This window comes from Anopheles coustani, chromosome X, assembly GCF_943734705.1.
Source record: "Anopheles coustani chromosome X, idAnoCousDA_361_x.2, whole genome shotgun sequence".
NCBI lineage: Eukaryota > Metazoa > Arthropoda > Insecta > Diptera > Culicidae > Anopheles > Anopheles coustani.
The window spans coordinates 10,322,966-10,395,054 of NC_071290.1; the positions used below are offsets into that span (position 1 = coordinate 10,322,966).

Below are 72,089 nucleotides of genomic sequence, written 5' to 3' on the forward strand. Positions count from 1 at the left end.
ACACCGATATTTTTTCTTCCTTCCTGCCGTGCGATGGAAAATCCTGTTCGTTCCCCCCTCCCCACCCCCCGCCACCAAGTTCCTTTTGCGGGCGGGAAATTGATTTCGATCTCCTCTAATATGATTTCTCGGCGCACGGGATTCGGCTCCGGATTTCAGCTGACGCTAATGAACCATCCATATGCCCGGCAGGGGGGAGGGGGGAGGGGGATGAGGGGTGGGAAAGTGAGCTCGGTTGGGTGTAGCTTCCGTGCCCATTCGCTAATGAGCAGCCGAGGTGCAGCGATGTTGGCAACATCAAACGGAAAAGTTCAACCTCAACCCGAAGGAAGTCAGCGTCGGGCTTAACGAGGCGCAACGAAACCCAAGGGGGGTGGTGAGGGAGGGGTGGGGAGGGGACTGTATGGTCCCAAAGACCGAAGACATCCGCGACTGGCCGTTGCTACCGGTAGCGGCTCGATTTTGCCGACGCAATACTGCAAGAGTTTCGGTTGCCAACGCCCTCGAGATATCCTTTCCTAACGCATTCGGAGGAGATCTAACGGCGTAACGCTTGGTAACGCACCCACGACAGATGGTACACATAATAATTAGTGCTGCACTTTAAGCGACCGATTTAAGCCCCCGGAACCCGATGGATTCAAATGATGTCCTCAATTAATGACAGACGAGGGAAGCAGAGGTGGGGGGGGAGGAGTGGAAGGGGGTGGAAATTGACAAAATTCAATTCGTTACGCTCACTTCAAAAAAACCCACCCACCTTGGCCCGGACTGCCAGCCCCCGCGCACCGGAGAGATAGTTTATTCAATTTTAGGTTTTCCGATTTTCCACTCATTTTCCTCTTTCTCCCCCCTCCCTCCACTCCACACCGGCACACCGGCACAAGAATAATCCCCCGGGCCCCGGCGGGTTCCCTTGGAGAGGGAAGGGAGCGGGGAAAACCGGGCCGGCGGGGGACGAACGCTGGTGACGAAGTTAAATGAATTTCAGAAAAGGGATCAAATCTCTTGCCAGCCATTTTTCCCTCGAGTCGGCGTGTGTTTGTGTGTGTGTGTGTGTGCGTTCGGTAACGCACCGGTTGCGTCGATCCGTTCTAGTCCTGGTTTCGTGCCTTGAGTTTTGCATCTGTCGGGCCCGGTTCTGGAGGGTTTTTCCCCGGGAAAAAGACCCCGGTCGCTTCTCGTTATCATTCGCCCGTAGCCCTTCTGAATTCCAATTTTCCTATCCCAAACTTACCCCTTACTCGGCGTTCGTTTGTGGCATCAGTTTTCCTTCCTATGCTAGTGTGTGTGCGTGTGTGTGTGTTTTTTTTGTTACTGTTGCTGCGAAAAATTACGTAACAAACAACATCAACGCTTGGTACTGCATGAAGCGACAAATAGGAAACACATCTTGCTGGGCCTCGATCAGGGGTCGGCAATCGGTTTTGAAAGAGCAACAAATCGAGTTATTAAAAAGGGGTTTAATGTATTTAAATGACACAATTTTTAAACTCAGCTCATCAATTTTCTAAATCGGAAAGTAGCATACAACACTGATATAGAATAAATTAATTCAAGGTTTTGCTTTTTTTTACTCCTCATTCATTGCACTTTTAATTAATCTCTTTTATTATACCAGAAACTATTTCTCTGCTTTAAGTTTTTCTCACATCAAGACAATATTTGCATGTTTCAAAGAGTTTCAAGTATTTTGATCCACTTTTGGTTTCATAATAGACTCAAAAATTTCCTATCGTGTATTTATTGTTTCAAGAACGAGATTCATGGTGTGATATAAACACTATGAACACGTTTTGTACGTGGAACTTATTCCTATATTTATTTTTACTTTTACTTGATACGTAATTTTAATAACAGGACGTGAGTTTCTACTCTTGAACGGTCTCTTTTTTTACTGTCCAAAGCAATACCTAGCTGTACGTATTAATTTATTTCATGGTAAATCCTACTGTACAAACATAATGATAATAAACCATATTTTGCTTACCACTCCCCGTTATTAAAAGTATTTACGAATTAAGGATTATCTTTTTTCCCATTTTGTATACCTTTTCCTAACCTGCTTAACCTGCTGTGTCCTTTTCTATTTTTTTTTTGTTTTGTTTTTTGGTTTACCAATATTGTGTTACACTGTGTTATAAAAAAAGTCAAAATACTGGTTCGATGGAACCAAAAAGCTTTAAAACAAACAATATTCGAAATACGATTGATAAAATACACTAAATGAAGTCCGAAGTAACCGAAGCAAGTGAAATGGTAATGGTTTTAACGTACATTTAACACGAAAACAGCAATTTACATCAGCCACCAATATAGAAAAAAAGCTACAATACCCCTTTTACCACTTTTTAGCACGATTTATACGATCGCCTTTTATGATAACGCGAGCGTCGTTTAGTGACTTCGATTAAAGCATTAAGAACATGGAGCAACCCTTGTAAAACGAAACGATATTAGGACGCGTGCCGCACCTTTTAGCGGCAGCCACTTTTCGAAGGCTTCTTTGAGAGGATGTTTGAACTTTCCGTTACGTATCCATTTTATCGAATATGTTTTTGTTAAGTTGGATTATTCTTTCAACTCAGATGTTAAAATTTTACCAGGGAGAAAGTAAGGTAAAACTAAATTCTTACTCGCCTAATTTTATTAGTAAGGTAAGCGTGTTAACGAGTTTTTGTTTTGGTAGTTTTTCATTAAATACTCGTCTACTCCACGTCAAGAAAAAAAATAAAATAGATACATTGAATTCAACACCGTCAAATCAAATGTAAGAGCTGTAATAACAGTTTCCTGGTTTAATAAATTGTAAAAAAAATATTTTGTCGAAAATTGAGGGTGTCGTAGACAAAGCCAATAATAGTTAAATGATTAGTGAAATAAGCTGACGCTTTGCCGACCCCTGGCAGAACGCTGGAACCCAATCATCTAAAACCGGCGACAAACGACATCCGAAGAACACTCCCGAACTCCGTCGTTCGCCGGTGAACAATCGGTCGGCTTCCCATCGTCGGCCGTCGAAGCGTGTCCTTGCTTGGGCAAACTATTTGCGCTAGAACGGTGACATCGTCTCGCTTATTCCTCGCCGCACCGCACACCCTCGAACTGCCGCCAGCCTACTGATGTTATCCTTTTTTCCACACACCCTTCCGTGAGCGTTTTTCCCGCTTTCCCGTTCCGTTTGCAACGGCAAGCTTACCCGAGCCTAGGGCTCAACTTTCCGCATTTCCAGCAACAGCCAAAACCCTTCCCTTCCCGCATCCCCGCCATGGCAACCGGCGCCCAAGGCGGGGTGCCACGGAAGCGGAAATAGAACGAGAGGCGGAAAATGATTCGATAATTGAAAGCAAACTCAGCGAGTGGAGAGTGATTTTGATATTTATGGGATTTTCCGGAGGTTTTCCCTCCCCCTCCCCGTCCGCCCGGTGAATCTCTTTGCCTTTTCCCGCGGGGGTGCGAAATTGGGCTAGGGGTTTCCCGGGGGCCGACCAACGACACTGTTTCCCACTACTAAATAACATTATTTTTTTAACCCATTTCCACTTTCCCAACCCAACCACCACGCAGGGACGCAGGTCCGGGCGGCTGGCCGGAAGTTGGAGGAAACCGAGTTCCCGGGTACGTCTGTGTGTGTGTCCGCCCCTCTTTTTCGGATAGGACGGCTGGGACTGATTTGTCAAATATTTGACTAATAAAGACGATGATATGGTTTGATGATAGTTTTTCTTCGGCATGCGCCCTTTCGGCGCGAAGGGGCCCACCGTTGGCCGGAGGTTTGACTTTTCGAGGGTGTTTGCCGCCTGCTTCCGGAGTCGGTGGTGACACGGGTTCACGCTAATGAACTTGTCACGAGCGGAACTAATCGATTGGGGTGTTTGTTTCCGGTCTTTAAAGGGCAATCGGGCTGGAAGCCGCAAAATGGAACTCATATTTTCAGCTATTCGTTTGACGCGTAACGTATGGGTGGTGTTCGGATCGAACTTTGCGACGGGAAAATTAATTTCCAATGCAGGGAACTATCGAACGATGAGGACGTTCTACCGTTTTCGCTGACAATGAAGGAATCGGAATCGGAAAATTCGTTTTCCCCGGAACTGATACGCCTACTGCTTTATGATAGTGTCATAAGAGAGTAAACAATTGGTTACTTTAGGAAAAGTTTCGTTTTGTAGTTTCTTGCAACTTCATTGCTACGTGGTTTTTCAAAATTAAAATCACTTCTCATCACTTTTTCCAAACAGAACGAAGATGGCCGTTCCTTCTGTTGGAACTACCGTTCGCGATCTTCGTGATCTAGGTTCGGACTAATTGTAATCTGCGCTAGTGATAAGCCCGATCACGTAGATAGACAAAGTTTGTTTACAGTTCGCTTTTCGTCAATTTTTCCCAACACAACGAAGATGGCCGTTCCTTCTGTTGGAACTACAATTTGTGATCTAGGTTCGGACTAATTGTCATCCGCGCAAGTGATAAACAAGCCGTCCGTACGATCACGTAGGTAAACAAAGTTTGTTTCAAGTTGCATTCTCACCGAAGCAATCTCAATTAATATTCCAATATTCCACTTATTATATTACAATATTTTCGTCACTTTTTCTAATAGAACCAAGATGGCCGTCCCTTCTGTTGGAAGTACCGTTCGCGATCTTCGCGATCTAGGTTCGGACTAATTGTTATCTGCGCTAGTGATAAACAAGCCGTCCGTACGTTCACGTAGGTAAACAAAGTTTGTTTCAAGTTCCATTCTCACCGAAGCAATCTCAATTAATATTCCAATATTCCACTCTACGGCAAAGGGCACGAAAATCGCTTTTCGTCACTAATAGAACCAAGATGGCCGTTCCTTCTCTTGGAACTACCGTTCGCGATCTTCGCGATCTAGGTTCGGACTAATTGTTATCTGCGCTAGTGATAAGGACGATCACGCAGGTAGACTAAGTTGGTTTACAGTTCGCTTTTCGCCACTTTTTCCCAACACAACGAAGATGGCCGTTCCTTCTGTTGGAACTACAATTTGTGATCCTCGTGATCTAGGTACGGACTAATTGTAATCTGCGCTAGTGATAAGCCCGATAACGTAGGTAAAGAAAGTTTGTTTACAGTTCCATTCTCACCGAAGAAATTTTATTAACACTCTGACGACGGGAGACGAAGATCTTCGTCTGTTTTTGGCTCAACGTTGTCGACGAAAAGACGGACATGTACGATGCACGCATACCATTGCATACCACTCGATGGCAAAGGGCTCAAAAATCGCTTTTCATCACCTTTTTCCAACAGAACGAAGATGGCCGTTCCTTCTGTTGGAGCCACCGTTCGCGATCCTCGCGATCTAGGTTCGGACTAATTGTCATCTTCGCCATGATCACGAAGGTAAACAAAGCTTGTTTAACAGTTCCATTCCCACCGAAGCAATTTAATTAATATTCCACTCGACGGCAAAAGGGGAGGACTAGAATTGGCTGAAGCCCCTTTCTTCCCTGCGCCCCCCACCCCCCTTCCCCCTCCCAGGGAAGGGAAAACAAAAGGAAGCCACCGGCACGCACATTCGTCGTTATCCGTCGAGTGCGTCGTCGCGATGCGGAGATATTTTCATTGCGTGCGTGTCCATTGATAGAGTTGTCATCTGAGCAGCGGCACCGGCCAAGAGAACATCGAGGCGCAACGCAAACTGCGCCACGTGCCGGGTCTCATCCCGGGTATCCCGTCAAATTGGACCGGTCCGCCCAAAAGGATCGTATTTCGAAGGCGAAAAGAAAAAAAACCGGCGCAACGGGAGCGGGAGGGCGCGGGTTGATTCTTTCAATTTGTCGCCGTCCCTTCGTCCCACACCAGTGTGAGGGGGGGTAACCGGAAGCCCTCAGCATCGGAGGCGCGTGCCTGGTGCCAGCGAAAACGATTAGCATTTTTGCCAGCCGAGCAAAAGGGACGCGAGCCAAGGGAAAAATATATATAATAATCATAATCGTATTTCTTATCTATTAGGCCGAACGTCGCACACACACACACACACGCACGCTCGTGGGCACGCGCCAGGGCGTCTGCCGGCTCGAATAATCAAGTGCTACCATACAAGTACCATAAAAACCAACGTACCGGAACGGAACTGCGAAAATGCGAAAAAAGGCTTCCTTCACCGAGCGGAATCCTTCTCCGAGCGGTGTGGTGGGGGGAGGGGCTGGTTAGCTTTGGGTAGGATTTCCCTGGCTGGTGCAGGTGCACCATATACACACTCACACGCACAAGGTGGAAGAGTGTGCCAACAACAAACAGCTCATAAAACTTAATCATCCAAGAGTGGACTTTCTTAGCGCTGCGTGGCTGTACACAACATGCAAGGGTGTATGTGTATGTGTGTGTGTGTGTGTGGGAGAGTGTGCGTGCGATTATTTGCCCTTTTGCTGTCGGTTTGAGGTTTGCCGCTACCGGATGCTGTTCGCTCGAACCAGGACTTCTTCTCTAAACGTAGCGAAAGAGAGAGAGAGAGATAGCGAGTGTGAAAAGGAGGAAAAACTCGCCGGTTGGAAAAGTCTTGTACGTTTGAAATGCCTTCATTAAGCGAGGCAATTAGCGTCGAATAAAAGGCGATGGCGAACGACCAGCCAGCCGGTGCGGGTTCGCCTACTATCTGCTTATCAGGTCGCAACCAGAGCGCCAGCATCATGAGGATCATCGTTATGTCCCCCCCGGTTTTCCCTTCCAACAGCGGTGGGAGAACGGCAGGGAACGGACCGAACCAACCCTGACCCTTTAATAGTGGCCGGGGATATATTTATAAACTGCTAATTAAGTTTAAGCACGTGCCTTGGGCAGCCGTAATGTTAAAGAGCTCGGTGTAGCAGCGCGCGGTTTTACATCGCCTCTTGCGCCAGCATTGGCCAAAGAGAGTTGTTTATTAAAGCAATTAAAAATGTACAGGTACGGCTAGACGTCATTTTATAGATCGAGTTTTGACGCTCAACTCCGGTATGTTGGCATGCCATTACGACACTTCGGTTATCGAGCCGAACCTGACTTATTTGGTAACTTAAATAGCCTAACTTCATAGGGATGGTTGAGGTAATATGCACCGCTAAGGCAAAACGTACCTTTTTCCAATTGCTTATGAAACAAGAGAGAACTAAACATCGGTCTCTTGAAAATATACTAGTTCTACATCAACATAAATTCAACAGAATAGAACAGAGAGAACTAATTTTCCACACAGTAGAAAACACAGTTAAAACATTGCAAAAATAGTTGTTTTATGTTGTGTTCAAGGGGACCAAAGCAGCTCTAAGTTGAAGGCTCCAAGACATGTAATACAATTCAGTTTTATATTTCAATTTTTTCCAAATTTCCATTTAGATTAAACCACATTCAATTCGAATTTAAATCAAAGTCTAATTTTTCATAATGTCATTGTAAAGTTTCCATTGTCAAAAGCCTGATTTGCAAAGCCTTATTTCATGCGAAACTATTAATAACTTTTTCACAGAGAAATCATTTTCCACGAAAACTATTTCCTACGAACCAAATTCACAAGCAATTAATTTGTTACCTTCTAACTGTCTAGTTTTTTAGGCGATTTAAAATTGACAATTGTGAAATGTTTGAACAAGGAAAGGCACCAATAATGTTAAGCAAAAATTGTTTCGCTTCTTTAATCAAATCTTTGCACTGATCTCTTTAATTTGCGTGACTGCATCAATCACATATTTAAACCCCAAAAACACGGTACCTACTCTAAATCAGAACACAATTTAGATAAGTTAGATCATTCTGTTATTTTCATATTCTTTATTGACTTTCATTCAGAAGTAAACTCAGAACATCATCACGCATCTGATAAAAACAAGCAACTTTGTTGAAAAATCATAAAAATAATTCCAATATGAAAACTTGAAAAAAAATCGACCCAAAAGGAGAAAAATCACGGCGTGTTCAAATGGCAACATTTTACTTCGATATGTCTTGCCCTATTTTTTCTTACATGTTGTGTCAAAACTGTGCTATTTCGGTCACGAATAAATAATCCAATTGTGTTGTGAGACGGCACTATTTTACAAAACATTATACTGCCCCTAAATTAGGGGTCGGCACAAGTTTCCAGGAAAGTATCGGTTCGACTTTTGAAATGGACTATCGATTTTGATTTTTATTTTCATTAAATTTCGTGCTTTTTCAACTTTATAATTTTTTTTTTATCGTACATCAAATTAAAATCTTTTATTCTATTGAAAATAAACACTCCACCCACAATATTTTACTTTAGCATGATTTTACTGTCATACTCTTGATTTTACTGCCGTATCTTAGTAAAACAATAGATTTTGATTTTGTTTTCAACTTACTTACCTAGTGGAAGAGTTATTGAAAAGAAATGTTTTAAGGTTCAGGAAGACGCCTGCTATTGAATACCTCGCTAAATAGTTTTAACGTACGTTTGTATGAAATCAAATCAGTCAATCAGTCAAATTGATTGTTGAATGTTTTGGGATTCGAATCTTAAAACATTGATGAATCTTTCGTGAATGTTTCACGCATCTACATGATTGTTTCATTTGCGTGAATTAGCCGCAACTCTCGAAACAAACAACTCTATTTCCATTTTCTGGGCCTTATTTTCTGTTCTTTAACACGTTGACTGCCAAGTGTTTTAAGCACAGTTTTTTAGTAAACTCTTTTTTTAATTAAATTTGTTTGTATCATGTATAAAACCGACGGTTTTCTAAGGCAAAGCAAAAACTTACTTTCCCAAAGAATTAATTTTTAATATTACTTAAATTTTAATGATGCATTTTCCTTTACTTATTGGACAAAACCGTCTTAGAACTAATGACATCTTACTATAAAAAATGATAGCCATAGCACTCAACGTGTTAATCAATCTTTGGGATTCATGAATCTTGAATCATTTAAAAAATCACGAATCTCGAAAACAAAACAAAGTGTCATTCAGAATCATGAATCTGTATCGGAATTACATAACTCTAGTAGGAACAAATCATAGAAGATTGTAGTTGTCTTTTACTTTGCTATGTTGCTCGACAATTGGCCCGTATTTCGGCCCGTGCGTTGGACTTTGTCGACCCCTGATCTAAACTGAGCTACTTCCAGATCAAATGTTCGCTTGAGTTCAATGTAGAGTGTCGTGGAAGCTGCTCAATTGGCTTCAGAACTTGCTGGCATAGGAAAGGGTGTTGCTCGATTGCATCTCCGCTGCGATAGCTTGGCCGTCCGTACACCTTGTGTGCGACCTTGAATGGCGACGAGCAGCCGGCTCGGGAGCTTCGGCGGATTTATCGCGCACCCCGCGGTGAGCGTATCCGCTCCGTTCGGTAAAGCCGAAACCGCGACGTGCGTAACACCGGTGCAGTTGGCAAAACCGCGTCGGCAGTCAATTAGGCAATAATCGTCGCCCGGGTGGCCGGACCCGGACCCGCACCCGGACCCCAGTTGAGTCCCAGTAGCGCCTGCGCGGCTAAATCCGTTAATTTATCGCCTCCGCTTACGCTAGACTTCCGATTTGCCGGCTCGGGCCGGAGTTAGGACCGGGGTCCTTTCTCTTAGGGCTTCCTGTCCCGGGCACACTTTTTCGGGTCCGGACCCGACTCTTCGCATTGTTCGGTCTTTAATTTGGTCAAATTTAAAGAAAAGATGTTGGAAGGAATAAAAAAAACCCTTCAGCACTTTCGACATTACTCCTAAGCTAAGCCGGAAAAAGCAAGCAAAGGTAAATAATAAAAAACTCCAACTGCTGATGTGGTTATTGATTTATTGCGAAACTCTCGTCTCGGTTCTTCCCCCAGGATCGATCTTTCCTTTTCTTTTTTTTTTTTGGTTGTCACCCATTCGCCTCAGTTAACGCCTCGGTATTGCAAGGTTCCCAAAGAGACACAAAAAAAGGCTCTGAGATCTCTCGGACGTGGTGGAAACTAGTGATGTGCGAAGAATGAGAATGAATGAATGATTGAGTTGAATCTCACTAATGAATGATTGATTAAAGTCCTAACGGATAGGTTTTGTTACTCCTTTTTTATTTGAATCCTTAACTGGGATTCGAATCCTAAAAGAGAGAACATGTGGGTAAAAGAGTTGCTAGTTGTCAAAAAGTTTCGAATCCCAAGTAGTGATTCGAATCCCAAGAGTGAGTAAAAGAGTAACTTGTCGCCATAGAGATTCGAATCACAAATTGGGATACAAACCCCAAACTAGGACTTAATATATGAACTATATATGAATACACATAAAAGTTGGGATTCGACTCTCTATGGCGCATAGCAACTCTTTTCTCACTCTTGGGATTCAAATCTTTATTTGGGAGTCGACTCTCTATGGCGCATAGCAACTCTTTTAATCACTCTTGGGATTTGAATCCTTATGTGGCATTCGAATCTCTACTCGGAATTAGAATCTTGATGGCGACTAGCAACTCTTTTACTCACTCATTCGCTCTTTTAGGGTTTGGAACCCCTTTACGGATTCACATTTCCTCGAAGATCAATAAATCATTTTACACGTTTTAAATCACCAAAGAGTGACTTAATGATTCACTCTGATTCAAATCTTTCAAAAGAGTGGTTATTCTCATCACCAGCGGAAACGGTTCGAACTCGAAAGCAAACTAATCGTTTTCGCGCTGTATCATCAAAACAGAGGCGGACGATTTGTCATCACACGACGCGATTCGCGATGGACGGGCTTCTCCTACCGTTACCAGGTGTGTGTGTGTGTGTGTGTGTGTGTGTGCATATTTCATTTGATTCTATTACCACCGTTTGCCCGGCTTCCCCGCCAGCAAAGGGCCCCGTAGAGATGGCCGGAAATCCGTCCACATCGGTGAGGTTTCGGGATGCAATAATGTCAGCTTAAACGAAAAATGAGGAAAACGTTCGTAAAGGAGAGCGGTATAGTTCCCGATATTTTGATTCAACCAGCGTCCGGGGGAGTAAGGGTGGAGGGAGAGGAGGTGAAGGGATAAAAATATTAATATACTTTTTAAAAAAGACCAACAACGCACTGCGTGTGTGCGTTCTCCACCGAGGAAAGGGCATTCTTCCGAACGAGTTTCCGCCTGTCGGTCGAATTTTCGGGATTTGTGTTTTATGGTGTATACCTTCCTGCCGTGCCGGTGTCCGGCACTGTAACCGATCATTTATGTCTGCTTCCGGCGCGGAGGTACCGCACCCTCGCCCCGAGGAGATCGAAAAAAAGGCGAAGAGCCACGAAAAATAAAAAGTGAGAAAGATCAAATGGGTGCTTAAGTGTGATTTTTATTTGGTCACGACCCGAGCCGGAGAAAATCTATTGCCCCTGTCGCCTGTCTATTGAATCGCGAAAAACACTCCGTTCCCACGTTGTGAGCCGATCGTGGCCGTGTTCCGGATTCGGTGTTGTCTCCTTCCTGTTCGCACACTCCGGTTTATTGATCCTTTAGCTGAGCGACTTTTCCACCAAATACCCGAGCTTCCACGACGAACATTTTCGCAAACGTTCGTTTTTCACGAGCCTCTGATAGATTCGCCGTAAAGCCTGCGCAATCCTTACGCCCTCAGAGTGGTGACTCCCGCAACTCCACAAGCAAGCGGCACGCCGTTTCATCTCAACCGCCGTCCATGACCAATTCCGATTTTACGCCAACACGATCGGAAGTCATAAGGTCCCAGGTTCGTCTACCTTCCAACCGCCTTTACATTCCCACCTCTGGTAAGGTCTGGAACATGGCCCATCGAGGTAATATTTTGGTGACACATTTGTCTCATACCTTGTTGAGTCCCAAAGAAACGTACGTGGTCGAAGAATGGCAACAGTCTGACCTCGGTTTGGTGTACGAACGCTGCATTTTGGGAATGGGACAAGTAGTCGGGGTCCTAACGGCTCATTAGAGGCAGAGTAACCGAAATACTGATGCTTAAGTCTTTAGAATACGTTGCTGATGGGAAATGTTTTTAGTCAATGCAATTTCTTACAACTTTATTACTTCTCCAAAATGAATTGTCTTTTTAAACAATTTTCATTGAGGCGCAATATTTATAGTCTTTGGTAGTTACTTCTGTTGGACTTATCACTAGCGATCCTTGCAATCTAACTCCGAACTAATTAGGCTGATGTCAGTGCTTTGTCGCACGCTATTTTATAGGCCGTGAGAGATTCGCAAGTTTTTTTTGTTAGTTTTAGAATTATATGAATTGAATTTTATATGTCTTTCGAGATGAAAACCTCAATTCCGGATATATAAAATCCAACTCGTTGACAGCTCGAATATCCGAAACGACTGTGATTTGGATTTTATCGTTGGGACTAAAATCCGACGACTAACTTCATCTATTGAATCCCATATTTCTTATTGTTTCGACCATATAGCGTTAAACTTTTTACGGTAATGTTGAGCAGCTATCTAAGCATGCGCTAAAATTCATATTTTTGAGTTTATTTGATGGTTTCACTGAAAAAATGATCAATTCCCTAACGCACTTTTTGCCTGCCTTTTGACTCACTTTGTTTCTATTGTGGCTTACACCAAAAAAGGCTTCTTTATGTGTTTTATGGTTTAAATAATCTTTAAAGTGATTTAGAACCTGCTATTTACATGAACCATTATTAAATAAGTGAGATTAAATGTTCAATTTGATATTATAATATCCACTTGTTCATGGATTAATACATTTTCATGTGAAAAGTATCTGACAACCAGGTGTCAATGTCAGGAAACATAGCAATCTATATTTCCCCACTTTTACATCGAAATGAACATTATTTCTCATACTCCAAAAACTCAAGTAACGTTTTGACAATTCCTAAAAACACTCAAAGCTTAAGAAAAACATTACTTCCGATTTTTTACGCAGCGGTTCCTTATATTTCAAAGTATCCGAACTATCTGTGAATATCAAGGTATCCGAACTAAATGTGACAGTATCGCAGATTTTAACGATATTCTGTAAAAATATTGATACAAGCGGTCCGAAATTTGGTATTTAACTAGAATAAATCAATATTAAAACTACAAAAAAGTTAGGACGCATTTTGATTTGAAATCAGTGTAATAATTGAACTTCTTTCTAATGGGCCTAAACTACCTGCAAACTACCGCACTAACCCTAATATTGTCTGTCAAAATCTAACGCGTCAGTGAACTAACACCAACCTTTAGTTATCAATTAACTGTCACCTGTCCTATGACCAATCGAGTTTGTCAACAAACTGTCTCAGGATCCCTTGGCAAACAGACTTTTTCGCCTTTTGAGTGTTGGTGGATGAATACCAGACATAGAGACTCACCTATCCTCCGGTGCAAACGATCAGCTGCGAATGGTTTGCGTTGAGCAATTAAGGTATCAATTGCCAATAGTTGCACCAGCTCGTAGCTGTTCCGTTGTGAACAGGTGCCTGGAGACGAAGGGACGCACTTTGGATATCCAAAGTTCTGCCTCTCTCCGGCTCTTGACGAAAGTTTCGACCCTGGCGCAGTGGTTCCCGTTCGAAATAGCGTAGATGATAAAGCGGGAAATGAAAGAATTGACTGACGGAACCTTCGGAGGAGACGAGGGAGGGATACGAATTTCTGAAACTTTGCGCCTGATGACATCACTGACGCACTATCAGAAAAATTTCCGCTCCGTGCGTTCCTTCCTGCCTTCCTTCCCATCAGCGGCAGAGACCCATCCACTGCTCCACCCTTCCCCCTGTCTTCTGGCACCGGCATCCCTCCCCGTTCCCCTTTCCAAACCGTGTTCGCGCAATCTTACTTTGCCGCCGGCTACACACACCCTCATATCCGACCGTTCTCCCAATAACAATAAATAAACAAATGATTTTTTTATGGAAATTTTAAAAGTCGATAAAATGCTTCCAGCGCCTCGACTTCGTCGAAATTGACAAGATCCCCACGAGCCTCCCCCCCCCCCCCCCCCCCCCCGCACCAACCGCTCCACCATTGTCCGCTCATAATTTTGCTCACTCCTTCACTTTATTCCTAGACCACCCCCGTTCCACCGTCGTAAACCGCATCCTTCTATCCCTCTCTCTTTCTTTCTCTCTTTCCCTCTCTGCACGACGCGGCGCGTTTTGCCCCTTCCGTAAGAAAACCACTCAAGAAACCACTCTAACTGCCAGCTGAGATAAAAAAGGGGTAGAAAAGTGGACCGTCGGTTCGAGCCACGCTGAGGTTTTGCCGACGGTTCGCATTTCTTCTTCCCAAACCCGAAATTCGGTGTTTTTGTGTGTGCGTGTGTGTGTGTGTGGGTGCGTGACGGATTTTAAGGAGCCAAAGTGCCCAGAATAAATAAAGTGTGTAGTTTCTTTTTTTTTTTGTTTTTGTTTTGCACATCACATTATCCGATGTCACATTTCAACACATTTTCACAGTCGACGATATATCCTAGACCCGTCTTCCGTTTGCATTTGGCGAAACACATCAGAAAACAGGAAAATCATTTCCAACACTTGAAGTACTGGACGCAAACATGAAGAAAAATCAAATCAATTACGAATAATCAAACACAAGAAGCCGAGGAAACAATGAAAAATAACAATTCAAAAGGTATGAAGTATGATAAATCAGTTGAAGAACAGCTCATACAACAAAGCATTAAAGATGTAAACAGGTTTCCCAAAAATAAAAACGCGCTTGCAAGTTCAATTTTTTTGTTCAATATATTTTTATATCATTTTATCCTTTTTGAGATAATATAGTTTTTCAATAATATTATAGATTACTATGTACAACAGTGAGCCTGGTAATAGTGGAGGAAAGCCAATGGATATGACAGACTTTTTTTTTACTGGACGAAAAGAAGAGAATCTAACGCTGTTTTCCGACATTGGCTATTCAAGAAGATTGTTCACTTCCTATGTGTGTATTTTCGCAGAGTATGTTCGGGGGTTCTTTTTCGTTATGCCGTTGCGTATTGGTTTGTTTGTTTTTTTTTTTTTGTTTTGTTTTCAGCGAACTTTCAACTGTTTTTCCACACTATTTTTCCACTTACGCATTACGTGGCCGCCTTCCTTCGTTCCGCGATCTAGATTATCGTTCGGTAGCGAGCCGGTTTGCTCGCGCTGTTCTTTCTCGTGTCTATTTGGATTTGTGTTTGCTTGATGTAGCACATTTAGCATGTGTGTTTCTCGAGTTGATTGTGCATGTGTACATGTGTTCGTGTATGTGTCTGCGTGAGTGTTTGTGTTCGTGAAGGTATGTTTTAGTATTTATTGTTTGTGTGTATTTTTCCATTTGTTTTTCGTTTGTTCTAGAATGAATGAATGATTTTCTTATGTTCACGGCTTCAATTCGACCATTTTGCTGCAATAGTACCAGTGATTTTGTTTTTAAACTATGCTCTCAATTTATTTCATTCCTTTTACAGTCATTCTGCGTTACATTCTCCACCCTTTTACGCGTTTACGATTTGTATTTATTAGTTTTGCTTGCTATACTCCGTTCAATAGTGTCTTTTAATCTTTTTGCGTCTCGCCCGTGCTAATGCTTCCACTCTTACGCTCGGCTTCGGTCATTCTCGCTTTCCTCACGCACGCACACGCTTTGTTACATTCACACTACCCAACGCTCGCTCACGATGGTGAAAAAATGGGAAAACAGTATACCTAGTGCTACAGATTTTTTTCTTGTATCATTTTCATATGTTCGCTTGCGCGCATTTGCTCGTTGCTCCGGTCGTGTGTATGTCTGTGTGTGTTTCGCGGGAAACAGTACTTTAATTTCCGGTTTGTTTGTTTTTTTTCTTCTTCTTCTAGTACTATCTTCTTTTTCGTTTTCCCTCCCGACGCACCGTTTCTTACCATCTAGTTTGAACTTAAATAGTATCCGATGTACAGTTAAAATAGTTGTCTTGTTAATTAGGGGTTCAAAATAAATTCTACCTAAAGCCGAGCATGAGGTTTTTCTTTTCGTTTTTCTCTTTTTCTTCTTCTTTTTTCGCGTTGGCAGGAAAAGTTTGTTTGTAATGCAAACCTCACTCCGTTGTCCTGCTAGTTCGACCCAATACTGATCGTATCGAGAAACATATTACATATGATGTACGTTTAACTGGCAACCAAAGTGGCAAAGCTCTCGCCCTCCTCCCCCTTTCTTCCACCACTCGGGTCCTCGCTCCTTACTCAACCAAGTGTCTTGAGTGTTGCCCTGCCCTTTTTTCCAGCCTTTCTCACTTCTCGTGCTGCCGCTGAGACGTTAACCGTACCCGCCCGGGAGATCAAACAAATGTCGGTTGATTTTGATCTTTGTGTGTGTGTGTGTTTTTTTTTGTTTTGCTGAGAAACTTTTCATCTACCGCACTCGTGTTGGAAACGAATAAAAATTGCACAGTTTCGCTTGAACGTTGAAATTCGATTTCGGTTTGTAGAAGTCCGCGAGCGACCGGCGAATTCGGGCGCCGGTTTCGGGCGAAACTGCCTATATGACACTTACAGGGGCGGGAGGAATGTAAAACTAATCGATATGGACTGTAAAGTAAAAAGAAAAAACAACACCCGACTGTGTTAAAAAACGGGGACCATCGCCTGTTGCCTACACAATCGCAAAACCCCTCCTCATCCTCCTTCCCCGATATCCGATATCATTAAGATCAGTTCATATCTGTTTAATTTAAAAATCATCCTATACACATTGATTTCGTAGTACTTTGCTTAGTCTATCATCATACAATCAGGGAGTCGCGCCTTCACCCGCTCCAACAGTGTGCCATACTGCGAGAGGACACCCATCAGCTCGAACGCGCGAACAGCGTCCGTGCGAGCGAAAATACTGATATGAACTATTTGATATCATTTCTCTAACCTTCCCTCGTGTTTTTTTTTTTTGCTTTAGCGCTCGACATGTCCATATATGTGTGTTTTCGGTGAGTTCCGGTGGCAGAAGGGCTTGTACAGCTTTGCCTGCCCCTCGCATCCATGGCATGGCTCGTGGGTAAAGCGTGGTAGCTTTCTTAGGAAAGGGAATCTAACTGTGTAGAACACAAACACACACGCATCACTTACCAGAGCGAAGGTTAAGCTGGCAGCTAAGGACCTCTCAATGTGTGAGCGAATGGGGTATCAGGACGGGGAACTGGGAATTGGGGGCGGGGGCGGGGGGGGATGTTTGATATGGTCTCTCGTTTTGTTTAGAACCCCCGTGGTGTGTGTGTGATATGGTCCTACAACCCTCCCCCTGTGGGGAACTCATGCCAAGGGAACTCGTGGTGACGGCGGAAGTTCCTGAAATTCCTCGCGCCCCTTACACCATGTTGACGTACTTATCCTGCGGGTTCATGTAGTCCAGCCCGTTGGGACTGAAGGTTTGGGAGCTCATGGGCCCGGCGAGGGCGGACGTGGAGGCGAGCCCGAAGTTGGCCGACGTGGTGTAGCCGGTGTGTCCCATGTTGTAGTTGCCCTGGTTCTGGTTCTGGAAGTAGTCCATCTGGCTGTAGTAGGACGGCGTGTTGTAGTTGTTCGGGTACTGCTGGTACTGGTTGTGCCAGAAGTTGTACGTCTCGTGGTTCGGCACGTACGAGAGCGGATTGTGGGACGTCTGCGGTGTGATCGGCGGCGACGGCGTGGTCATGATGGAGGAGTTCGACCCGAGCGGCGTCAGGTTGCCGGCCGACGGCCCATTGCCGAGGCCCCCCCCGCCACCACCGACTCCGCCGCCGACGCCACCGACTCCACCGACCACTCCGCCGACCACGCCTCCCACGCTCCCGACCACCCCGACGCCGCCGCCGCCGACGCCACCGACGCCGGCCGAGCTCAGCGACTGCCCTAACCGGGAGTTGATGTTGACGTAGGCGGCGGGCGAATGGTGGTGGTGATGCGCTAGGTTCAGCTCCGTGTCCTTCAGCAGGTCGTACCCGGTCGCCTTCATGGTCGCGCCCGGTCCCTCGTTGCCGCCCGCGCCCGCCCCGTGGTGGAACGACGACGGTTGCTCCTTCTTGCAGATCACGTTGATCGGCGGACTGACGGAGGTTGACGGGGTGATCGGCAGGATCGGCGACGCGTTGCTGTGACCGCTCAGGCTCTGCGGCCCGCCCTGCCCGTGGCTCGGGCCAGCCGAGTTCGACTGATTGCCGGCACCACCACCACCTCCACCACCACCACCGTTGACACCCGGGTTGTGTCCGCTGTTCATCGGCGTGTGCTTGATCGTCGGCTTGTTGTTGGCGTTCACTATGGAGTTCTTGCTGCCACTGTTGTTGCCGCTGTTGTTGCCGCCCGCACCGGACGCACCCGTCCCGGATCCACCGTTCCCGCCCGACGCTCCACTGGCCCCGCTCTGGCCCGCACCGCCACGCCCCGCCGACCCGCTCGAGCTGCCCGACGATTTGCTCCCGTTCAGGTTGGACGACGACTGATGCTGTAGCTGCTGTCGGCACTTGGCACGTCTATTCTTGAACCATACCTGGACGCCCGAGGAGAAAGAGAATCAAATGAAGAGAAAAAAAAGATTTAGTACAGGAACAAAGCAACCCCTCCCTGAAGACACTGTGGCGAAAAATGGAATGCAACCAAACGGAACGAAATGAATTTCCCCTGAGAGAGTAAACCCGACGAATGGATGCGTCAAGCGAACCGGAATGAACCGTTTCGGCTTTTTTACCCCGCACCCGGCCCGCCGTGTGCGCTTCGCCCGCAAAAGATAATGATTTTGTAATCGCTTTCCCGTGTCCTAGTCCCCGGTGCAACATCTTTGCCGAGGAGAATGGTGCCGGTCCCGCCAGCGCTAGACAACACGGCTGCTAATATGGCTGCTGGGAGGGACACGGAGGGCAACAAAATCACCGCACACAACAACAACAACAACAGCAACACCGGAGTGGGTGAGTACTTTTAGGGCAGACGAAAGGGAAAACAATTAAGCTGGCGAGGGGGGAAGGAGTTCCGATCGCTATCGGGTTACGTTCGAGCAGAGGTTAGGCTGATTGCGTATCGGGTGTATCCTGGCTGGGCCCAGCGCCAAGCGCCCATTAGCGTGCTGGTTTGCCACTTGGGAATGTCTCCTCCGTGCGATTAGCGCTTCATCTAGCGATGGGAATGACGGTTCAGTGATGGGACGCTAGTTGAGAGCTAGTGAGTTCAAAGTTAATTCATTAACTCACTTAGAATGACTCAACTGTTTCGTGTGTCATAAAAGTCATTCGAATATCGCATCACAATGAGTGATTAGTTAGAGTTCATCTAACTCGAATCACCACGAGCATGGAGCAACGCATCGATAAATTAAAGTCGAATGTGATGATTTCATAGATTATAATAACTTTTTCAATCTGGTGGACTGTCAAAATTCGTTGATGACTTTTTGACTTCCTTGACATTTTTACTTTAAAGTAAAATCTGGCAATATGAACCACTTCCAAAGACAGGAAATTCCTCACAACGGACCCTCTTTCACTCGGACGTCATTCTCTTTTGACAGTGCGATGAACTCGCCCTGGTCGACATTGGTGACCGAGTGTGATAACCAGAGACGCATCAACCAAAAGTAACCACCGATTTTATTTATTCTCGCTGTGGTATACATACTTTGATCAAGGTTAGTTTTGATTCACTTTGATATTACTTAACCATTATTAATTTCCACACCTTGGCCGAATATGTTTTCGTATGTCTTCTTTCCATTAAAAAAAGGCCAAGTTAAAACCTTGGCCGAATATGTTTTCGTATGTCTTCTTTCAATTTAAATAGTGTTTTCGTTTTACTTAAAATGCTCTCAATTCACGGGCCACCGAGAAAAGTTTACATTATTACATATTTAATTTTTTCTCAATGCTGTTCAAATTCATAGAAAGTTTTAATCATTTGAAAGCGATTTCGCAAACCATGGCCTTGAAAAATGAAGCTATCACACGGCAGCTATTTGCAGATTAAATTCAGATAATGAAATTTTGATATCCGATTAACTAGAACATTTAAATTGTACAAAAGGAAATGACAGATACCTATCACACCATATTGTTCATGTATTAGTGTAATTATTTTTGGATTCTTTACCGCAATTAACGTTTACTGTGAGATATGTACCGAAGTTATGGATAATAACGGAAAGATGGGAAGAATTTATTGCTTTTGAAAAGCATGAAGACTATGTTCTGAAACATCTATAAAGGATTGAAAACTGTTGTGAATAATGAGTTCAATTTTGAAAATAGGTATAGAAACATTTAGAGCAATGGAAAATGGCTGGAGACACCAAAAACAAATCAAAATGATTTACAATAAATCAAAATAAATCATCATTGGTGAATTGAACCAGCTCACACACTCGCTCCGGCTCTGTTTGCACTTCACTAGTCTCGCCCCGAAATGTGTCCCGAGAATGGCAACGGGGCATTAAACCTTCGGCGTTGGGAATGTTGCCGCAACAACAGCAGCTGGCCGGAGACAAAAACGTGCAATTTTTGCGCCAATAAAACACACACCGTTCGTTGACAACGGTAAAGCCCTTGTTTGCTCTCCACATACCAGCATTGGATGCGTGGTGAAAGGCGAACCTCCGTCGGTCCGGAGCAAAGAAAAGGCTCACAACGTGCGAGGCAAAAATCAAAACAAACAGCGTATGTTTGCGGCCCGGTGACAACGTCCACGTATTTTCTCGGGGAAAAGAAAAGAAGCTGCAAGACACGCATCCTTCGACCTTCCGAGGGCAAACGGTGTGTGTGTGTGTGTGTGTGTTGTCCCAAAAACCCGGCGGGTTACCCTGTTACACATGTGTTGACATGCGAAAATATGTGCGCACCGCAACGAGCAGATAATTGGCAAGGACTGGCCGTTTTTTTTTATTTTTATTTTGGTCCGAAAACGGTGTTAACGATTCCATGAATCCCCGGCGAGGAGTCCGGGGACCTTTCGCCTCTGCTTCATGCTACCGGGTTTTTCGGGACACACACTTGGACACCGCAAATAATGATTGATGGGCGGATGGGCGCAACTTTCGTTCTGGATGAAGTTGTAACCGCTTCCCGCGGAGGTGATGCGTTTATTGTGCTAACGTTTGCATCGAAAACTCCTCCTGTTTACACAAGGCTTGCTTGTTTGTTCCCTGTCCCAAAACCCGCCCGACACCCCGATGTTACCGTTGCATGTTTCGTCCTATGCAAAACAAACAAACCATCCGAAACTGCAACGGCTGCATTGTCCCTTTCCTTCGGGGACGCGTTGACAAAAACGTTGAAACGGAATCACTACCTCTCGGTGTCCCATTCGGTGGAAAAAGGATGTCAGTTGAGGAAACCAGAGTGATTCCTTTTTATTGCATTAGTAATCAAGCTGTTCCTACTGCTACCTCGCGACACAGAGCCTCTCATCTGCTGGTTCGCTCGATTTTCCCCCGCTTTCTTTCCGGTTTTCCGCTACGAACGGAGACGCCTTCCTCTCGGTGGGCGCATCCAAGCAGTAAACCGCGTCGTTGAAATGAATACACAATCCTTGATTATCACTCTATTATGCACCCCTATCGTTTCCACCCCGAAGGGGGAAGGAAAAACCCGTTTCCCCCAAAACAGCTCAGCTTCAGTTTCACCGCCAGCGAGCATCTCAAGAGTAATTGATTTAAAATTAAAATTAAATCAACAAAGCACCACATCCCTGGTGGGGAGGGGGTAGGCGGTATGGTGACTCTCGTGTCCCGGAAGGACACAGGCCCGGGGGTGGGTAACACGCCCGGCAAGCCAGGCGGAAAATCTCGCAAACCGGGATTGGACAAACAAAAAAAAAAGCAAGCCTCCGAGCGTGGCTCCATAAATGTTTAATTTGCCACAACAACAATCGGCACGAGGGAAAATCGCACCCCCTCTTCGGTACGCCGATGGAAATGCGACCCACACACACACACGTACACACACCCGAGGGTAAACGAATCGAGTGTGCGTGCGATTGTTTTTGCATCCGTTTGTGGGAAATGGGAAAATTCTATCACCTCAACCTCCCGATGGGTTTTTGCTGCACATGTTTTGCCGGAGGAAAATTCTCACCGCCCAAAAAGAAAACACTACAGCGATGGCGGCCGCCAGTAAACGAGAGGGGGAGAGGGGTGGGGAGGCGGATGGTTTTCTTTTGACACCCTCCGTTGTTGCGCCCTGCGGGCCCCGTAACGCCTGGTGCGAAGGTGTTACACCGGCGGTTAAACTAAGAGTTAAACACTAGAATCTAAACAGGGGTCATTTTGACCCCAACGCAATTTTCGTTTTAAATATCACGAAAACGGCGGAATATTTTAACGAAAAAAAATAAGCCTTTTCTAAAAATTCAAAGCTACATCCAAAACAAAAATTTCCCAGATCCAACTTGACTATTCTTAGAATGCTTTTTAAAGGTAATTTTGACCCCAACACAATTTTCGATTTTAATATCTTGAAAACGATTGAATATTAAAAAATAAAAATAAAATAACAACTTTCTTAAAACCCAAAGCTACATCCAAAACAAAAATTTCCAAGAGCCAAGTTGACTATCCTTAGAATGCTTTTTAGGGGTAATTTTGACCCCAACATAATTTTCAATTTTAATATCTCGAAAACGGCAGAATATTTTTGTGAAATAAAAAATTGCCTTCTCTTAAAATCCAAAGCTTCATTCAAAATAAAAATTTCAAATTTTTCTGTTCAACCAGTTTCGAGAACTCGAGGATGCTTTTCGGGGGTCATTTTGACTCCCATTTTTAAAGCGCTATAACTTCTCTATTTTTGAAGATTTTTGAAACCCGTAAACTGTTACTTTTTAGTCTATTTGTTGACTATCGTTTGACGTTTTAGAGTTTTCGATGGATTACTTTATCATTCCCCTTGCTCGGTGTAAAGCAGAATTCGGGCAATATATTCTAATGTTAAACACAACTCCCCCGGGTTGGAAAAAAGTGGCCCATGCCCCCGTTCGATCGTAGGAAACTCGTAGGAAAAACTGAAAGTGCTAGAGACGTCGACTTACCTGTACTCTTGATTCAGGAAGGTTGATCTTGAGTGCCACCTCCTCGCGCATGAAGATATCCGGATAGCGAGTCTTGCCGAACAGCGCCTCGAGTACATCGAGCTGGGCCCGGGTGAACGTGGTCCGTTCGCGACGCTGTTTTCGTGGATTGACACCTGCGGGGGGGTGGGGGGTTTGTGGAAAAATAGAAATAAGAAAAAAAGCCAAACGTTAGTACGGTCTTTGCTGGTGAGCTTCGGCTTGCTTCGTGGGGTTGAGTGTTATGGGAGATGAGTTTTCCGTTAGCACTAAAAGCTCTAGCTTGAGAAAACCGGGCGAACTAAGAAAATCTTATCTGAAACGCAAAAATCGAGGGAAACCAAAAAATATTTCGTAAAACTAACGCTTATCGGATTCGCTTTCGATTCGAATTCGTTGGCACTGTGGAGTCGTTACCCAAAAAAAAAAAAAAACGGTGGCGAATGAAATCATAACACACGCACAATTGGAGCTGACATAATTCGAACCGAAACGAGGTTCTGATTGCATCGGGAACCCGACCGCCGCGGTTGCGATGTCCTGCTTCGAAATTTTACACAGCTAATAAAAACGGAGTTGGTTAAATTAAAAATGGCTTCATAAATTTCAAACATTCGCCGGGGAGCGCTTCCTCCTCCTGCTCGCCTGGGAGAGCGGGGGTCCTGTTGGGAAAGAAGGATGAGAATGAAGAGCAAATCTCACCAGAGCAGGTCTGTAATTGACAGAAAAGGAAGTGAAGTAAGGTTAGGCGAAAGCCAGCAGAACGCCGGCATTAATTTAGCGCATTACCACACACAAGCCTGCCCACGCCACACACACACACACACACCCGACGTTGAGCGCTGTTGTGGCGTTGGCACTTGTCCCTTGTCCGGCGATGCTGCTGCGATGACTTTACGGCGGGCTGGGTACTAAAAATTTAAAATATAAGGTTACGATAAGCTCACCGGGCGATGCCGAACGAGAAATTTTATGTTTTCAATTTATCCGCCGCTTGCACAACTCCTCCGCGGTCGCTAATCGTCGCCGTCACGTCGGTGTTGCAGTTGGCAGGCATTTTTACAGCCCTCCGGAGCACGGAGGTGTAATTGGTTTATAGGCGAGGTATATGTATATATATATATATAGGTTGGTAGTTCCTCACTCGGTCCGCTCCGCGCGCTGCAATAAAACGAAAGTCGAAGCTCCCAAACGGTGCTACTAAACGGGGAGTAGCCTCGTCTTCGCAGGTTGGTACCGGTTTCTCCGGCTGGTTCTGGTGCTATAAAAATGACCACTATTGCTCTCAAACCCACCAACACACACACATACACATACACAGACGGCTCACATGTACACTAAATGAAACCCCATATTAATATAGTTATTTCGTGAAAAATGATCCCGAGAGCGCATTCCGGCGGCCGATGACCCGCGCCGGGCAGAATTATTACACAAAAAGGCGCGGGGGGGTAGGGGTACCCTGAGGGATGCATCGTAAAAGAAGCCCGTTTTTACGACCCGACGCGCACGGGTTTCGCCAAACTCCAAACATTTTGCAAGATGCAGTTTGGTGGCGAGCGCCTGCATTGAAATCATTCACGTTCGGCGTCCGACGGGGTGTTGGTTTTGAACCAACCTGAAGGTCGTTAGGCTCCGATGTAACGTTAAAGCGCTGTAAACAAGCTTGTTTTGCCTCCGATCCACCCACGATCTGAAATAGCGCATCAACTTCCGCCTCTGACGCATCTGTGCGTTTGTCTCTAACGCAATTGTCTTTTGTCTCGTGTTCATCTGGGTTTGTCACAAAATGTGGTCATTTTCGAATGAACGTAAAAATGAAGGTTATTGTTTGTAGTAAAAATTTTTTTTATAACACGTTAACTGTCAAGCGTTTTTAGCACACATTTTTAGTACAATCTTTTTTTAACACGTTGACTGCCATGTCACCCAAAAGTGGGTGACAGCAAAAATCAGTTCTAAAAAGTTTTTGACTCATAAATAAATGAAAATGCAACATGAAAATTATAGTAATACTTCATATTAATTCTTTGGGAAGCAAAGTTTTTGCTTAGCCTTCAAAAATCGTTGGTTTAATAAATATTATAAACAAATTATATTAAAAAAGATTGTTCTATAAATGTGTGCTAAAAACGATTGGCAGTCAACGTGTTGATAAAAATACTGTAGAACATTTATTAAACCGACGGGTTTTTGAAGGTCAAGCGAAGACTTCGCTTCCCAAAGCATTTGATGTTAAATAATACTAAAAAAAATAATGTTACATTTTCGTTTCTTAATGGGTACCGAAACCCTTTAAGAACTAATAGGGCTTTCAAAAATGGTGGCCATGGCAGTCGGCATGTGAAAAAATAAAAAAAAAGCAAAATGTTTAACAAAATCAAACAAACGATTGACAAACAAAACAAGTGACCTTTTTTTTCAGCTACGCAAACAAGTTTACATCACCAAACTCACCAATTTTATTCGCAAAATCGCTTTTTATTTCCTCGTTTTCGGCGAGAGAATAAAGCTGGTGTATTAGAGGCAGAAGCTGATGAACAATAAAAAAAATGTGTGCCTCAGAGACAACATCACCATGCTTTCGAGATGGCGACGGGTTTATGAATCTTTTCGCAAAATTCTTTCATTTTAATATTACACCCAAGATTCATTCGAATTAACTTATTCAACTTCGAGAAATCCTTCATCTCAAATCATTGATGACTCTTTCATGAATCTTTTACGAATCTTCTTGGTTTTTTTCTATAACAGTCTGAATCGAAATCACGCCACTCCGGTTGGAATACTGCAACCGAAACGGGGGTCCGGGGCTTCCGACGTTTGCCATTTTGGACGCAGTGCAGCTGCAGTGTGGAAATTAATTTCCAAACCAACGATCTCTCGCTCGCTCTCAGGACAGCAGCGAGGGGTGCCATAGGCGCGGGGATAAACGCCCAGGGTCCCGCTGATTTATGTACCGGCGGCGCAAAGTCAGCCGGCGCCATTGCCCCTGCGGGGATGGTAGCGCCGGGAAGGGTGAGGGTTTGATAATGATGATCGAGGGTTGTTTGCGTGTTTGCCGCTCGGCTCGGGAAGCAAGGGGTCCTCGGCTCGTACAGCGAGGGGAACGTGTGGAACGTGGATGGCAGGCACGGCACGACGCGGAAAGGACCCCGGACGTGGCCCGGAGCAGGACGTGCCTCCGATCCCGCGACAACAAAAGCGCAAAACAAAATGGCAACCCCGAGCGGCGCAATCAGGACAGGACGTGTGACCGTTTTTGCGTGCGTGCGGGCCCGACGATCGTCGGATCTCTCTCGCTCGGTTCGTTCTCCTCTCGACGGTGTTCGTTTGCTGCTGCGTAACACAAGTAACGCCAGTAACGCAAGCGTATAACCCTGGCGCTGGCGCCAGCAAACGACGCGCCATCTTAGCTGTGGTGTTGTGTGGTGTTGTTTGTTTGCTTCCCGCCCCTCGGAGGCTGCAACTCTTCCCCCTCCTCCCCCTCCTCAACGCACTATAAAACGGTAAAAGCCTAAAAACGAAACGGCCGTACCGAAAGTGTCGTGTAAATATTTGCTCAACTCGAGAGAAGCCAAGAAGTTACAGCGGTGTCCCGAAAGGCACACGTCCCAACGCGAGGGAGGGCAAGTGCGCCCGGAGGCGTCCGACCGACCGAAGTCACGTGCTCGGCGGCAATTTGTATGGGTTTTTTTTACCCCCACCCCCCGAGCGCTCCGACTTCCGACTCCTCCGTTTGGTTTGGACACGAGAGGCCGGGTAATTGATATGCAAACAGTGCCTCGGTACAAGCCCGTCGGTGGTTTGGTCGGGAGTGAGTGAGGGGGTGTTATAACCGGGCCACTCACCGAAAACCCGATGGAAACCCGCCGCCCGCGAGGAGGTTTTCCCGCGCCCGCGCGCCCTTTTAGGAAGTGAACCTTAAAAATCGAAACTCATCAGAGGCAAGCTAACGGACGGGGAAGAGGTGTGGGGCGGCGGTCGATGGATCGATATCGATTACAGCGAGTGGAAAAGTGGCCTCGGCCTAAGGAGCCACCCTGCCACCCTTTTCCCTCCCTACCACCCCCCGAGGGTTGTGGCTCGTATTACTATCACCTTGCGTGAGTAACGAGAGTCTCGCTGCAGTCATTTGGCTTGCGCTGTTCATGTCCAGCCCCCCTCCCCCCTTCGCGTTCTAAGGTGTATTATGTGTATGCGCCGGACAGCAAGGACGGGATTTGCATCCGCCCGGCTTTCCAATCGAATCGGTCCCGGACTTATGCAACGCGAACGATGTTTTCGTTCGGTGAGGTTGGGCTGGCCGGAGCGGAAACCCTACAACAACGCCAAACGGAAAACGGGGACCGGGCTGGGAATCCTTACGACGGCGGGTCCAACTCCCACGTACCGAGCACACCTTGAAGTGTCACATCGCAAAAGGTCACGAATCGAACGGCTCGAGCCACAATAACTGGTCGATAATTACCATCGACGTTAGCACCGTCGGTGTCTGCTTATTCGTTTGTTCCGGGCACGAAAACCCGTAAGAAGCGTTTTTCATTTTACCAATTAATGCCATTTTATGTTGTGTCTTTTCACCATCAGCATATTCCTACAGAGAGTGCACCAAAAGATGAATTTTTCCCTGCAACTCTCCCATTGAATGCAAAAGCGTATCAAACTTTGTCCCTAACGTAACCATTTTAATCTTAAACACATCAATTTCTGCTTCATAATGTCTGAGTTTTAAATGTTGTTCCTTTGCAGGGTATTTACTTGAATTTACTCTAGAAAAAGATTATTTGCTTTAGAACTTATATAAAAAGTGATCCACAAAAAGTAAATAAGCAAAATTAACAATAAAACAAAAGTTTGTAAGATAAAACAATGGAGAATATAGCGCCGGAAGAAAAACAAATGAGACAACTGACGGTTGGTTCCTGTAAACACACGTAATCGGGAAAAAAACAGTTAACAGTTCACGGTAATAGACACAAGTTTAATTTTGTGTAGTTTTAGATTGTTAGAGAGAATCATCAAGAATAACCACACATAACTTTTGTTCTCTTGTTTTCGCAAAAGAAGTTGAGTTCCGTGACAAAAACTGATACGAGTTATCCAAAGGAGGTGCATTGAAAACAAAACTTTATAACAACAACAAAAAAGACAAAAGTTGATGTGCTCTTGTAAAAAATGGTTGCCTTAGGGACGAAAACATTTGCCATCACGACATAATGTATCTACTTCCCAACACGTTGGAGGTAACGCCGTAACAGTGGAATGAAACGATCGTTAGAAGGGAAAAATTTTATATAAAGAGACTAGAAGACTACAAAAGATCCTCATCAAGTAAGTTTGCTTCTGCTCCTTTGGATGCTCTGCTTTGAGCGACCAGATTCTGGGCGTTCTGGTCGGGAAATGCGAGAAGGGAAAAAGGCCCCCGCCAAAAGAGACCTCGCATTTGGGACGCAAAGGGGGAATGCGTTTGTATGCTGCGCACCCTATCGCAAAGGGAGAGCGATTTCAGCACCGAAAACCCAACCACGAGCTATTCTAGGCTTCAGGCCGCAACAAGAGAGATAGAGAGAGGGGGGAGGGAAAGAGAGCGAAGGTTCTTCTGTTTTGGTTGCCACCCCGTTAAGCGGTTTATCTCGTCGTGCCAGCACAGCGAGTTCGAGAACGGGCAAACGGCAGAGCGAAGAGTGCTGCATCAGCAACAAAGGATGCTTGCTCACGGAGGGGGGGAGGGGGAAGGTATAAGAGGGGGTGACCCGAAGGCTTTAGGAAAAATGTGTGTACTAGCTGAATGCTGCAAATATGGGGTCCAGCGAACACAAGGGGCGTTTGCAAATGCTACCGATTGGAGGACGATGTTCGGAGTTGCAGTACTTGTCATCGCTACACGTACGGTGCTGTACAAGTGTTTCGAGTATCTGCCGGCCCACTTTCTTCGCCTGAAAAGCGGCTGGGAAACGGGGAGCCCGGGGGCTGATGGGCTATAATTCTCCTAGCGAACTTCGGAGAACGTCACTCTCTGCGCTGGAACATTCTTTCTTCCGCCAGGGGAGGGTTTTAGCTTCAACTAGCGGGAATGGCAGCTGCAGCACGAACCTGGGTCCCAGCTGTGTCGGTGTTCCCGGCACTGCTCCATCTTGCGTCCACCATCTTGTTTCTCGTGTGCCTTCAAACAAACGAACGCGTGTGGAAAAACAGTTTTACATTTTTCCACAATTAGCCCGCTCGCCTTTCTGCGTGCACCAGGCGGACCGTGAAAATCCATTAAAACGGTGAAACTCCCACCCCCTCTCCCTCCCCTGGGGGAACATACCCAACCGGGCACTGAAGCGAAACGGTCCAGAATAGAAGAAGAAATTAAAAAAAAAAACAGACCAAGTGGGCCGTTCCCCGGGCACTCGACTCATTAAACTTTAATTTGTCACTCGTCCGGAACCGCCATTGAGGAGTGGACGTGACGCAAGGGTGGACCACCGAACCGCCATCTGAATGTTGGTTGTGTTTGTTTGTTTTTTTTTTTCTTTTTTGTTTTGCCTTTAAGAAGCGACACACACCAGAAGTTTGAAAATCTCACGGGAAAAACATCCAGCCTCGAATTGAAAAGCTGCCCATGATTCCAGTCAATCACTCGAAGACGCCGAAGTTGACAGCTCCGGCATTCCCCCATTCGACGATCGCCATTGGCGTTCGCGTATGCTTGTGCGCGCGCGCGCGTGTGTGTGCATAATCGGAAACTTTTATCAGCCTCAAAAGGCGAAGCGACGTGATGGGAATCAAAGAGGCGACGTCAACACGTCGATGTAAAGCAGAACGTCCGACAAAAAAAAAAAAAATCCGTCCGCAAACCGGTGATGGCAGTTGGACAAATTTCTCACCCAACACACAAACACACACACCTACCGGTCGGCGGCAAATGGTAGCTTGCACCATCGCTGTCAAAAGGATGATCGCCGCCGGAAGGTGGGGAAGCGAGCGAGAAATTGACCCAAACAAGCAAGCCTTCTTTTAAACTCTCCGGTTTTAGTTTTGTTGCTGTTGCCCCCCCCCCCCCCCCCCCCTCCGCCGCCAAAAAACTGCTGTCGGCAGGCCGGCCCTTTGATGGAGGGAAATGCGCAGGAACTCGTGATCCGGACAAAAGGTAAACCGGCGGTCTTCAGGCTGCGCGCTGAAGACCCCGGGCGCGCAGTAGTCCAAAAATGACGGATGAATTATTGTCACGGTGATCACTCGAGCGTAATTCTCTGTACGTGTGTGTGTGTGGGGGGGGGGGGGGGTATGGTTGCGTGCCTGGTCAGTTTCCTTTCTTTGGCTGTCACCCCGAGCGCACCCCCCATGTTTGCCTCCCCGCACACCGATGCTGATTATGCTTTAGAAATATTTTTCCTTCCTTTCCGTTTCGGCGTCGGATATGTTTTCTTTTTTCGTTACTTTGTGTTTCAGATAAAAAGGAGTGGAGATTGCACAAAGACTACTGCAACTACTACTACTACTACTACTACTACTACTACTACCACCACCGCTACTAGTACCGCTACCGGGAGCTACAGTGGACCGGTGCCTGGGATAGCCTCCCAGAGATAGCTCGGGAGTCCACAAATCAATCATCTCTAGTGGAGCACCAGGATGACTTCGTCGAGTTGGCTGTGAAATTAACGAAATCCGGCCCCAAGGCAGCTACCGGAGTTTTGGAGTGTGGCCTCCCGATCGTGGTCGGCAGATTATTTACATCCATTCAATGTAGTTTTGTTTGGATGAGAAGGGATTTAGCTCAACTCAAGTCCACGGTAGTCCCGGGAGGGGCGCTTCACAAGCTCACTACATTGGGGGTTTGGGGAAGGGAGGGGGGAAGGCGGGGATGTGTGTGTGTGTAATAGAAGAAGAAGAAAAAAGAAGAATATTTACCCCACATACCTTGCGGAAATCCTACAGCATCTAGCCCGTGGGGAAGACCGAACGGGGCTAACGATGTCATAGGCATTCCGGGCGGTAAAGGTCCATGCGGATGGGCATGGTGCGGATGGTGCGAGGTGCCGTACCCGTGCGGGTGCGGCCCGAGGTCGGACGACTTGAGGAAGCCCGCCATCAGGGCTTCGGTCGAGTGCAGCGCCACGGTTGGTGGGTGTTGTTGGCAGTAGCGACCCCCAACAGACGCGTACTGGTGCGCGTAGCTGCTCACGGTGCTGCTGTGATTTCACTCACACACACACACACACACACACTCACACACACAATGCTGGCGCGAAGATGATGTGCCGATGGGTGGGTTGGCTGGAAGAAAAGAGAAACGGAGGAAGAAGATAAGGAATTAGTTCCCATTCTGATAGCCGGTACATACGATTTTAAACAACGCCAAGAACTCAAACGAGCCGCAAAAACCGTTCCCATCCACACAAAAGGCACCACAGTCCGCACGCAGATTTTACGCCTCCTTAAGGGGAAGAGATTTGCATGCGTTCACATGCGGCCTTGACCTACTCGGGGATTATCCCCTTCGTGGGGATGCGGTTTCGCTCCCTGCGCTCCCGACTAATCGTGCCACAGTTGAGCGGAACAATGGCCGCCGCCTCGCTACCGCCTGGTGCAAAGGGATAATCTCCCCGGAGCTCGACGATCACCGTGGGCCGTGTTTGTTTTTCCCGCATCTACCCGGACTCCCTTGCGCCCGAAACCCTGGATAGCCGGAGGAATGCCGAAATCCGGACCCGCCAGAAGCTATTCTCGGCCGCCCCGGACGAACATCAATAATCCATTAAAAGGTATCGAAAAGCTCTACTGCCTTACTGCGGCTCCGAAAAAAAACCCTCACGCGGTACGCTTGTACATTGTTGTCACCCGGTGTTGACCCGGAGAAGGGCAATTAGGGGTGCGTAAGGGCGGAGGCAGCGATGGCAAGATGGAAGACCCAAGTCTTCGTCATCAGCGTCCGTCGCTGTCCGTCACCGGTGTCCGCCGTTCTCTAGCCTTTTAACCGACGTGAGCTAATCGGCCGCAGAATCGCTGCGTCTTTGCCTGTTTGAAGTTTTATAGATTTTATTCTTTCTCCTACCTTTCCTCTACGCAGAGAGAGAAGGAGGGAGCCAGAGGGAAGGAGAAAGAGATGGATTTAAAATAAGAACGAGGGGTTGGAAAACAAAGCGAAGCATATTTCACCACAGTTCGGTGCGTTATTTGGCCGTATGATCAGGTCATTGAGGTCCCCGGGTGGTGTAAACCTGGCCTTCACCGATGCCGATGTACGCTTTCGCCAAGCGCCGAAAGAAACCCATCCAGAATCCCGGGCCCAGAACTGCTGCACGTCACGAAGGAAGGCGAGAAACGTGACCACATTCCTGCTCCGTGACTGTGACAATAGAGTGTCGGGCATTGAGGCTAGCATGCCCAGTTCCCCCCGGAGAGGCCTGTGGCCTCAGCTGAACTGTGGCCCGTAGGAGCCGCACACAGAACACACCGGGCGAGCGAGCGAGCGCGGGAGACGGTCCGCTCTGTTTGGACACGAAGTCTGACACATTTGTCAACCCTAACGCTACGTAACGCTAACGCTGCTGCCTTTTGATCGCGTCTATTTTTATTGTACGTTTTTGCTTTTATACCAACCGTCCTAGCGGCGGCGGTGTATGGTTCTGCTCTCCTACGGGCGCACGCAGAAGGTTAATGGCAGCAAAATTATAAACTACCGTAAGCTGACAGTGCAACATTTGCCCGAAAACGTCAACATTGTACATTACATTCCTTTCCTTTCCTTCGCCGTACCCGTTGCTGTTGTGTTGATCTGTTTTTCTTTTTTTTTAGTTTGTCCTGCGTTGATTCCGTTGGCGGCGAATTCGACAGCGAACGATCCCCGACGGGTGGGGTCTTCGCCCCACTTCAAACTCCTCCCTCCCATCCATTTCTTCTTACGAGGTCATCCCGCAATCAGCGATCAAATGCGACGCGAAGATGAAATAAATTTCATTCAATTAACCACCATGTGAAATCATGGCACATGAATATGAATCAACATTATTTCCCCCTTTTGCTTGCCGGTCCCCCCCCCCCCCTCCCCCTTTTGGTGAAGAGCGCGGCAAGAGTGGACACACTTCGCGGCGTGGAGTGGCCGCCTTGACGCCATGCCAACACACGGGCTGACAGCGCGCCATTGTGCCCGTAGGGGTTTGCCGGTGCGAGAATCGTCGTTGTCCAACCGATGCCGGTAGAAAGCCGCTAGCTAGGTGTCCCTCCGAGCTCAAGACTTCCGAGCTCAAGAGGCAGAGACCTGGCTGAATAGTACTCGCAGCACCTTTACCTCGGGGTCGTCCCAAATATCCCAAAGTGGCGAGCGACTGGGTGGTCCTTCGCAAGGAGAGACGAATTCTGACCGTATCGGCACGGAGTGTTGGAGTTTTCGAAACCGGCACGTACCCGTGTACCTCAGCTGCCCAGGGATATCAGTCAACAAAGTGTCTATACGTGTGCGCCACAAAAAGAAGCTCACCGCAAGGTTCGGAACGAAACCGAAACGGACTCTCGGTGGATGTGATCGATCCGGGCGTGTTTGGGACTACATACCACTCTTCCAAACCACCAGGAACCATTTTTCAGCGCACTATAAACCATAAATCAGGCTCGATGACGTCGCTCACTCACAATCATAATTGCAAAGCACGAGCTCGTACGCGAATGAAGCAACACGAAACAAAACTATGCAAAACACACAGAGAACACACTAACAAAGCCACCGGTGCCACCGTTACAAACCGAAACAAGGAACGTAAAACATTCATGAGAACGAAACTGAAAAATGCAGCGGAGTGAAAAGTGCAACGTGAAAACCGGAAACGAAAAAACGGGCAACACACGGACACAGAAACAACAGGGTCCGTACGTAAAGCGCGAGTGTGTGTGCGGGGAAGCACTCGGGTGGGGGGCGGTGTCTGATAATCACTTAATCAATCTCATCCGCACGATTTAAATCGATGTAATATGAATCAGATATCGGCGGAGAAGATAAACGATCCGATTCGTCCGGCGCACGGCTACCGGATGATGCGAGGCGGCGATCTCCCTCGTTTGCGGAGGTCGCGGTGGTGTGTGACTGATCTCTGCCGCCGCCGCCGCCGCCGCCGTCGCCGGCTAGTCACCGTCTTCTCCACGCTGGATCTCCAACCCCAGCGGGATCCCATCCCAGAAGGGTAATCGATACCAAAACCCCGACGCCGTCGTCGTCGTCGTTGGTCCTCGCGAGCGAGAAAGAGAGATAGCGAACGACAAGGAAAGGGGAAAGTGGATGGGGGAGGGGAGGGGGGGGGGGAGGAAGAATGAGGTAAAAAAAAGGAAGGCAGGCAGGCTAGGCACGCTGGACCTGAAGACGTTCAAACGAGAATGCTCACTCGCAGGTCATTAATAAAATTAAGAGATCAAATTAATTTCGCCTAATCTGATCAGCCGAGATCAAACATGGTTAGATGTGTTTTTCCCTCCGCATGTTCATGAGTTTTTGTTTTTGTTTTTTTTTTCCTCGCATTTGTTTTTTTTTTTTTTGTATGTCTTGTTTCGTTCGGCTGATTTGTTTGTTTTTAGCTTTCCTTATTCATTTCGGGAGAGTTACGCTCGAGAGGTGTTTCCATTTCGGCTTCCACCGCCGGCGGAATACCTCCCGTGTGACCTCCGGTGTGTGTGTGAGGTCAGAAGGTGCGGGTGGGTTGACTGGAAACACCCCGGGCGGGGTGACGGCTCAAACCCCAGAGAGAGCGAGAGTTTGCGTTGATTTATTTAGTTATTTTAAATGTTTCTTTTTTTCTACCATATCGACCACTTACGCATTCGTTTGCATATAGAGTTGTGTAATTCAGGTTCAGATTCATGAATCATGCATCTATTTAGAGGTTAATAGATCCCTCCGATGGATGACGTGTAACCCCTTTTGTTTTCTAGCCTCTACAAATAAAACATGCATTGAGATTCATGAAGGATTATAAAGATTCATCAATGTTTTGAGATGTGAACCGTTAAAGATTCTGAAATCGAAAGCTCCATAAGACACAGCTCGCAGATCGATGGTTCGATCCGTTGAGAGGTAGAATCAATCAATTCGAGTGGGCAGAACAATCTCCTCCTACCCCGAACGGTCATTGATAAGCAACAGAGTGTGTGTGTGTGTGCGTCCCCGACTCAACAGGGAAAAACTTACAAGAGATGCCAATTTAGAGAAGCGATCAGCGTCAGACCCTTTTAGGAACCCTTCGTGTGTTTATATGAGTCATTTACAGCTGGCGAGGGCTGGATGGCTTCTCGCGGCGGTTCGTTTACGACCTCTTCCTCCTCATGATACCACTCACCGCGTCGTTCTGCGGCCGAGGAACGAGGAAGAGGCACGAGGCCCGGACACATCTTAATCTTGAAAGCATGCGCGCGAGCCACCTCATCCACCTCCTCGGTCCGGACCGTAAGCTATTAAGGAAAATCGATGAGCAAACGAGGCAGCTATTTTAAAACAAAACACGCAACAACGCGGCGCCTGCCTTAATGCAAACCGCAGCGAAGAGGAGCAGGAACCCGGAGCAGGGGAGGGGTGCCCGTGCGTGCCCCGAGCGTCACCACCGCCCCCCCCCCGGAGGCATCGTAATGAGGTGTGAAAAGTGTAAATAGCTAATCAGGTGGCAATAAAGTGTAGTTTGTAGCCGCAGGTCCCCTGCGTGGACTGCTTCACACACATACACACACACACGCGCACACCCTTTGCCGATCGTAAGCGACTTATCCGGTAGGATCTCCCGGGCTCATGCAATCGAGTAACGTCAGTTAAGTCGCACGTAGTAAACACACTGATTAAAACGGGACCTGGTTTGCGAGTTGAATATGAGCTCTCATGGTGCAGTGGTTGCGTGAGAACTCACCACGCCAGAAGTCGTGGGTTCGAACCTTGATTCTCAGGTACACTTACTCGGTTTTACTAATTTGCTAGCTCACCTCAGTGAGTCAGTTCCGCAGAGATGAATTAGTTCCACCAGAAGAATTTATTTAAAGAAAAAATTATTTCTGAAACGTAAGCAACAAACTACCGAAAATCGGTGTTTGCCCTCGGTCAGGTGGTGTCCCTTTTCGGGTCGATCTTCTCCCGAAGGCCAGCAGAGAGAGAGAGAGAGAGAGAGAAAGCAGTGTACAGCAATGGAACTGGGGTCCTGCGCGCGCGCTGCCGTTGACCGAAATCCGAATCGAATCAATAAAATATTCAAGCAACCCATATTTTTTTCCCATCCCGTTTTGTATGATTGTTATTTTCCTTCTTGTTGGTATTTTTTTCTTTAAGATCCACGAACGCATGTCAGGTTTTCACTTCTGCTTCTTCTGCCCGAGCTTCAGCAGCCTCCATTCGACATTCCCGCTTCGCCAGGCTTCCTCCTCGAATTCCATAATTATCAAGGCGCGACAGCCGCCTCCACTCCCCCCCCCCCCACCGTCCACAACACACACACACACACACACACACCAGCCACAATTTCCAATACGCCGGGCAATCAAGCACGGGACGCAATCAGGCAATGATCCGAGGATACCGGAGTGACACCATTACATTCCGGGACAGGTTTATCTTGCACCTCTCGGGGCATTTGTCGCCGCCGCCGCCGTCGTGATCGGCGGAATGTGTGTATATGTGTTCACGCGCCGCCGCCGTCTGCCGTCGTAAACGTCGTGCGTTTGCCTCGACAGCTCTCGGACAGTTCGGAGACGGAGAGCGCCGTCGTTTAGATTAAAAAACCTCGTCTCCGGGACGGGCCTGACGGTCGTCCTGTGACTGTGCGATTGTGCGACGCGATCGATGATTTATTATCCACCATCCCGTGCCCACACTGCCCCGGGCCGCCCCAGCCACCCCAGGTGATGCTTTCTTTGCGTGCGCTAAGCGACGAACCCCGAGGGATGGTTGGCTCGCTGACGGAATGTTGATGTGGCCGGCGCCGGCGTACCGATGCAACCGACCGATCGGTTTCCCGTTTCGAGGTAGAGGTAGGGGGAGGTGGGGGATGAGGCCAGAGCGAGTGGAGAGTGCCGTTTCGTGTTGTTTCGATTATTCAAATGAAATCAATCAAAACAAGTACAACTTTCTTCATCCGAGGCAATCGCGTCGCTTGAAGAACCAGCCCGCCTGCGCCCGCTCCTGGTCGTTTTCTAGGACGGCCAGGTGCGGGAACGGTGCCCCCCATTCGTCCCCTCCCCCCTCCCCACCCCCTTCATCTTCGGTGAAGGTCGGTGCAACTAATTGCATTAATTAAGATTGCTTACATAAGTAGGAATAAACGAGGAGCATGATGGAGTGGCTAACAACAACAACCAACACACAAACACACACACACCACCGCTTCGTCTGACCCGTTTCACCCTCCATTCAGGCATGAATCTCGTCATTTTTTTTTTTTTTTCTAAATGACAACTCTGCCGAATTCTGAATTTCGGAGCTAGACAGAAAGAGAGCACGCTGACGCGATGCGAAACGGCGTATCTAGGCGAAGGTGACAACATCAATCACACGTTGAGTTGAATAACAACAGCCAACAACAACAAAAAGCCGCATTCCTTACCCGGCGAGCAGACCTCTTGAATGAAACAAACGTTCGATCGCGTCCGGAACGTTCAGCTAATTGGTGATCGATATCATATCGGGCCGCTGGTGAGTTGCTGGTTCGACTTTGACGGTTGTTTGGGCGGTAGTTGGAATGTCTGTAGCCAGACCAAACGCAAAACTGACCCGTGGCGGTGATTTGGACGAGGTTCGTCGCTTACCCAAGTCACCGTAAAGAAAACCGCCTAAAACCGCGTTGTATCCACGAAAATGAGAATGCATACCTCGCGGGCGACCTTTTATTAGGAAAAAGGAAAAGAAAAAAAACACATCCAGACAACCAAAATCGCTGCGGTCTGCTCAGATCCTCCCACGCCCTCGCAAACGACGATCTACGATCTACGATTCACCGTTGAACGGGCTTCCGAAAGCGCTACCGTGTGCGGTTTAGCTCGCATGTGTGGTGGAGGAGTATCCACACCGACGTCGGAGGCTGTCGGAGGCAAAAAAAAACACTCACACACACACACAAAATTACCGCGCCACCGATGATCACAAAATTACGGTTTCGAACACACATTCGAAAAATTTAATCCCAACTCTTCCAAACTTCTTCCATTCCATTTCCCAACCGGGGGTCTCTTTCTTCACCCTTTGTCCTCCGAGAGGGAGGGTGGGGTTGAGGGGGGTGGTGTCCAAACGGGACAAATATGCAAAAAAGGCTGCTACTTGCTTGCCGCTCCGGGGGCTTTGCGGTGTTTCGGAAAAGAACAAAACTAGCGACACCGGCGCACGGCAGAGAGATGTTCGTTCTCCCCGATCACCTCCCCCCCCCCCCCCCCCCCCACCCTCCTTTTCACCACCACCTTCCGATGGCAGGGATTTTCAAGGCGATAAAAAATTTGTATCTCCTAATCTTGATATTGGCCGTTGATTATTTTTACGATTATTTTTATATCCAACGTCTTCGTTCGTTACCGTCTACCACCGTGTTTTCTTTCCTCTTTCACTCGCGTTCAACGTTCCGCGGGCACCGCGGGGGGGCGCTGTGTGTCCGTGCTGCTTCCCGTTTGCTCGGTTGCTACCTTTATTTGTCTTCTTCATTTTTTAAAGTAGCAGCAAAACAAATCAAACTTTTCCTAAAAACTCCCTTTTAGCCACGCTTTAGCTGCTTCGGGTTTTTGGCGAACTCGCCCACCCATAAACACACCTTTTCGCGGCCTGATTCATTGAACCCTGAACGAAAGATCGTGCATCTTGCGGTACACCAATATATCTGTGTGTGTGTGTGTGTGTGTGTGTGTGTGTGTGTGTGTGCAGGTGGAGGTGGCGAGTGGCCGTCACAAATGGAAAATGGAAAAAGAGTATTTGCAATCCGTGCTGCTGCTGCCCAAATTAATTTATAATAAAAATATCCAATTATGGTAGGCACAGGCCCTTCCCCCCCTCCCGGGAGGTTTGCTCCTTTCCCACCCTCCCCTCCCTCACCCCGGAGGCTGTGAAGGCGTTGGCGTACACTGGTGCCCCGAAAAAAAAAAAGATTGTATCTCATTAGACATTCGCACCTCGCCGTGGCTAAATGTGAGCCGCTTTGTTCGGGGAAACATTTCACACACCCGTTGACAAGATGGAGGGAGAATGTGAGGGAGGGGGGGGGGGGGGGGCGGAGGCATCGGCGGAGCGACGCAATAAAAATATTTGCTTCTGCTGTTCCGCGTCCAGCGTTCTCTCAGCGCACTATAAACCTAACATCCGCCGTCAAGCCGCGTACGGGGGTCCACAACAAACGGCTACCAGGTCCGGCCTCGTCGGTCATCTCGTGCTCGGACATTTCATTATACGGGCATATATACATATATATTTTTTTTTTCTCTTTTTTGATCAATATTTTTTAACTTCCCATTCCCAAACTCATCAACTCGGACTTCTCGGTCTTCTAACATTCTTGGGCTTTCCGAAAAGGAAAAAAAAAATCCACGGCTCCAGGGCTAACGCACCCACAAAGAGTTTCCCCGCACCGAGCAGATCCTCGAAGAGACCCTCTCCCACCCCCTCACCTGGATTACCAGAAATGGTAATCGAAAGAAGAACGAGGAAAATATGAATACGGTAGCGTATAATATCGTCGTATTTTTCATAATTTATATCTCGTTTTTATTATTATTTATGTATACATTTTCTCATCCCTCCCCCCCTCCATCCTTCCTCCCTCTCCCTCCCCCCCGGGGGTGGTGGCGGAAGTCCCTATTCCTTTCGTCTGCCAATCGTCATGTTCACATTTCGGTAGCGCTCCTCGCGAGGCAGCGTTTTTTCGATTTTTACTCCAGAATCGTCGTGTCCAATCGTCGACCCCAACCCCTCCTCCTCCTCCCCCTCCAGGGGGTCGGCTGTCGAGAAAAGTTCCGCCACCTCCGGGGGCCGGAGAACCCTTTGTGACTCACTGTGCGGACCTGCTCGGAACGGACGGAACGAAGGCAAACCGACCGGTTTTTCCGTCGGCGTGATAATAAAATGAAGGAAAAAAAATAATAATAAAGCGCGCCCGGTACGAAATGTATATGTATGTACACATGGCCTTTCGATTATGTACAATTGAATGTGTGTATATATATAGGTATATATAAACGTGTGCAAGAAAATAACAAGAAAGCAGTTTTCGAGAGCGAACGAGCAGAGAGTGGTTGGCGGAAGGGTGCGTTGGGAAAGGGAAGGGAGGGGGGAGGGGGCAGCGAGGTGCTATAGGAAATCAACACAATATGATCAAGTAGGGCCGGTAAAGTGCCGCCGTGTGGAGAGAGAATTCCTTTGATATCCACCGACGCCGCTCGAATTCCTTGATTACTGTCACGCGGTCCCGGATCACTCATCCCCCCCTCCCCCTCCCCTCTTCACACACACACACACACATGGGAGCGCTCTTCGATGTGTATATTAGAAGCTCCCCGAAAGCACAAATGTCAGGCAGGTCTCTTCTCGCCGTTGGGAACGAGAAAATTGAACCCAAGCGACGAACCTCCAGCAGCGATGATGATGAGTTTGGTATTCCGCGACGCGGTGCAAAAGGATATTAAGGTTCCTTACACGGGCAGGGTGTTTGTATTTTTTTTTTTTTTTTTCGTTTGTTGGAAGCGCTACCGGTTCGCTGACGTTTCGGTGGCAAAGTCGAATTTTATAAGGATTAAAAAGCATTTCGCATGCATTCATTTTCATTACGCCGATTTTTGGTGTTTTAAACCCGTACACCGGGCGGCCGTCTGCTTCGAAAGGACAACAGTTGCACACACACACACACACACACAGACAGAGGCATAAAATATCGACACGGGCGTACCGTAATTAAATTGCATGATATTACAAACCGCAAAAACCCTCGGAGCTAGTGAGAACAAGCGGGACAAATCTTTTTACAATCACCATTTCGCGCGCGGTCATCGCCGACGTCCACGGAAGCAGAGTCAAAGCCAAAAAGGTGTAAATGTTCCACCGCGCGGCTCATATTAAAATTAATTCCCCGCCGCTTCGGCATTCGAAACTAGAGTAAAATATCTAATAATTAAGATTAATTTAAAAGCAATTGATCATCACTCGCGCGGCACATCCCAGCTTCCGTCCTTTTTGTGAGGGAAGGGGGGGAAAGGAGCTGGGGGGCAAAGGCTCAGCTGCACACCCAACCCGGGGGGCCGCGCTCACGGTACTTGGTTGGTAATTTCATTTTCATTCGTTTTTCTCATCCCCCACCCCAAACCACCCCCCTCCCGAAATAAACAACGATAGAGAAAAGGAGAGCAACAGTGAGTGATAGTATAAGGTATTGTGTGCGTGCATGTGTGTGTGTGTGTGTGTTTGGTATGTGATACAAAAAAAAACACACCGGTGCGTTCGCCTCGATGGCTGGAAAAGCCAAAGGAAAAAGCCCATGGGAATGGGGCAGGTTCGGAAGGCGGGGGAAGGGAAAGGCGAGGATGAGCCACAAATATATATAAATAAATATTTATGATCCCGTGGGCCGGCTACCGAGGATTATAATTAATTATGTAGTTCTGCTTTTATGCTTCAGATTCGGCAGTTTACTCCTCCTCCGCTGCGCCCCGCTCCGCATGCGAACCTGTTTGGCCGTCGCTTTCCATTTTTCCCATTTGATTCGGAGGTTCTGTTTCCCCCTGGTTCACTCTCGCTCTATTTCTCGGCCGATTCTTTCCTTTCTCCATTTGCCACGTACCGAAACGGGTACGCTTTTGGGTCCCTTTTTTTTCGGTTTATTTCACCAAACCTTACTTCTTTCGCCCAAGCGTGGGAGGTTTACGGACCTTCACGTGAACTGCATTTTGCTGAACAAATAAAATAGAAAAATGCCGATGTTTGAAGCTAACATGCTAAATTGCCAGCGAATTAAAAATTGAAATCGTTTTCGGCTAATACAACGATGTTTAACACTAGCATCCAAATAGGGGCCATTTTTCGATTTAAGTATCTCGAAAACGGTTGAATACATTTACAAAAAAGCAGTAAAGCTTTTCCTAAAATGAAAAAGTACATCTAAAACTAAAATTTCAGATTTTTCTGTTCAACCAGCTCGGAGAACCAACTTGACTATCAGTAGAATGCGGTTTAGAGGTAATTTTGACCCTTATTTTTAAAGTACTATAACTTTACTATATGTAAAGATTTTTCAAACCCGTAAACCCATTACTTTTAGTATATTAGTTGACTTTCTTTTGACGTTTTTGGTTTTTCGATGCATTTCTTTATCATTCCGCTAGCTCGGTGTAAAGCAAAAAAGGTTGGAATTGTGTTTTTCCACCTTTTATTCATTCAAAATCTATGATGTAAATCCAGAAAAAAAAGTATGCACTAGAAAGTTCGTATGTAGAGGAACATTTAAAAAATAAAATCATATTATTGCAATAACAAATTACGTTACGGAATAAAGGAACAAAACACATGACGAAAACAACGTATGGAAAGTTTAAAAATCCACATCTTAGAATTTCATTTGTTATCTTAAGAACATGAAATTAGTTTTTAAAGTTGTCCTGATATATAAACATTATAGCGTACCCTTTTTTCTGAATTTGCATGAACAATTTAAAAAAATAAAAGTTGAAAAAAAAAGTATTTTCTTTTAAACCGAACTAGCGGAATGATAGAGTGGGACATCAAAACATGAAAAACGTCACAAGATAGTCAACAAATATACGAAAAATCATTAAAAATAGTGAAGTTACAGCGTTTTAAACAAAGGGCTCAAAATTACTCCCAAAAGCATTCGGGTAAGACTCCAAAGCAATGTATGCTAGTGTTAAAACATTCACAAACATTTTAAGAGAAACCCTGAACGTGGTTCGGCAACATCCGTCGGTTGGCGGAAAGCAGTGAAGCTAGCGAAAACCCCACTCAAGCCGGAAGCAGCCACTTCGCATACATTCGCCAAATTAAAAATCTTCCGCGCGGGAAGGAAACATCGAACGAGCGAATTTGAACAAACGAGCATAGCCGTAATCAGTTTATTTCGACCAGCGCCTTTGATTTCCCACGATCAACTGGCTTTTTCTCCTCCCTTCGACTTCTTGCCGGAAGTTTCGATGGCGTTGATATACCTCTGCCCGGTGCTTGGTGCCATTTCGCCAGCACTTAACTCGCGCTCAAGCAGAAAAGAGCAAACCCAGGTAATTAAAACCTCATCCAAAAAAAGGCACACTTTCGAGTGCGGCTAATGTTACCCCGGGGGGGGAAAAAAAGGGCAAAAATGGGGAAAAACTTGAGAAACAAATTTCTCCTACAGCATCGCTCCTTTTGCGGCCACTCGACACCGAAAAGTCGATCGTTATTCGATCCCCGAAGGTGTCACATTGTTCAACGACCCGAGGAAAAGGCTGCTATCCGATCCTTCGGCTCGATACGTACGTTGCACAGGGGGTTTTCCCTTTGGCAGGAATGTTCGGTTTCGGGAAAGTGATGCACGGATCCGGAGGCTTGAGAGATTGATGATAGCAAAACATGAGCCTACAAACAAACGGCACGCAAGAGTCGAAAGGGGGCAAACACATTGTAACAGTACACTTTCGCTCTCTCTCTCTCTCTCCTCGGAGTTATGTCACGGGGCTAAATGATAGAAATCCATCTTTTTCGGAAAATTTCGAACACTTTTTGCATACGGAACAACGTAAACACCACCACCGGGATTAGCTGCTAACATAGCCCGGGTTCATGTTATGAGGTTCGTCTCCTACGATGACGATTCCGTTCTCGTTTTACGGTAAGATTGTCAGGGTTCGTTTTTCTTGCGTGCCCGTGTGTGTGTGTGTGTGTGTGTGATTGTTTTGTGTGTTCATTCGGCTCCTTCTCCAATTGCCAAACATCGTGTCGTCGAGCGGGGCCCGGCCTTTGAAGCCGCGGCTACCAGGCTAGCCGTGTTCGCTTCTGCGGTAATATTTACATTTAACAGCCAAATCCTCCGAACAAGAACAAGAAGAGAAGGGAAAAAACAACCAACCAACGCGATAACGCGCACGAGTCGGGAAAAAATGGGCTCCATCCATTGCAGCGGCGGCACCGGCTTGGCTCGGGCTTATCTTGCGTCGATTGGAGGGGGGGGGGGGGGGGGGGGGGGGGGGGGGAAGTGATGCGCAAACCCGCTAATGTCGCCACCCGGCATACCGGTTTGCTTGGTTTGAAATGCCGAGCGCACGACTTTTTCGGCCGTTTTGGTTTGGAGAGAGGGTTCGTCGCCTAGCCTAAACGACGGGACGGGACGGGACGCGGGCAGAAAATGACAGGAATTATGAGCGTCAACTGCGCGCAAACCACAAAGACAAAGGCCGGCCTGGATGGCCATCCACGCCGGATTGTCGGCCATCCAGCCGGGAATCTAAATTGACACTCTCGCGGGAGATAAAGGTCTAAGCGACGAACCCCACCGAAAAAAAAAAAAAACCCCGGAACGCACGCGGGTTCGGCAAATTTATTTGCCCCGGTGTTCGGTTTTGGGGGGTTCGGTTGTTTTATTGTTATTTTCTCTGTCGTGTCCGTTATCAGCCGCCGCTTGGCTGGCTTCCAATGGACTGGCCGCCCGCGATTTTGGAGGTTCCGCCAACCAAAAAAAAAACCAGGGGACGGGCGTCGGGAAGCCTCCTGGTCACGCGGAACTACACTGCAACGATTTGTAGTTCTTTGCAGATCCGCCAATAAGATACTCAATACTTGTGCCGCATTTTTCATCGGTTTTCCCTCTTTCTTTTTCGTACACCAGCACATCTTGTTTGTCTTCCTCTGGAATTTATCAATCGCTATTTCCTCCAAATCCAAATCCTTCTATATTGTTCTGCCTTTCTCACTCTAGCACACACGCACGCACGCACGCACACGGACACAGCCACTTTCTTTCATCTTTTCGCACTCACAAAAATATACCAACAGAAAAAGCAAAAACCGAAAGCACGAGCCACAACATGATAAGGGAGGTCGGTATTCTAAACGCAAGTGGATCGGACGCAAACTAAACCGCTCTTAGGATCTTAGGCGCGCCTGCCCAACACCGACCATTACTTCCACTAATGGGCAGCGCCGTCGTTTCTTTTAGCCCACGCCGCAAAGCCGCGGCCGGCGCGATCGAAAAAAGGAACAACCGTTCCTTAAAACCGTTTGTCACTGGGGGGGCGGTCCGGGTTTTCCGGTTGCCGCCTGGTCGGGGTTCTCCACACTTCACACTCGCTTCACCGTCGGTCAGTTTCACATCGGAGGGGGGGTTTTTTTTTGCGGTGGGAGACGCGCCTTTTTTTTTCGCTAGCTCCTTGCCGCCAGGTGCTGTCCAAAGTGAGTGTCCAAAATGTTTGCTCGCGAAGCGATCGATCAAAACAACGTGCAGTGCATCCGTTTGGCCTTTCGTGTCGCGGCCGGCGTTCAAAAATTGATCGAACGCACATCAATTTGTCACTCCGGTCGGAACGGCCACGCGGGCAGCGTTTTCCACCACTTTACGATCACTAGTGTTTGTTTGCTACCCGTTTTTTTTGCACAAATAATCAGCTTCGCACAACTTGCAATATTTCGGACAGAGCGGGGGTGAACGTCACGGTTTCTTTCGGTTAGAACAAGCAACATAAATTGGACTGGTGTCCAGTAATGCGCGACTCTAAACATTAATTTCGTAAGATTACACTCTTCAACAAACGACACGAACGTGACAATGGATCAAATGGCTTTTAAAGAAACTAGCAAATGGAATCCCTCATCACACTTGTGATTCCGTTAGGGTGGAGTTATAAAACAAATCCCCACAGCTATAGATTGTACTGAATTTATATATCGATTTTCAAAATTGTTTCATCTTAACGCCTTTTGAAACACCATTCAAATGATCTCTTACGCTCTTATTTTAGTTTTTAAATGAATTATATACACTTCCTGCTCTTTGGTGCGCTGGTTTTTACAATTTGAACAAATTTACTACTTTCATTCTTAGAGAGCCGAGAGATATTATTATTTACAGTGTTTCTGCCCAAGAAGAAAAGGGGGAAGAGGGGGAAAAGGGAAGAGTGGAGGGATGAAAACATAGATATTCGCAACACAGAGCGAAAACAAGCGACGGCATCCGATCGGAAGATCAACTGGCTTCCAGGCGGGCATTCAAAGCATTCAAAAGACTGCAACGCACGAAAAGCGACGAACCTTGCTTGCGGAACTGTATTTTCTGTCCGAGTTGTACCAAAAATGGTGTTTCTGTTTAAACTTCCCCCCGAAAGGGCAACAAATTGAGGCGAAGGAAAAAGAGTGTGAGTCTTCAACCTGTGTAAATGGGTAACAATCTATTTTTCCGTCTCTAAACTAAGCACATCAAACAGATGTGTGAAAACCCCACAGCCATGCAACACGCGTTCACCGTCTTGTGGCCAATCATCCGACCAACTGTCGATCAAGTTCGATTTTTCGAAAGAGAAAAAAAAAACAAGTAATCATTAGAAGATCTATTTGTTCCGCCTCATCCACAAAAAAAACACACACCAGTTAGGCACGAACGTGGACATCGATGGATGGTGTGTTCAAAACACGAGCATGTCCCCGTAGAAAAGAAGAAGAAAATGTTAGGCTAAGCAACACTCCGATGAGCGATGGATCGGGTGCCCCGGAACGGCACAACGGAAGTGTCAAAAATGTCAACCCTGTCAAGTAAGACGCTCGCGCTCGCGGTTCACGTTTGGATATTCTAAATCACAAGATTATCTGATGCTCCGCACGTTAATGCCTTTTATTTTTGATTGCTTCACTGCTGCCTCCACCCCGCACACCCCCCCCAGATTGCGCCCATTTGCGCTTTTTGTTCTTGTGTTCCACTTTCTTTCTCTCTAGGTTATTTTCTAAAATGTGTAATTCTGTTTCCTCTTCCCCCGGGGAAGTTGTGTTGTGGCCCGTAGTGCTGATAGAGGACCGCACCCTACGTTCGAGGTAAATGGCAACCGATCTTCGGGTGTTGTTGGTTCGGAGTAACCAGCACCTGCAGTTCCGATTTGTAAAACAACTTACTTACAAGATATTAATAGAGCGAACCCACACGGAACACAATCACAAGGTAACAAATTAAACAAGCAATTGGATGGCTGGTTTATCTATTCCTCTCAACCGACAGTTCGGCCGCAACATTAAACGTACAAAGTGTTACAATAAAATACACCACTGTTTTTTTTTTCTTTCCTCGTCTTTTCCGCCCGCCAAAACCTGTTCGTTCAGCTTCATCTCCTTTGAAGTGTTCGATATGATCATTCGACGATGGGTTGTTTGAAATAAAAAAAAAAAAACTACAACATTCAAACACTATTCACCGTTTGCGCGATCGAGAAAGCAACTAGGTTCGAGGGTAGAGCTCGAAGACCCTCTCAAGAAGCTAAGCGACGAACCTTCGAGCCAAACGCAACAACACTTGAAAAAGCGGTCCAGTACGATTCTTCTCCCATTCCCATTCGTTTTGGGCCCAAAACCGAGCCACACATTCGATGGAGCCTTAAGTGAGAGCACGCGCCAACCGGGCCGTCCGAGTGCGCGAGTTCCCTACAGTGTTTCGAGTGTTTTATTATTTCATCCGATCGCTCCGATGTTGCCGCTAATGTTTTTCTAACCACAACACGAGCAGGCACGGGTTGACACGCACGGGGGAGAATGGCGGGGGATGCGCGATAGCAAAGCGTAACGGCCAGCAAAACGACAGCAATCTCTACACATTTATATATTTATGAAAAAAGGCCTAGATTAGGCCCAATAAAAAATGCGGCCCGATGCCGGTGCGATATTTCACTAAAAGCTCCAGCTCGAAAAACACACACCAGGTTGGGGTTGATACACCAGCGCGGGCCTAGAGAGATCGAACGCATCGGGATCGGAAGGGGATACGTACGCGTAAGGGGGAAAGCAAATCGAACATCGATCAGGCACAGTTTTCTTTTTTCCCTGTTCGGTGTTACGCGGTTGCGCGATTAGATAGCTTTGCGGAAAGAAGAAAACAATACCCACACACACACACACACACACGCGCGCGCTACAGTAAAACTAATGAGAAAAACAACAGAGCTAGGTTCTCCGCCGAACACACCGAACCGAAACACCAGAAACAATCGTAAGACGGCGGACATTTCCATTCGTTCGCCTATCGTGTCTTAAAATGACATAATTATGCAGTCGCCGATAAGCGACGAACACGTGTGCTTAGAGGTTTTGTTTCGGCTGTCACGTCGGTAAATGTGTACGTACGTTTAAATAGATGTTTATAGCGGAGGTGTATTCTAGCCGGATCGGCTGACGTTTAACACTTGTCTAATGAACTGTTTTCCCTAGCACTAATGTTTGGTATATTTTAAGATTCGCAACAGAATTAGGTTTATATGTTGTTGTTGAGTTGTTCAAATGATTTTGGACAAGCAATGAGTCAATCTCTTCAGTGTTTAATGCCTTAACACATTTACTGTTTTAGTGCATTGTTTAATACAATCATTTTTAGTAAAATTTTGTTTAGTTTTTAGGAAACAAAGACTTTACTCCCCAAAGAACACATGTTCGCAGTTACTGAGACTTATTTCAGTTTTAGTGCGCTACTATATTAGGTTGCAGCTGTCATCCGCTTTTGGGGTGACACGGCAGTCAACGTTTGTTAAATTCGCGTTGAACATTCTCGCCATTTGTCTCTCGTTTTAGTTTAAGTTTCTGACAAAACTCTTTTGATCTTCTCGGGGGATCGTGCCTTTTAAGCCGTAAAATGTCGATGTTGGTTGTTGAAGCTAACAACCGAACTCCATATTCCCGGGGCCTGGTGTTGTAGGTGAGCACGGTGAGGGCACGGAATCGAATCGTGTCGTCGGGGGAAAAAAAAATATTGATCGTTGAACGATGTAGTTTCTTTTCTTTCGGCGTTGTTTTCTTCCTATTCCCCCCCCCCCCCCCCCCCCCCCCTCCCTCCTGCCCACTCCATCGCCGGGTTCGTTCTCGTTGATAAAGAGCACTTAAGCATTCATAAAGATTTGTTTTGCTCGCCTCGCGCGCGCGCGCTCTCGCCCCCGCCTCCCCTCTACCCGACAAAACAGAGAAAAAAAACCGAGAGATGATTCGAAAAGCCATCAAAAAAGAGTTGATACACGAAAAGGTATAAAATATTTCCGCCAGCTTTCTTTCCCCATCCTCCGCATCGTTCGCCTTCCTCCCGGTTATGGACCCGAAGAGACGTCACAGGACAACCTCCGCCGGTAGAATCGGTTCGCGTACCCTGTTCCGGCCACACCGGGGGGGGGGGGGGGGGGGGGGGGGGGGGGGGGGGGGGCATAGGAAACACACGCCGGTGACCTCTGGGAAATGGGAGTGATGGAAGCGATTCGCACGCACCCACATCCACATCGATAGTTGCCGCAAAACGCCGAACAACAAGTGTTGGGAAGGAAGCTGCTGCCATCGAATATCACCGCGTTGTCACTTGAGGAGCTCCAAGAAAACTTCTCGAGGTTTTTGTGAAGCAAGACACGGGTTCGTTCGAGCAGTCAAAAATCAAAGCGAGCCGTTCTGGAGTTGGCGTCCAACGAAACGGTCGAGAACGTCGAGCGCCTCGATGTGAATCCCTCGGACACGGACGTCAGCGCGACGTCGCAGCTTCCAGCAAGGTGTCTTCTGTGCCTGTGTCTCGCTTCCGTGCTGCTTCCCAAACCAACAAAACAAAAAAAAACACAAAACTCTATCTGGTGGAAGAGTAATGGTCGTCACGGCCGTCCGGCGCAAGGCGAGAAATGTATGACACATGAAGATTTTTGACATATACGGACCCAGTATGACAAGGGGCCAGCGAACGACGGGCACAAAAAGTAGAACCCGAACGTTTCCGAAAATAAAAGAAAGGAAACGAAAAAGCCAACCAACCAACCAAACTAACGTTTGATCCAGAAAGCCCAGCACGTCTCGGGTCAGCCCGATTTCTGGCTCATAAACTCGTCCGGGCATCACACCATCGCCGTCATCCGTGCTCCGACGTTTCCGCCTCAGCCAGCGCAAGGTGTCGTTCATTCATCCGCTGGTGTCGGGGATCGCGCGACGGAGGCGCAGAATTGATTGATATTTCATTGATTAAAAATCTGACCGTTCGTTCCCATATTTCCGGCGACCGGGAGGGATTGAGCTTTGAATTGAATAGTTTCTTCACCACGCTTCCATCGCGTTCGCCTTCGAGGCGCAAGTGTCCGTCGGGTCTCCGGAGCCCTCCAAAAAATAAAAACCAACCCAACGGCAACTCCCGGGATGCGGTGCGGCATTCCTTCGCTTCCCATTCATAACCTGGGAATGGCCTATGGGATGTCTGTGCGTGTGTGAACTGATTTTTTTTCCTATAATATACGAGTGTGTTTTGTGGCTCTTTGTGCCAACCTGTACCGTCCTATGGTCCGAGCCGGCCAATTTCGGGATAACAGGCTAACAAATCCCAGGCATCCTTTTCTGTGGACCCCTTGGGTACACACAAAAGATCACTGAACTGTACCGTTCCTCACGGTTACATCTTCAGGAAGATCACCCTTCGGAAAAACTGGACAATTCGGAGTGCTTTGAAAGACCCGGCACCTATTCTAGGTCGCTATCAATTCTTACGACCGCCGATCAAACTCCACCAAGAGGTTCAATGTACAGCTGGGATGAATTACTACCACCTTCCGTCCTTCCGATGGTGGGAAAAAAAAACGATTCTGTTGGTCAAACTGGTGCTGTGTACCGGTGGTACCAGTAATAACCAGACATTAGGAGCACTCAACGCCAACGGAAGATTTTGCGTTTGACGAACCCTCTCCCGCAGCGGAGTTCAAAGAGGCCAATCTGTTCTAAATCAGATCCTCGAACGACTGGCGATAAGTGATAAAAGATTATCACAAAACGAAAAGTACCACATCCACCGCAAAGGATTGATTGTTGACATCGGATTTTGGGGATCGCGCGTTCCTCCAGGCAAAACAAAACAAAACAAAAACCGCTGCCCAGCGCGAGGTTGATTGATGTCGTGCAAATGTCGCTCAAAATCCAACTCCTCCGAAAACCGATGTTAGAGCTAGAAATTAAGGCGTTCCGTCGCAGAGTACCCCCAGCGTATCCTGCATATGAGTTCAATATCTAACGATTCCTACGACTAGGACTAACGTTTTCCTCCAGAATTTGTAATTTGGTTCCGCTTACAACCTGAAAGCCGCTGTTTACCGCCGCCAGATATACCAGACAGTTAGGGACTCACCTTGTGCCGCCGAGTTGCGTTGGCGTTTTGATAGATGAGGATGTTGATTGGATTCTTGCTGCTTGTATCGAGCGTTCGCAGTAAATTTCACTGTTTTCCCGGCGTTGCGGGGTACACACACACTGTTTGCATCCACTCCTGATAGACTGGTGGTAGGTATAGTATTTTTTTTATTTCGCGGAAACCACCGTTTTACACTGGCATGCACTTGGGAATAACGCGGTCGCTTGGAGCACTTACGACGCCGAGCAGAGTTAGGGGTTTCGGTGGACACCAGCAGAAACTTCGTAGGCGAACATCGAGGCAGGTCGACGTCAGCGGGCACTAATATACTGGGCGAATGGTCGAATGGCGGCGATGGAAGCAACGTTCCAAGTTCACGGGATTTTCGAGGGGCTCACACAGTCTCACAGGCTGGACTCTAACGACGCACCGGATTTACTTCTTGTGGAGTTGATCGTGGGACATATTCGTGTTTTAGGCGAACTGTTGGAAAGCTAGCTTGGAGCAATTCAGCACGGCGATTCTCTGAGGCAGAGGCCGCAACACCCTGGGCGCGACACACTGCACTGCTGCTTCACGGCCCGCGCGCGCTTTCTGTCACTCACTCGCTCGTGAACGTTTTTCCCGCGCGTGAATCGTCACGAACCGCGCACGAACCGGGCACGGACTGTGTGGCTGGCTTTGCTGCAACAAACGCAGGCACAGGCGACCGATGATTTAATTAAACAAACAACAATAAAAACGATAATTAATGTTAATCCGCTGCGCACATGTACTCCTGCCGAACGGCTGTGTCGAACTAAGTAGAAAAACAAACCATACCTCATAAGTTCTGCCAAAACGCACGACGAGACCTAGGCTGGGAGGGCTGCCCAACGCGAGCTGCGGGTGTGTGTGTGCGCGGTGTGTGTGCGTGTGTGTCGGGCACGGTTCCTTGCACGCACACTGGCCCGTGCTTGGAGCGCGAGCTCGACGTCGAATCGCGCTGCTCGCCGACCGCGTCCGACGTAAAATACGGGCGGACACAAGACCCTGCGACCCGCGCAGACAGGGACAGCAGCACCGGGCGGAACCGATGGTTGTCTCGCTCACTCTCTCACGCTCATTCTCGTGCTCCTCACCGAAACCGCCTCACAGTTCGCTTCCCTTTTCGGCCCTTTTTTTCAAACCGCACACGAGCGACGCCAAACGTACACTCTTTTCACTCTTCAGCGCTGTCTCACTCTTGCTTCCTTCGGGCAATACAGAACACAAGCACACACACACACACACACACACACACGGGCTTGTGGAGAGACAGGCGCAGGATAAAGGAACAGGCTTTCCTAACAACGCTGTTCCCTCAAAAAAAAAAGGCATCGGGCGGCCAAAACCTACGCACCGATTCCCCAGCAGTTCGGTTAGCATCTCTCTCTCTCGCACTATTTGCCTCTCCCTCATCCCTCAATAGGGACGTTGTACTAAAGTGAGGTAGCATTTTCCCAGTGCAATCACAAGAAACATGCTCAACACGTCGTACAAAACCCCCGTGTGTGCGTGTGTGTGTGTGTGTGTGTAGCTAGGTTTACCTTTCTCGCTGATTTTCTCTCTCTCTTTCCCTCTCTCTCTCTCTCTCCCTCGCTGTTCCACGATGTCTTTCCGTCGAGCTTCTTCACGTTGACACGGTTGTTCTTCGCACTACAACGAATATTTATTCGCACTACCTATTGTGTGTCATTTATGCGCACACACACGCACATGTTTTTTGAACATGTGAGGAGGAAAACAACACACAAAAAAAGCACACGGTCGATCAATAGCAAAACGAGAGATTCTTAGCGATTTTCCACGCTGTCGAAAGAATGCAGCCAAAATTTCGCTCTGGAGGGCACAGCGTTTTCCTTTGTTCGATTCGAGTCAAATCCTACCAACAACCCTCCCCAAACCGCCCCCCCCTCCACGAACATACATACATCCCCCCGGTCGCCGTCAGTGTGTAGCATTTTCGATCTGTTTTCCGAACACTTTCTGCGCATGCAGCAACTTCTGCGCACTGTAACGCCACTAGCAATGGATACCAATTCTTGTGGCACACACACACACGTGGGGTGAAAATGGTGTCCAACAATACCACAGCAACTTCCTCCCCCCCCCCCCCCCCGTCCCAGCCTTCCTTTCCCTTCCCTTTACCAAGTAAAAACCTCCTTCATCCACCCACCCGGGAGGAAAATTAACAGACACACACACACACCCACGCACACACAGTTAAAATTCCAGCACAGCCAGCCGCAGGACGCGGGAAAATGCGGGGAGGAAAACGGGTGGGGGTTTGGCGAGGAGCAGGAAAAGGGTAAATTTTCTTCTTCGCTTTTCCGAGCATCCATTAAGGATGAACCCGCTGCGGAGCAAGGACCACAAATAAGAAAATGGAGCCCCAAGAGGAAGGGGCAAGGGAGGTGGAAAAGGGGGGAGGAGGGAGGGAGGTGGGAAACTAGCAGTATTCGCTTGAAGCAACCGTTTTTCTTTCGTCGCTGGAAAAAAACCCTTGGCAACGGTTGGACGTTTTGGTGACCGCTTTCCTTTTCAGTGGTTCAGGGTTTTCCCCATGCCTTCCCCAGTGTTGCACACACACACACACACACTTCAACTCCTCTCAAGTGAGGATACTTGTACCTATTTTTTTTTTTTGTGTGTGGATGGGAATGCCTCACCGTTATCCCCAATACATGCCAAACCGCATCCACAATCACATTTACCATGCCGGAGCCGGAGGAAAACCAATGGCAACAGCAGTGACAACAACAACACCAACAACAACAACAAAATTACATCCCGAAAAACACACACACAAAAAAGCGCCCTTCACTTTGGCATCCGCTTGGAAAGGGCTTGAAATCGCAGCAGCAATAAAAGGGCTCCATATTCCGCCATTTTGAAGACGGTCCCATTTGATGATGCCAATTTCCTTCCCTGGCCCTCCATCCAACCCTTCTTCACCCTACGGCACGGGGAAATGTTGTGTGTGTTTTAACACGCGTCAATTCTTAGTTGCAATAATAGCATAAATGTTGCCAACTTCAACGCCGACTTTACCGTCGACTGCCATGGTTATCATTTTTGATAGCCAGCTGTCATTAGTTCGAAAAAGTGTTTGCCCCAGAAATAAATGAAAATACCACATAAAGTTATATTTATTATCAACTCTTTGGGAAGCTAAATCTTTGCTTAGCCATCAAAAAACAGTCGGTTCAATCAATTTTACAAACAAATTTTATTAAAAAGTGTTATACTAAAAAAGGGTGCTTAAAACGCTTGGTAGTCTTTCTCTTCTCTTTCAGTCTTCAATCCTTTTCAATAAAATTTGTTTATAACATTTGTTAAACCGATAGTTGTCGAAGGCCAAGCAAAGGTTTAGCGCCCTTAAGATCTTGTTTTCAATATTAGTCTAGTTCTTAGGTTTCATTTTCACTTATTTATGGGTCAAAAACTATTTAGCTAGCTAATAACCGCTGTCACCCACTTTTGTAAGACGTGGTACTCAATGTGTTAATAACATTTGTTTATAACATTTGTTAAACTGATGGTTCTCGGTAGTTAGCTTCCTTAAGAACTTGTTTTAAATATTACTCTAGTTTGTTATGTTTATTTGTTATTTTCATTTATTTGTGTGTACTATGTGTATTGTGTGTGTATTTTCATTTATATGTGTGTCAAAAACCATTTAGAACAAATTACTGCTGTCACCCACTCTTGTGTGACGTGGTACTCAACGTTTTAATAAAGCTTCCGTCAGATCTTGTTTTAAATATTACTCAAGTTTTTATGTTTATTTGTTATTTTCATTTATTTATGGGTCATAAACTACTTAGAACTAATCACTGCTGTCATCTACTTTTGTGTGACGCGGTACTAAACGTGTTAAGAGGGCAAACGCACCACAAACTCTTGCAGCTTGCGCTTCGGAAGCATAATTTCCTTCCACGTGCGTCGTGATTCATGGTTTTAAGACGGTAAAGCGTTTTTATTGCAAACCTAATGCCAACCGAGCATCGGCAAAGGATAAGATTCGCCATCAAGAATGACTCCCACCGAGGGTGTGAAGAATTGAACATCCTTGTTTCCACTCCTTTCGGGCTCATAAAATCCTCGTTCATGGTGCTTCGAAAATCGATTGACTTTTTAATTACTGTTACCGCCCCCCTCGCTCGTTTCCCCCACTGTATGGAACGTCATGTTTTATTGTTTCCTACCTACCACTCAGGTCCATTGGTTGGCACGCGGGGAACACACACACACACACACGCAGCGTAGGTAGTAGGAATTACTGGAGAATGGGAACCGGGGGAAAAATAAAGTGAAAGCAAACCAACTCGCTGTCGTTAAAAATTGGTGGCGAAATGGTTGGCGGGGGTAGACGGAAAAGGGGTTGTGAACAGCACACACACGTCCGTGTATGGGCTCGAGGCTCACCCGAAAACCCAAACAACGGGCCCGGGTAGCGAATCCCGGCCGATTTCAGGGGCCCCGAAAAACCCTTTCCTATCGGGGGTTGAGGTCCACGAAAAAGGTTGTCCTGTTTTTAGCGTTTTTCTCTACCCGCCATTGAACAGTTTTCGCGAATTTTCGGGTAGAAATTGGCAAAACCCGTTTGGGGGCAAACGGTGCACGGTGGTGATGATGGTGATGATGATGATGATGGGCGAACCCTTCGCTGCGGGCAACAAAGTTGCTGCGCAGGGAGCAAATGTTTTTAATGAATTTTTCGGTTCTCAATTATGTTCGACTTTTTCGAGATGACTTTCGTCACACTCGCTGCTCGGCGATTTCCCTAATGGCTACCCTATAATGGAGCGCGTTGCTAGGTGGAGGAAAAACTCCCCCGGTTGGTGTTACCCCGGTGCTGCAGCTGGGCTTTAGCGTTTAACTACCGGTGCTGGCAACATTTCGATGGGCCGCAACGAAAGATAACTTTTCCCTCCCCCCGCGATTGTTTAGTTAAAACTCTCATTGAAACTCATCGGTCATTTTTGACGGCGCTACTCTCGGCGAAGGAAAAGTTAGGTTATTTAAACTACACCTCGCTGACGGGAAACCAAACGAAAACGAAAAAGAAAACGAAAACGAGAAAAAAAAAAGCACACCACTTTAACTGGGGCCTTTCCCGCATGCTTTTACCCACTCTCAACCCAACCCGATATACAGCGCCAATCAACAATCGGAACGAAGTGCCAACGGCATCCAACGTGCGTGTCATCGGCGACTTAGGCCGCGGGGTTGCGATGGGTGTTGCAAATGCCAAACCATTTTCATGTAATTGAACGCACCCCCAAACCTCAGGTTATTAATTAATTTGGCAAACGCCACCCCTTTTCCGGCGGTGCATGTACAGTGGCGGCCGCTCAACATCGGACACCTGACAATCGGGCTATCTTGAAGTTCTATTTTCTTGGATAGCGATTTTCTAATTTGAAAGCGTTGCCGATAGGCGTTTGTTACTAGCTAGTAACCTTTTTTACTTACTTTGAACTGATTTCAAGCAATATCTCAATACTTTTACTGCCAAACTGTTTGTGGTATATTTTTTATAGTTGAATCGTTTTTGATAAGTCTTGTTTATAATTGAACAAAGAATACAATTTTGGAATTGCTACAGCTTTTCTGTTTCAATTTAAGTTTATTTTTGATTCAACAACATTTTAAAGGCATTCCCTAAAGTGGATAACGTAGTTGCTTACGTTAGTATATATTTTTGTTTCATATATTGAATACACACACAATAACAGTGGGTCTCCTAGTTCCGTCGAAACGTCAATCTAAACTTTATATTTACCTTACGGCGAATTTAAATCAAAAGAGGAAAAGTTATTGGACTAAAACTCCTACAGAACATCTGTTTATAGATTATTTTTACTAACCTATCCTAACCCTACTGGCCACTTAACCTATTTATTTACTTTGGAACTAGTTAGCCTAAGTGAAACCCATCATTTCTTAGGTTATTGGTTTATTTGTACATTATATATATAGTGGTTGTAACTTTACTTAGACATGAATTCATTAATAGTAGCGATCTTACATGTTCTTTTTAGCGTTGAAGTTCTGTACCACGGTGGAACGTAAAATAAAGCGGATAGGGACACCTACCTTCCTACTTTGACTCTTTACTAACAGACAATAATGATTTCGAACTTTTCTGTCTTGTTTGAACGCGTTGACTGCTTTGGCTACAATGTTTGATAGTCAACTGACTCGAGCTATAAAATGTTGTTTCATCAAAAATAATTTCAAAATGAATCAGAAAAGCTGTAGTAATCCCAAAATGTTATTTTTTGAGAAGCTCTGCTCAATTATAAGCAAGATTTAGTAAAAATGATTCAGCTAAAACAAAAAAAAAACAAATAGTACTAACAGCTTTGCAGTAAAAGTATAAAAAGGAGCAATGAAAAATTTTAAATTATTTCAAATTAAGTAAAACAGAATACTAGCTACTAACAAAACATTTGCATGTTGTCCGAGTGCGAACAAAACAAACCTTTCTCCGTAAACGTTTCGAAATGAAGTATTTCCGAGTATCTTTTTCGTGCATGTTCTTAAAAAGAAACCCTTTATGAATTAAGGTGTCGTTAGTAACTTCGCAGAAGAGGATATTTGATTGTGAATTGTCCGACTTTAATTGCCACCCACTGTTGTACTCGATGTACCAAAAACCCATTTGTGAGTATAGAATGAAACGCAACGCCGCAGTTATGGCTGCGGCAGAATGTGACATTCGAAGCGAAAGTGAGTTCAACGGCCCAGAATTTAACCTATTAAATCTTTCAAGATATTTGTGCGCAATCAACGGCGTAGTAATTAATCTCGCGGGGAGGGCAAGAACATGATTAGCTGCGTGTTGGCAAACGTGATGGCCGTCCTCCACCTTAGGCTAATTCCTACGCATCCCATTTGTTGGCGGGTCATAGTTTAATACATTCTCTCCACTCACCACTGGAATTGGCAGCAAAAAACATAAAAAAGAAAAAAACAAATCGGCACAACAACTTCGGCGAGAGCATGCACGACGATTAGTTCAGTAAAGCTGTATATTAAAATTTTGGAAGAAAAATCGGGGTTCCTTTATTTCCCCTCCCACCTTTGGGTTGGGGTGGTGGCTCCGGGGAGGGGGGGGGAGGTTGCGGTAAAATGTTAGACCCCTGGCATCCCTTCCACTCCTTTCCCCTTACCAATCACCGCTCACCGGCAGCGCCGCGACCCCTTGTCCCCCTTCCCCCTAACTGGCGGCGGCATGATTGGAACATCACACACGGAAGCTATGTTCGCGAGGCCCAAGCGACAAATCTGACACAATCGTCGTCCTACCGGAATGATCGATCCGATCTGTCCGCCCGGTGGAGGGCCGGTGGAAGCCGGAAGGAGGAGAGCGAACCGTGAGATGTCGGCCGGAGACTCGGTCTGGACACGGTCCGGTCGCGGCGTAAGGTGTGGTGAGGTGCGGGTGGGGGAAGGGGAATGGAAACGGTTGGAAACGGTGGCACGGCTCGGAACGAACGGGGCCGAGGGCCAGAACCGCAGCCAGCGCGGTAAAAACCGACAAACGAACTAACGAATGAGCGCCTAAATGAACGGAGCAACGCGAACAGCCGAAAGACGCCTTTATGTTAATAAATTTATTGCTATACACATACACTTCGTGAGCTGATTAACAATATTAATCATAAAGTCATAATTTATCATCCGCCGGCAGTCGAAAATAAAAGTCTTAAACAAAAAAAAAAAAAAAAGAAGGTTTTTGCCACCGCTCGGCAGTGGCCCCAAAACCGGGCAGAAAGGAAGGAGCATTCGAAAGGAAACACTGGGGGCCTCTCTCTCGCTGTGTGTGTGTTATTTTTACTCGTAGATTGCCGCTGCCCTTTCCGCTGCAACCGCTCCCGCAAAACTCCCGCACCCGAACCGGATGGGGACGAAGGAAAATGCGAGACGATGGCCAGATTCTTGCGCGGGCCAGCCAAGGTTCAAACGAGACGAAGATGCAATGAAGCTGCGGCTTCATCGACGAGCTTTTTGAGCGATCGTGACCGAGTGTCAGCGATTCGGGTCGAAGAAGACAATCGGAAAACAAAACAACAACGAAAAAAGAAGCGGCATTGACTGCTGCGTGACACCACAACACCCCCCCCGAGCCGAACTGGAACTTTTCCATTCGAATCCGTTCGGATTCGGGGCTTACCCGGAATGGTTTTTTTTTTTTTATCTACTAGTGCTAATCCCGAAACCATTTTTTTTGGCGTAATTGTGCGCGTCGCCTATAAGTAGGATACGCCGCACGATCTCGCATGCACTAAATGAGGTCATATGCGAGACACACGACGGCGTTATCCGGCGCGCACTGTCACATCCCAAAATCCCCCGTACAAAATGTAAACAAGAATGTAAACAAGAGCAATCGCATCGTTCTGCATCCGGGGAGACACTCGATCGCTCCCATGCATTAGAAACTAAGGGTAAAACAACGTTGAAATCCTTATTTTTCGATTTCATAACATTTCACAAATGGTCATGCAATTAATGAGACATGCGCAGCTCTTATGAGTTAATAACGGCTTAATTACTTACACTTTGTTTGGCTTTGTTTTGCTTAGTTGCACATTCTTTCAGTTCATTTGAGTAAGCTAAGATTGAGTTACCTTTTTTTTGTTTACCTTTTCCAAGCATTTGTTAACTTTAACACTTAAAAAAGCATGGAAAGAAGTTGCTCACTAGCATGCACACGCGAGGTACACTAAAAGCGCAGACTAGATGAACAAGCAAAAATGAAAAGAGGATAAAATAAAACAGCAGAAAACACAACGTAGAAGAATCAACAACACTTGCTGTAGAAGGAAAATTATCTCACTTAAAAGCGTGCAAAAGCACGTTAAAAGTTAAAAGTAAGAAAATAAAGTAATCCCGAAATAGAACATACTAGTACGGTTATAAACATCGAGAAAACTTTGAAGTTCATCTATTTTTCTATGTTTTTCAGTTTTTACCCCTTGATTAGACAAGCTGCGTCAAGAAAGCCGTCGTTATCTTGCAATGACCTAGTATTTATTTTATAATTACCATATCCTTTACAAAAACCCCTGTTGCCTCATGTTTGAAATAAACCACAACCACCTATTTCTATATTGAACAACAAACAATCAGCTGTCACACAAAATTTTTAACGTTGTCTCTATTTGAACAAATCGTATAACGTTAAGGTACGATCTCACTTGAACATAGCAGGGCAAGTTTATGCAATCGAAACACAAATGTCACGAAAGGTAAAAGAATCGATGGAGAAGACATGTGAACTCGGTGGTTCTAATGACAACCCTGAGAACCGTCCTTTTCGAAACTACTCCAAAATCGTGTCCAAAGCATTGACAGCAGCATCACGTCGTGCTCGACATCCGCGACATCGTGGTCAACGCATTGACGGATTGGATAAAACGAGAAAAGTAAAACTGACGAGAAAATGCAAATCGCATCTAGCAAAACCAACGTGGGGGAGGGGGTTTTGGGGGTTCCTTTTGAGAAAGAAATCTCAAAACTTAAAAGTAGAATTCAATACTAAACTACAAGTGAGATACATAATTAAAGGAAAACGTTTTGCGTTATCATTTCCTTAGGATGAAAGGTAAAGTGAGTACTCGTAAAAGAAAAATTCAAACCGATTTTGAATGATAACAAGATGCAATTCTTGATTCGCTCTTCTATAAAGGTGAGGTTAACTACAAAGTTGTTGCTGACAACAGGGGTAACTGGTCTGAAGTGAAGTAAGCATTAAGAAATGGAACCCAGCAAAAGAACGAAAAAGAAACCATCAAAGTAACATAAAAGCTAATCCACATCCATATCTTCAATACCCCTGTCTATAACAAACCTAGAACACAGCATTTTCATTTTCTGAACGCGAAAATAATTTACAATAATGCAATAATTAACTAAATGTTATAAAATGAGAAAAAAAAAACCACTAACAACTCGCGGAGTGTCGCAAAAGAATAAAACCATGAAAGTTAATAACGAACCATGTCGCCTTCGTTTGGACTCGAGCAGGTTGGACTCGGACAACCTGTAAGAGGTAGCAGTGCACGGTATGTGTCTCAGCGAATCAAATTTCTGTTGTTTCATATCGGAAGATTTCTTAACCTTTTTTCTTTTCCTTCCTTCGAAACAAACAGGAACGAACGAGTCAAGCAAAGCGGGCTGATTGGACGCGAGCAGGCAGACAAACGCAAAAGCGGAGGAAATACCACACTATGGAAATGATCTTCGGTAGCCGGGGAAGTAATGATGTAGCTCTAAAGCTCCGAAACGCACTAAAAATTAATTTCAATCCCCTTGTTGTTTCTCCACCTGAACGTCGCCGTTTGGGGAGAGGGGGGGAGGGCTTGGGTAAGGTGCGCTCATCATCTTGAGGCGATCGGCTCGGTAGCTCGGTGTGCCCTCGGGGCGAGCCCTAGACGATGGCGGCGATGGCCGCGAAGACGGGTCGGTGTTGGTTTGTGCAGTTTTTCGAAGCGAGCGAACTGCAATAAAAGCATTATAAATATTTTATTTTACTTTATGATTTCTTCGTGCGCTCCTGCGCCATCGTTTCGCTTGTCAGATTTGACCCCCGCCCCGCAGCGAAACCTCCCCGGAGCCCTAGTCCCAACCGCCGCCACCACTCCTCCCTCCCTGCCCCTGGTGTGTTGCTCCGATCGCGCGCCCCCGGAAAGGATTTTACGGCTCCGCAAATTGAAGCCGTTCACTCCCGGGCCAGGAGAAAAACGATGCTGTAACGTACCATTTCCATGAATACAAAGCGGCCGAGCTGGCCTGGAGGAATGGGGGAAGCAGGCGGAGGGAGAGCCCGCTCCAGCATCCGAATGGAAATAATGTTTCGAATACGGTAGCAGCCTTCGGAACAGGCGCAAGATGTCAGGAGCAGTAGCGTAGGAAAAATGATGTCGTTTGTGGTGTTTGGTGCCGGGATTTTGGGGTTGGCACCGATCGTGACTTTGTCGCTGCCGACTCGTTGAAGAGGGGGGAATGGAGGCTGAGGGGGGAAAGAACTAGAGGCTATGCTGGAGAGGAGTTGCGGTTCGGGGGGGAGTTGAAGGCGGTAAACGTGAAACACAGTAGCAGTTTCGAATAAATTAAATAAAACTCTTGATTACCTCCAAACATGTCCGTCCCGATTCCCGATCTTTCCTGGTGTGTATTTGTGTATCTGTGTGTGTGTGTCGCATGTGAATGAAGGAAAAAAGAGAAATTGGGGAAAGACTAAAAAATAACTTCCAACCAATGATCGCTTTACATCTATCCTGCTCAGGGAGGCCCGGTATGTGCTCCAACAACACCTCCGACTGCTGGATATCAACCCTCCCGATCCCTCGTGGGGCGATCGTTCGGATATAATGAGGCTGGGACGGGGGCAGAAACCCATTCCCATACCGATGGGCATGTTAGGGGCTTAAGAACATCCACTATTCAGAAGCTCGCGCGCAGTAGCCTGATCACTAACACGGTCCACAGCCGGGGGTGCTCCTAACGACGATAGAGCGCCAAGCACACGCCGAAAAATAAGCCACAGTCAAACTCTCAGTAGCCTCGCAAGGGGGGGAGGGGGTCGGGGGCAGGTAGAGGTGCCACGGCCACAATTTTTGTTATTTCCACCTCCAGAATAGCGCATCATAAAATCAGATTTAAATACTCGGCCTCGACTGGACGAACAATCACCTAATCCCAAACTCATTAGTCCTTGGGCCTCTGGCCGTATAGTAGCACTGATCAGGTTGTATCGCGCATACCGAAACGCATGTCGAAAACAGAAGTCCCAGCTGAAACTACAATCTTCCAAACGCAATTCTCCCTGTTTTATTGACTGACGGCAATATCGGGATTGATATTCCAGACGCTTTTATTGTTGTTTGTACGACAGACATTGGAGAGTATGCGAATGCAAAATGCCAGTAAGTAACAGCAACAGAGGTTTATGCAAGCCGATCTAGATTATCGATTAGTATCGATGAACCGTGCCATTGTACCGCAGAGAAGGTTCCAACACTCCTCTTTGAAGCCTGACCTGTGTTCTCCTACTGCATTCACGCTTCTCATCAACCCTAATCCCACGCCCTCCCGCTGGCTCTAAGCAGCAACAGCACTTTGATCGACTACTGTCCGCCTGTACCGTTGCTGTTGTCTCCAAAGTGAAGGAAGCCCTAAGCGAAGCAGCAAGTGCAACCTGATGGTACGGGAGTATCAAATAAATTGAAAGGCTTCTTGCGTGGGGATACCTTTGGGAAGAACGGTTCAACGTCCGGTGCGACATGGAGTTTGGGCCTTGGGACAGTCGAATCGGAAGCGTACATACAGCAGAAGAACCCCTATGAGAATTAACCTACGCGTGTTGGATTGAGAGAGATTCGATGATTGTGCGTGCGTGAGCTCCCATTTCCCCCAAAATAAAGCCAAAGGTCACGAACAGTCGACGTAACGAAACCCAGGTGCCGGAGATGCCGGTTGCCGAAATATTCGGTTCGGTTCAGGTTGCGTGGCTTGAAGTGTCAAATGTTGTCACCGGCCAGGTCACGCATGTTGGACGCACCTAACGCCCATGCCTAATGCACACGCGAACGGTTTTTAGGCCCCGACTACAGTCAATTTGTTGGCACCCGTTCGTGCGAATCAAGATGGCCACCGGTCAGCGCGAGACGAAAAGCCAGCCGACAAGTATCGGACGGCGTTACCTGTCAATGGAGCTGTCAACAGCTACCTCTTACCTGTTTTGGGGTAGGCATGTGGAATGGTGATTGTTGATTTTCGATAACCCTACTTGAGTTCTCACCAAACGAAGCTAAGTCAAGACGTCGTCAATCAGACGTTGTACCTCATACAACAGTGCGACTTCTTCTTGCAACGGTAGAATAACGATTAAAAATGCATAACACCCGCGATGTAACATTCTGTCGAACCGCTGCTCCAATGTTATTCACCCCTCTTGCCCTCCCCGGGAACATCCATGACCAGAAGAACGCCGAAAAGATACCGATACTGCGGGTAGCCAACGGAAGGTCCGATGATCGATTCATACGATCGCAAAATCCTGTGGTAAACCTTTTTTTTCCCATCCCTCCCCGGTACTAACATCGTTACCCTCGGAACCTATCCCATGCTGGCAGGAGCTGGCTTGAAGGGTTATCCATGCGGTTTTTCGATGATCACCGACGACCTCAAGTAGAAGATGATACAGATCAGCTTACAAGAAGGTAGCGATCGCCCGCAAACAGCGGGGTGTTATGTCAACAGATTATGATAACTATGATGAATGACCAATTTGAGAAGACAACACAAGTAAGGCGTACCAGGTGCAGAGATTATGAGGCGATTATTATTCCTTTAGGGAGAGGCCCCTTCCGTGCGGCCGGTCAGATAATCCGCCGGCAGAACCGTTGCAGAACGGGTTGTGGCGGTAGGCAAAAATGTTGTCGGAGATGTGCAGGAGACCCACGATCCCAATTGATACAAACGCGCACCTACACTTTCGTTCATCCTTAGGTAGATCGTGGGGAGAGAGAAACAGTTACTGAATGTGTCGTTTTACAACCCTATTATCTAATTTCCATACCACATGTCTCTGTTCTACATCCTCATCCGCAATCACTTGCTCCTTTGGCATTGGCACTCTCCTTCCACTCGTCTATTAAAAGCTTTGACAATGTAAAAGAATCGATCCTTCGGGCAGAATGCCAATAAATGAACTGTAAGTAATAACATTTTAAAACCATCTGTCCTGAAACGACACGATCCTTACTCGGTTTTATCGGTTGAGTCTGTCGCACATCACAAACGAGAATCTTATACGACTTTGGATTTGATTTTGTTGAGTTTATGGCTTTCGTGATTTGAAGTTCTTAAAAAGTTTGACATTTTCAAAGTGTTACATTAGTATTTCAAAAGCCATAGGTGATAGTCGAACTTGTCGAACATCACTAAGTCATAGCTACAGTGTCGGACCAAAATTCAGCAATGTGCGTCTCAGTTTAAGCATATTTGATTCCTTTGCAAGGCTTGTCTTGCATCCCTCATCATTTTTCGTTAGAGACAATGTTTTAGGGTGTAGGAGTCCTCAACCTGACGCCATAAGCAAGCCCAGACCATGGCATACGCACTGTGCCGGCGTGTAGATGGTTCTGAAGCCACCAATGATATGCCATGTCCTATCTTGACTTCATGGACTTCATGTCTGAATAGTACGTTTCTCCAATTGCGGCAAGTTTAGCCTCACATTTTTGACCATATAGCTAGCCTTCAATGTATGTTGCGCTTACTGACGGCCAACTGTAGTTCCTTCCTGACTTTTGCAGATGACATATACATATGATGCCGATCTATCATTAGTGCATTCGTCTGACTATTGTAAGCTGTTGCAAGATGCTTCCTTTTGATTCTAGCTTAAGAACGCAATATAACAATATTATACGTGTGCTTACAAACCGGATTTTTTTAGAATTGCAGAAGAATAAAATCGAAAGTTTTATTTTTATTTGAGTCGAAGCAGCTGTCAAAAGAAGATTTTCTAAAATAGTCAAAAGTGTGATTCAGAGGTAATAGACATTTTAACCAAAACTTTCATTGGTTTTAAGTATGTTTGAATGACGAAAGCGCATGAAAAGCATACTCGACAGGTTTTAGAGATTTATCACAGCCGCCTTAGGCCTCAGCAACGAATGTTAGGCGGCGATGATCAGCTCGACTATCAGAGTAGTCCTAAATGTTTACTCTCAGAAATACATTTTCAATGGTGATGTGGTTCAAACTGCTTAATGCTTTCAATCGTTGTGGTTCCAAGCAGCTTTCTCGTGATCTTCAATTATTTGTCAATGAACAAACATCAATCTCCGCAAGGCTGTGTGTGGCTTACCAACGATTGCCGTCCCTGGAATAGGTTTGCTTTCGTTTACTTCTTCAGAGTTTTCCCCCAGCCAAGGATGGTTTGGACGTGTAAAATGCGTGTAATAATCATGATCCGCCAGAACAAAAGAACATCCTTCAAGGCTGGGTAAGCGTATTGTTTCGAAGGGATAAAGACAAGATATGCAAACCGTAAGGATCAGGCGGCTGAGCGTACCCGAGTTCGGCGCGACCGAACCTTTTTTTTGCGGGCGCGTTCTAGCAGTCCCCTGGGAGTCCCTTTGCCCCGAGCCCGAGTGCGGCCTGTAATTGTAATGGATTTTGCTTCTCGCCAGCTCTCATTATTAGCAAACGATCTCGTGATCCTTTTTCGCATCGACTGCAACCCGTGGGTCCTACGTCCTCTGTGGGGTCCTTCCTTTTAGGTGTTGTTTTAGTGACCTTTTACACTTCCAGCACTCTGGCAACAGGTAGGGCGCATCGATGGTTGCAACTTACGATAGGTTTAAGAATGTATTACATTCACACCACCCGAGGGTCCGGTAAGTTCCCACGTCCGTGAGGCAGGTCTCCCGATAGAGGCCTGGCATTCTTCTTGTACCCTCACCTCACCAATTTCGCGCATTTTCTGAACGCGAATCTGATATCGGTTTGCTTGTAGCCAAGATTGTCTAGCTATAGTTTGGGAGTCCATCATCACCGCACAGACCTTCGGACGCTTGCAGGTTGAACAAGGGCTCAACCGCTCCCAACCGGCCACACACTGCCTACGGTACCAGGCATTTCTCCACGATGACTCATCCTCACGACACGACCCCTAAACCGAACAATCACTTACGGGAAACATTCGTTCGAAACGACTCGATTAGCCATCGAACGGTCGGATAATTTATAACCCTCTTCTCACCTCCGGAACCCGGCCTGTCAAAACTATTAACACAGCTAACCGATTTTCCGTAGCGTTTGTCGTCCCTTTTTTCTTATTGTTATCCCCCCGGGGCCGGATAGGATTGTGATCATTTTCCCATGGCCGTCCGCGTTCGCGTCCGGTTTCCTCTGCCGTTGCGCAATATTGCGCCTGACCTCACCCACTCACCTCCACCGACGATCCGACGAAAAGAAAAGAAGAAGAAGAAGAAAAAGACAAAGATCTATATGGCTGCACCGGAGTGCTTTGTTTCTCCCTTTTTTCCGATTTTCTTCGAGCCAAACCGACCCAGGAGAAAGGTAAGGGAAGGGACAGAATGGCGGTCCAGTAATGTGGCAGAAAGGCGGCCGGTAGAACCAGCGCCGCAGCGCACAGGAAACGGCCGCAACGACTTAATCCAGTGTCGATGAAATGTCGAACTGCTGTCCTAGAAAGCCCACGGCTTAGCTGCGAGGTGCGAGAAATGAGTGAAAGCAGAAAACAACAAACTGTTTTCCAACGAACTGTTCGAACGGTGTGTGCGTGCAGGGGACGGGGGAAGGTGGCGGAGAAAGCTGACAAGGAATTTAGAAAATCTTTTATTTAGATCAATAATAAAATCAAATTATAAACAGCCGAGGTTGTAGTAGGAGTAGCTTAGACTAAGGCGTGCGTTCCCATAAAACCCTCCTCGGCCACGGGACGCGCATTACGTCAAAAACCGGGGAAATATGTTTCCACGCAGTGGAACTGGAAAGACAACCAGCCCAGTCCGTTCCCGAATTCCTCAACACGCAACATAAAAGCTGTCCTCCCTTTGCGATCGAGCGTGGCCCTTTTAAGACGACACGACGAACCAATATACGACCGGAAACGTTGTTGGCAGGCATTTCGGATGTCGATGCTGTCCTCGAGCGCAGAAGAAGCATGCGCACAATGCGCAACGACAGGAAGCGAAGGCAGCGAGACGAAGGCGAAGACCAACGAAACCGAAACAAACAACCAACTCATCCGTGGTGAGGCTCGAAAATCCTGCCAGATCCAGATCCCCTTTAGGACAGTCTGACGTACAGCAAGCACGGAGAACCAGGGTCTCAGGCGTCGCCGACATACCTGAGCGGACCTAAACCATGGCTTGGCGTTGGAGGTGGAGGGCAGACCCAAGTTGATCCGCATCGAACCAAATCAAAAATCCCAGCCGAAAAAGTTGCGACAGAAAGTTTGACGGGCGATGGGATGTAGAATATGACTGTGTGGCGTTGAGGTACGCTTTTGGATTGTGGCTCTCTGTGTGAACCCTCCCAGGGGGAAACAAAAAACGAAACTTTATAGGAACTATATACGAGCGCCTGTAAGCGAAGCGTCTCCTCCCTCGGATGGGCCTCGATCGAATTAGAGCGATTGCGTTGATTGCCATTGTTTATGCCTACAACCATATGGGATCAAGCTGACAGCTCCAGCTCCGGACCTGCGCGGAAGGTTTACTCAACCCAACGACATCCGGCGTCGGGAGAGTAGAGTATCCGGGTAGCCTCCGGGATGTAGGGGATCTCCCCCCAAAACGCGCTGATTGTGTGCATGATGTATCACCGATTGACAGCGGAAGAAGAGACAGTGCCGTAAGATTGATGACAAACCGCGAGGGTGCGGAACCTGCCGAATTCGGTGGACTCATCCGCCCCGGAGAGGAAGATCTCGCGCTGCTCGGTGCCTGTCAACCAGGAACTGCCTACCCTCTAGAACCAGTACGTGTAGGTGAGCAGCATCGTAATATGGTAAACCCGGTACACAGCCTCATCAACGCTGGTGGAAATATTAACTGCGCCAACCGTAACTCTGCCTTCCACACCCGGCATCATGCATACTGCACCGAGCATCTTACTTAATCGCATGGCGTATGATAATTTTTTACCCCGCGCAACCCATCGGCACCGGCACCGGTTTAAGTTACGATCCCCATAAAGGCACGATAGGTGGTCGTTAAATATAAGAAGGCACCTCCAGAAGCGTTCGCGGGGCCGCTAGTTAAACCGTGCTGATCTACGTAAACAAGGCACCTGCACAGATTACACGTTCACTCCACTGAACCGAAGTTCAGCTTCACCGAGTGCGGTGCTGTTCGCAACCAAGCTGTTGAAGATGTCACCGTTGCGTCCAGCAGGGCCCCCCGAAACGGATTATGTAAGGTCCCGGGTTTGTTTTCCTTTCATCGTGGTCAATTACACCGCCGTTATCATCAATTGATCTTTCTATCTGCCTCTCCGGCGCGCTCTTGCTCTCGCTCTGCCTCCCAACCTCGCTCACTCGAACCCTTCTCAACCAGATTGCGCTCCCATGAAGCGATAGCAGGCATGCAAAACTTTACAACAGTCGACATTTAGTGTCGATACGTTCGCGTTACGTTTATCGCTTTTGGTTTGGCCGCGCGATGTCGAGCAGTTCGTTTTACTACTTCCTGCCATCTTTCGGAGGATTGGAGGAGGCTGACCTCCGACGCTGCACCCGAGATACCGCAGTCACACTTCACGGGGCCAATACACCCATGAAATTTTTTAACAAAACAAAGCAAAACCAGAATACTGAAACACATAACCCGGCCGCCCGCGCGTGCTCGGGCTGGCTCCTCTCTCACGGCAGGAAACCGTCCAACCGACACCCAGGCTTACCGGACAACTGGTGCAATAAAACGGAGAGTGCAATAAAACCCGCTGCAATAAAATGTGGTAACAAGGTGATCGATCGGAATGCACCGGTACCTGCTGAAGCACTGCCTCGCCTTAACCCTCACCTTTCCAATCGTCCTGTTGCATCAAGCCGGTGGCGCACACACACACACACACACACACTCGCTGCGCGTGTCATCAGTGACCATCCCCGGGTTCCTTCAACCGGGACGTCGTAAACGAGGTGCAGCTATCCTGGCATTCCAGGTGCACCGATCGGTGGTGTCGAGCCCTATAAACCAATAGCAATAATTGTTACTGTCACCCGGCTTACTGGACACTTTCATCGCTGGTTCCGTGCTGTATGGATGACCCACCTTGTGGTAGGTCATTTGTGCAAGCAAACTAATCCATCTTCCCACGGATCAGCGATCCCTCCAGTACACTCGTCATTGACAAGCGATCATTGACTCCATATCAAAAAGCTTTCGCACGAGTTAGCGCTAGACATTGCCAGATGTTGGTATAGAAAAAGTTTCGCCGAGCGCGTTAGAACCGATAGCACAAACGAACCGAAACCTGGACACAAACAAAACAAACAACGCGTTTCGGTTTCACTATTCATTTGTACGATTAGGATTGTTTAGTTTACACGAAGTGCTAAGCAACCTTTGCAAACGGTAACATGCTGTCAGTCGGTCTGTCAATTATAAACATGTACGCAAATGTGTTTGTCGATCGTCGGATGATAAACCGATTAGAAAAACAATTGCACACCTGCTGTTGAATGTGAGCATATTGTTATTCTCGATTTTGTATATCGTTTTTTTGTTTACAGTTACAGTCTGCTATTTGTTTACAGTTAGTGTTTACAGTGCAATCGTAAACTGAAAGCGTTTTCTATTTGCGTCGGCTCCCGAATGTTAACGTTTAAACGAAATGTAAAAAACGTATTTGCAGTCTTTTGCGCGTTATGTAAACTAAGTAATACTTCTGTCAACGTGGACAGTTGATTGCAAATGCAAACCAATTGCACTTTGATAAGTATGTGATCTCTCTAGCATCTCCTACTATAAGAGCTAAAGACTGTACGGACACACATGTACTTCGCCTTTACCGTAATTTGTTTACAGTTCTTGGACGTTAATATATTGGACGTAAGCCGATGCAAATGAAACGCTCGTGCTCTATTAACAAAGTGCAAACTTTTGCGAATTATCCACTCGATAACCAATAAACACAATTGCACAGATTTTCACAGCTGATGAATTCAATTGTACTGCTATTACATGAAGTGCAAAAGACTTCAAAAACATGCGCAAACATCAGTTTTTGACTTTTCGCCTCCACGTTAACATTTTTAAGCCAATGCAAATGCAACTGTATTCAGAGTTGATTCGCTTGGTAAACTGCAAACAAACAGTAGAGAGATAATATATTTACCAAAATCTTGGCAACATGCGTAATACTTTACCGAAAACAATAATGGTCCATACGCTCAATGTCAGATGCGCAAACTTTTGCAAATCGAGTTATCACTCGACAACAGAAAAAAACACATTTGCGCACATTTAGACAACTGACTGACATTACCGTTTGCAAAATGTTGCTTTGCGCTTGACAGTGGTTGTTTGCATTCTATGTAGATCTCAAAATATGTTGTTATATGCCATAGTTTTAGTAAAGTTATGTGGGCGATTCTTGTCTCATTGTTGCATATATTTTCCCCCCTGATCTCCCCTACCTGTTTCGCGCTTTGTCAAACATTCGCTCGTCCATGTTCAGGCTCGTTGGACGAACGCCTTGCACTGCGATTCATCAGCAAACATCACGCCCAGCCTGTTCGGTGTCCTTGCGATCAGCATAAAACGGTAATTGTGTGTTGTCAAATTGGTAAATAAAGCGACCCACCGTATCGCACGGTGGCAAAGCGATCGCTGTGGCGTATCCTGGGCCGGGTTCCGTCTTGCGGTTCTAATCCGCAGACGCCCCCACCCGCTGTTTTGCCCTTCTCCTTCGTTTGATACGAGATTGCAGCAATTCACCATCGACAGCGCTGTATCGTTTGGTGTCGGTGATTAGGTCTGCGCCCAGAAACACCCACTTTTACGAGTGTCCTCCCCACGGTTGCAGCCTCCTGGGTTGCTACTCCGGGGTTCACTTCCCCGCCCCCCCTCCGTACGCCATCCCAACGGGTCAACGCTGAATGACAGGTATTATACAAGATTTTACCATTCTCATCAGTGACTCAACCACTCCGAAAGGTGCATTGCTTCGGCACCACAGCCGTGTAATAGGAGATGCTTCGTGCTAGTTTTCGTCCTGCCTGCTCACCAGGCAGCCTTCCTTTCTTTTCCAGGGGCCTCTCCGTTCGCTAATGTCCTACGCACGTTGTAGCCGCTGCCTGTCGTCTTACCCATTCCGTTTGCC

The 72,089-nt window shown here is 46.8% G+C and overlaps 1 protein-coding gene across 1 annotated transcript; it reads right to left on the reverse strand.

Annotated features, from left to right (window-relative positions):
- Nucleotides 1–16,773: 16,773 nt before the first annotated feature.
- LOC131269721 (homeotic protein ocelliless) lies at nt 16,774–30,994 on the reverse strand. Its single transcript, XM_058272214.1, has 3 exons — nt 30,814–30,994; nt 22,894–23,048; nt 16,774–18,373 (listed from the first exon to the last, which is right to left on the reverse strand). Exons 1-3 carry the CDS (start codon nt 30,992–30,994, stop codon nt 17,213–17,215), a joined length of 1,497 nt encoding a protein of 498 aa, XP_058128197.1. The 3' UTR covers nt 16,774–17,212.
- Nucleotides 30,995–72,089: the final 41,095 nt, after the last annotated feature.

Bases quoted from the DNA above. Each gene is read 5' to 3' on its own strand.
- LOC131269721 (XM_058272214.1), bottom strand. From the start codon at position 30,994: ATGGCGGGCTTCCTCAAGTCGTCCGACCTCGGGCCGCACCCGCACGGG. The intron at 23,049-30,813 runs GTAAATATTCTT...ACCCCCCCGCAG, and splicing joins ATTTCCGCAAGGTATGTGGG to GTGTCAATCCACGAAAACAG. The intron at 18,374-22,893 runs GTAAGTCGACGT...TCGGGCGTCCAG, and splicing joins TTCCTGAATCAAGAGTACAG to GTATGGTTCAAGAATAGACG.